This window comes from Punica granatum, chromosome 1 (assembly GCF_007655135.1).
Source record: "Punica granatum isolate Tunisia-2019 chromosome 1, ASM765513v2, whole genome shotgun sequence".
Taxonomy (NCBI): Eukaryota; Viridiplantae; Streptophyta; class Magnoliopsida; order Myrtales; family Lythraceae; genus Punica; species Punica granatum.
In genome coordinates, this window is record NC_045127.1 from 25,506,561 (window position 1) to 25,578,649 (window position 72,089).

Below are 72,089 nucleotides of genomic sequence, written 5' to 3' on the forward strand. Positions count from 1 at the left end.
TTAACTTTTCCATTACTTGACTAGCAGTGATGCATTGCTAGATGCCGCTCACTATTTGTAGTATTGAAATAGAGATTTCGATATTACTGTCAACGTAATCGGGAACCTACGGGGTCACACATGACGACTAAATCGATAAGATATTTTGAAACAATAAAATCGTCCAATAGAGATTACATGATTTAAGGTGCAGCTGATTAATCGGATATTTAATAAGATTAAATTTACCGATTAATTAGATCCAATTTATTAGATTAATTGGACAAGATTTATACACAAAATAGGGGCACATCGGGGCCCTAAATGGAGCCTCCTATTCTATACATGCATGGCCTTTTGTGGTAACACATGGGGCAAGTTGCTAGCCATTTATGGGATACACATGGATCATTCATATGTATACATTTAGACATATACATGGCGAGTAAACTGGCAATTTTGTCCCTGACTTACGCAAGTTGCATCATCTGGGTCCCTGAAAAAAATGTTACATCGAATTCGTCCCTGGTCACATCGAATTCGTCCCTGGTCACATCAAGTTCGTCCATGGTCTCATCAATTTCGTCCCTGGTAACATCGAATTTGTACTTGGTCACATCAAATTCGTCCCTGGGCATATCGAATTCGTCTCTAGTAACATCAAGTTCATCCCTGGGCACATTGAATTCGTCTCTGTTCATATCAATTCAGTCATCCGTCACATCAGTTTGGTCCTCACTAACATCAAATCCATTTGTTCGTCCTATTTATCGTTAACACTTGACGGAAAACATCGTATTAATCAATATCGTCCTTCTATGTAACTGTTCAATTTATTGTCAAATTTGAAACTGCCTTAATTTATTACCTTTTTTTTTTCCTTCTCTTTTATCACTCCCTCTCGTCTCTAGTTCATAACTCCCGCTCTCCCACTCTCTTTCTACTCTCTTTCTCTCTGCTTTCTCTCTCTCTCTTTCTCTCTGCTTTCTCTCTCTCTCTTTCTCTCTCTCTCTCTCTCATAACACCCTCCAAGCGCGAGCTAAGTGACGTTGTTTCCTCTTGGAGAAAGATCGGTTTCGCTCTCTCTCTGTTTCGTCCTGATCATGGATGGAGACTTCAGATTCGTCCGCGAGCCAAGGTATGTCTTCGGCTAACTGTGACAAGCTATTGTTTTAAGCAAAAATATGACATTTTTGTTGATGATCGGAACATGCATTACAATTTGGTTACTGTTTACGCATTCGAATTATCTGAGTTGAGACACTGCTTTGGGTAACAAAACAAAACGCAGGGTTTTCTAAGTTTTGGTTTTCTGTGGTCTCTAGCAATGGAAGCACGTTTAGGACAGTCGATGTGGTTATGCATCATGGGGGAAAGTTTGTTAGAGACCCCATTTTGCGATATGATGGTGGTGTTGTGGGAGTGAAGAAGGACGAAGACATAGATAATTTCACTGCTGCAGGGGTTTTAGACATGCTTGGCAACACATATAAGACCAAACCCACTGCCTGCTTCTATAAAAATCCAATCTTTAGTGATTTGGATGTTGGACTTGAACCTCTAGCTAGTGATGATGATGCAAGATTGTTGTTTAATATACTTGCAGAAGTTAATGAGCCCTGTAAAGAGGTTCACTTGTACTTTGAGCACGATGTAGTAGATGTTCCTGAAGAAATTTCTTTAGATGAGGTTCGAGAGCTTGAGAGAAAGAGAATGCAAGAGGAAAGTCGTCAGGGAGAGGAAGCTGATCAGGGAGAGGTAGGTGATCAGGAAGAAGATGATGATTAGGGACATAAAGATTATCAGGGACAGGAAGATGATCAAGAAGAAGAACGTAATCAAGAAGAGGAAGGTGATCAGGAAAAGGAGGGTGATCAGGAAGATGACACCACAGAGGACAACAGCTACAAGCTGAGACCAGATGACAATAATTCAGAGGAGTTTGATCATGGAAGAGTTGATTCAGGTGGAGGCGAAGGAGTACAAGGAGGTGAAGGAGAAGTGCAGGGAGGTGAAGAAAGCACACTGTCTGGGAAGAGAATGAAGAGAAAGTGCAAGGAGAAATCAAGCTATTCTAACTCAAAATCCATTAAGAAAAGAGGATATAAGAGCAAAGGAAGGTTCAAGGACAAGACAACTGCTGAGAGGGAGCACATGTTTGCAGGTACTTTCAGCTTTGCACAGGAGATGGAATATACAGAGGTCCTGCTACATTCTCATCTGTTGTTGCTAGTGCTACTGCTGGTGCTACTGTTGGTGCATCCACATCTGATGCCAACCTTGAAGAAGAGCAGGTATGTGAGGGTTATGAAACAGATGAGATGAAGTCAATCCATGATGAAGATTCAGACAATGAGGTAAACAGGTATCCATGTTTCAATCCATAAGATGCAAGCAGTGTTGTTATCACTAAGCCAATGGAGTTTGAGAGTTTGGAGTAGTTCAAGAATGCTGTGAGAGATTTGAATATCTCAATTGGAGGGAAGTTGATTTTGTGAAAAATGATAATGAAAGGGTCAGAGCTTTATGTGTTGAGAGGGATGTGGGTGGTAAGGGCAAGGGATGTCCTTGGGCCATACTATGCTCAGAAAACAAGGCAAGTAAAGTCTTCCAAGTGAAGATTTTCCACTCTGAGCACACATGTGCTAGAAGGATGACAAACAAGGGAGTGGATAGCCCCTAAGTTGGTCCCACTTGTCAGGATCCAACCAGAAGTAATTGGACAAGTAGCATATGACTACATGATCCACATGTATAAGGTAAAGATGAATGATGCCATGGTATCTAGGGCTCTGAAATTGGCTCATGAAATCTGTGAAGGCCAAGAGAAGGAGCAATATGCAAAGTTGTGTGATTATGCTAATGAGCTATTGAAGAGAAATCCTAGATCAACTATTGGCTTTCAAAGTACACTATATACTCATGAGTTTTACAGAATGTATATCTGTTTGGAAGCTTACAAAAGGGGCTTTTTGACTAGGTGTAGACCCCTGATTGGCTTGGATGGCTGCTTCCTCAAGGGATATTATGGTGGACAATTGCTATCTGTTGTGAGTCATAATGGGAACAACTCTTTTTATGTGATAGCATACGGCATTGTGAATGTGGAGAACAAGGAAAACTGGGTTTGGTTTCTTAAAAACCTAGTGAATGATCTGAGGGATCCAGTGGAGAAGGGGTTCACTTTTATTTCTGATAGATAAAAGATAACCAATCTTGTCCTTCACATGGAAATATAATAACATCCTTTAGGTTCTCCTACTGACAACTTATTTGCATTAATTCATTCATTTCTGATGCAAGGACTGGATGGTGCTTTGGAGTTAGTTTGCCATGGTGCACCACATAGATATTGTTGCAGATATATCTTTACTAACTTCATCAAGAAATTTAGCAACACCCCAGAGTATGAAAGAGCATTCTGGGCCTGTGCTAAGGCAACAACATAATGCCATTTTGTTGAAGTAATGATGGTGTTTGACAGGCTGAATAAGGATACTGCAAAATGGCTGAATGACATCCCTGCAGATAGGTGGAGCAGGTCAGCCTTTGACACTGTATGCAAGAATCAGGCAGTCACATCCAATATGTGTGAGCAGTTCAATGGGGCAATCCTCAAATATAGGGGCAAGCCCATAATTACGATGCTTGAAGAGGTAAGGATGTATATCACTAGCAAAATGGTGAAGACACAGGCATTGATTGCCAAGAGCCAAGGACCCCTCTGTAAACAAGTCCAAATGAAGCTTGATAAACTGCATCAGAATGCAATCTATTGGACTCCTCACTAGTCAGGGGATCCCAATAGGGCAAAGTTTGAGGTAAATTGTCCTCCCCATTTAAAGTGTGCCTTTGACTTGAAAGAGATGACATATTCATGTAGATATTGGGAGTTGTCTGGCATTCCATGCGAGCATGCCATTACTTGAATCAGCCACAATGGTGAAAAAATTGAAAATTTTGTTCACTGTTGGCTAACCAAGGAGACCAATGATAAGATATACTCTAACTAGATCAACCATGCAGTTGGTGAGGGATTTTGGGAGACAACTGGTTTTGACCCTGTCCAACCTCCCATTGTGAAGAGAAAACCAGGGAAACCAAAAACCAAGATAAAGAAGGCACTAGAAGAAGACTCTAATCCTCACAAGATGAAGAGGAAGCTTGGCCCTCCTAGGTGCTCCAGATTGCAAACAGGTTGGACATAAGAAGACTAGTTGCAAGGCTAACTTAGGTGATGGGGACACAGCTGCTGCTACGAACAAAATAAGGCCATCTGATGTCCAGTTGATGATGCAAATGAGGAAACCAGAGCATCTCAGGTGCCAGGTGAGGGGGGCTCAACTGCTGCAAGTGACAGTGCAAATGATGCACCAGCTGTTGCTCAGGATGGACATTTTGGTCCTATCCCATCTCAACCTGAACTTCAATCAGTACAACCTTTACAGACTGACCATCACACCACCATACATGTAAAATTTTAGTTTTTTTTTTATAAATAATTTCGGCATGACATTATTGAATTAATTAACTTTGTCATCCTAATATCATTTTGTTTGATGTATAGGGTCCTTGGCAGCACTTTCCCTATGCAGATGATCTTGCCAACATGCAGGTTACTCCTCTAGGTGCAATTGCATTCAGACCACTGCCTGTGAAACCTAGCATGATGCCTCATCCAAGAGCTCCTATTACAAAGGAAACCATTGAAGGTGCTAGTGCGAGAACTGCCCAGAGGTTTGCAGCCTTTATGAACACAGGAGCACCAAGGCCTCCTCAATGATGATAGTTGTCTTTTCTTGCTCATTTTGGCTGCTGCTGATCTTGCTTTAGAAGTTCAGATGTATTTTGGATTGTGAAGACTATGAATATTGGAATGTAATTAGGTTGGGACATATATAGTTTTTTGCTGTGTTTTTAACTGGATTGTACATGCTGAAGACTGTACATGTTGAATTGTACATGCTGGATTATGCTGAAGGCAGTATGCATGCTGAATTGTACATGCTCGGTTTTTTGTTGAATTGTTATATGTTAAAGTTGGTGTATTTTGTAACTGGGGTGACTCGAAACCTCTAACTGTAATATTAAATTAATATTAATTGTCGCTAATTGGTTCAGTTGCTTTATTCATTTTGAAATTTTATCATTATGTTCTCACACTAGTGCATAGCATATTTTGAGCTTATATTACAGTAAATATGTTACAAAGTGCTCAATTTGTTTCATTAAGGGTAGATGACTATATTGATGTAAGGGATAAGGACTATGTTAATGATAATTGGAAACCAAAGTTGTATAAAAAAGATGAAAAAAAAAGAGAGATGATAATTAGAAAACCAAAGTTATATAAAAAAGATGATAATTGGAAAACCAAAGTTGTATAAAAAAGATGAAAAAAAATATGATAATTGGAAAACCAAAGTTGTATAAAAAAGATGAAAAAAAAGCCTAAATTACAAATACAGACATAAGGACCTTTTTTATATACATCAATCTGGGCCTTTGATGGAGTTATAACGGCAGAGGACGGAGGGATGGATTTGATGTTACCAAGGACCAAACTGATGTGACGGATGACCGAATTGATGTAACCAGGGAAAAATTCGATGTGCCCAGGGACGAATTCGATGTGACCAGGGACGAATTCGATGTGACTAAGGACGAATTCGATGTGACCAGGGATGAAATTGATGAGACCATGGACGAACTTAATGTGACCAGGGACGAATTCGATGTGACCAGTGACGAATTCAATATGACCAGGGATGAATTCGATGTAACATTTTTTTCAGGGACCCAGATGATGCAACTTGCGTAAGTCGGGGAAGAAATTGCCAGTTTACTCTATCCGTGGCTTATGGAGACCATGTTTTTCCAATCCCACACTAATCGTGGAAGCTTGGCTTCCTTTCCCTTAACCTTATAGATAAGCTCATAAGATGAGCCTGATATATTAATCTGTATATATACGTGTGTATGCATATATATATACATATATGTGTATAAGTTGGAAAATTCGGTTGTATTGCTCAACTCGAACAGGTCCACAAGTCTAATAATTTTAGGTGTCGCACCGGTGGTTTCGTTCGAGCTTAGCCGCTAGCACCGTTGATCTTGAAGACCCGTCAACGAAGTCGATGTGGATACTTGTAAATGTGTCACGCTTAGGGCGCTCGGTCGACGATTTTAAAATTCTAGGTAAACTTTATCTACTTCTATTCTTCTAGTAGGTCTTGGGATCTAGTTTCAGGGGTATGAAATTTTGAATTTCTCATTCTTCTACCCTTTTGTGGACCCCGTGAAACTAGCAATTGGTATCAGAGCCTAGCTAGTTATAGTTTTAGTAAATAGAAGCATGAAATGATTTTATGCTTGATACTTGTTTGATTATGCTTAATATTTACAGTGCATGAGTGTTAGACATGGACTAGGTCCTAATTGTGCTAGTATAATAGTTATACGTATGGACAATTAGGTAATGGTTACATAACAATATTTGGTGAGATCTATTAAATATTGATAAAATCCTTCAAAATATTAAGTCCACAGCCTTCCACCGTGTAACGCTCGTCAAGACTAAGATCGATTAGTGTGTAGACCTTACACTCGCAAGATGCCCTCAACTATATGGCATGGTGTTTACCGGTGGGTCAGATTTAACTGAGCAAGTCTAATTGGATTAGAAGTTCAGAGGCAAGGAGTTGGGCATCGATCTTCAAGGTAGATTGGAATAAGGAGTTATTCTCCCAACTAACCAAGAATTGCATGTGATGCAATTAGGAAAGTGAGTTCCCTACCTAAATAGCTAGTTCTGGGCGAATTAGCCCTCGCCGACTCAGAACTTGGTGAAATATGGATCTTGGACCACTATGAGAATGAGATTCTTCGAATCAATTGTGAGGGTCATTGATTTGATAAAAAAATGTCGGAACAATATTTAATAAGTCTTCATTAAATATTGTTATATTATAATACTTATTCTGCATAGTTTTTGGGTAGTTACCATGGCAGTGAACACTACTAGTGCTTTCTGTTCGTGATTAGTCCTTGAGAAGGAAAAACTGTTGGGGAATAATTTCCTACGTTAGTATTGGAACTTGAGAATTGTTCTCACTCATGAGAAAATGTTACCTGCCTTGGAGCAACCTCTTTCTACACTACCCTCGACAATGCCACCCGAGCTGAGAGAGATGCTTATAGTAAGCATCAAGATGATGCCATGAACGTCGGATGTCTCATGCTACTCACCATGGATTCGGAGCTTCAGACGCAGCACAAGAACATGGAGGCATACGATATGATCGTACATCTTAGGCAGTTCTATCAAGAGTAGGCTCAGCATGAGAGATTCGAGATCTCAAAGGCTCTTTTTCAGGCAAGATTGACTGAGGGCAGCTCGGTAGGTCCTCAGGTACTCAAGATGATTGGGTACGTGAAGACTTTGGGACGACTTGGATTTCTTCTGGGTCAAGAGCTGGCCACAGACTTAATCCTACAGTCGCTGCCCGACAGCTATAGTCATTTCGTCATGAATTATAACATGGAGTATAACAAACCATTGCCTGAACTACTTAGCATGTTGAGAACTGTTGAGCCGAATCTCAGCAAGGGGACGCCTGTTTTGATGGTCCAAGGGACTAAGAAAAAGGGTAAGGGCAAGAAGAAAGGCAAAAAGGCTAAAGGTGCATACAAGTATGACTCAGGTGCATTAAAGCCCAAAGCCAAGGTGGCAAAGGATGACTACTGCTTCCACTATGGCAACACTGGATATTGGAAGCGAAATTGTAAGGTATACCTAGAGAAGTTGAGGAAGAAGAAGGGAAGTGAGACTTCCACTTCAGGTATCAATGTTATAGAGATTAATGTATCTATTGTTTCTACATCTTGGGCATTGGATACCTGGTGTGGTGCTCATATTTGTGGAAATGTGCAGAACCTGAGAAACAATAGATTGTTAGAAAAGGCAGATGTGGACCTATAAGTTGGAAATGGGGCAAGGGTTGCTACATTAGTTGTAGGGACTTATCACTTATCTTTGCCTACTCGGCTTGTACTAGATCTTGATAACTGTTATTATGTATCTGCTATTAGTGGAAACATAATATCTGTTTCTTTTTTGGGCAAGAAGGATTTTGTTTCACTATCAAGAACAAGTGTTGTTCTATGTACATGAATGATGTTTTTTATGGCAGTGCACATTTAAGTAATGGTCTGTATGTTCTTGATCTAGATACACTCATTTATAAAGTGGAAACCAAATGGCTCAACTTGAATGATTCGAACTCGATTTATCTCTGGCATTGTCATTTAATCCATATTAGCGAGAGTCGCATCTCCAGACTCCATAAAGATGGATTACTGGACTCGTTTGTTTTTGAATTGATCGAGACGTGCGAACCTTGCTTAATGGGAAAAATGAGTAAGGGCCACTTTACCAGAAAGGGTAAGCGAGCTAGTGATTTTCTGGCCTCATACATACCAATGTATGTGGACCAGTGACCAAACTTGCTTAAGGTGGGTATTTCCACTTCATTCCATTTACTGATGATTTTAGTAGATTTAGATATGTGCATTTGATAAGACATAAATCTGAATCCTTTGAAAAATTTAAGGAATTTAAGAATGAAGTGGAGAATCAGTTGGGTAAGAGCATTAAAGTTCTTCGATCAGATCGAGGAGGTGAATATTTGATCTATGAGTTTGCTGATTATCTTAGACAATGTGGAATTTTATCCCAACTTACTCCACCTGGAACACCACAGTGAAATGGTGCAGTTGAAAGGATGAATCAAACTTTATTAGATATGGTTCGATCTTTGATGAGTCATGCGAATTTGCTTGACTCTTTCTGGAAATAAGCTCTAAGACAACTGCTCTCAATATGTCTTTTCTAAAGATATGGAGTTGCGTCAAAATTAGCTGAAAAGACACCATATGAGATGTAGTGTGAGAAGCGTCCCAATATGTCTTTTCTAAAGATATGAGGTTGTGAAATTTATGTGAAGAGATTGTTTTCAGATAAACTTGGCCCTAAGTCGAACAAATATTATTTTATGGGGTATCCTAAAGAAACTCGATAATACTATTTCTATAATCCCATCGAGGGCAAAGTGTTTGTCGCTCAAACTGTTATATTCCTTGAGAAAGAGTTTATCTTCAAAGGAATAGTTGGGGGGAATTAGAACTTGGAGAAGTTCTACCACAAAATGACATTCAACAGTCGACATATGAGGTTGCAGAAGAAGTACCGCAAGGTGTTGTGGCACAATCTTCTACACAGGTGACATAGGAGCCTCGTAGGTCAGGTAGGATAAGTCGTGAGCCCGAGAGATATGGATTTCTCGTGACTTAAGATAATGACGTATTGCTTGTCGATAATGATGAGCCTACAACCTATACGGAAGCCATGACAGGCCTAGACTCTGAGAAATAGCTGGAGGCCATGAGATCTGAGATATAGTCCATGTATAAAAACCAGGTGTGGACCTTGGTTGATCCACCGAAAGGATAAAACCCATTGGGTGTATGTGGGTTTTCAAGAAGAAAACTGACATGGAGGGTAATGTGATTACCTTTAAGAGCCAACTTGTGGCAAAAGGTTTTAGATAAGTTTATGGTATTGACTATGACGAAACCTTTTCCTATGGCTATGCTTAAATCCATCAGGATTTTGCTTGCAATTACAGCTTATTATGAATATGAGATCAAGTAGATGGACGTTAAAACTACTTTCCTGAATAGGGCGCTCCTCGAGGATGTGTACATGATACAACCTTAGTGTTTTGTCAATCCACATAGTGCCGAAAAGGTTTGTAAAATGTAACGGTCTATTTATGGATTGAAGCGAGCTTCTAGAAGTTGGAATCTTTGTTTCGATGATGCAGTCAAAGAGTTTGGCTTCATTAGGAATGAAGATGAACCTTGTGTCTACAAGAAAGTCAGTGGGAGCGCAGTGATCTTCCTGGTGTTGTATGTAGACAATATATTTTTGATCGAGAATGACATTCCTTCCCTACAGTCTGTGAAGACCTAGTTAGGAAGGTGTTTTTCCATGAAGCACTTAGTCTAAGCTGCCTACGTGTTGGTATCAGGATCTATAGAGATAGATCCAGGAGACAACTTGGCCTAAGTTAGAGTGCATAAAGTTCTTTGGCGTTTTAGCATGCATGATTCTAAGAAAGGGTCACTGCCTATGTTACATGACATAAGCCTTTAGAAGGTTCACAGTCCTTCTACTTAGGAGGTGAGGGACCGCATGAGTAGGATTCTGTATGCATAAGTTATTAGATCCATCATGTATGCTAGGCTATGCACTCGACTTGATGTCTCATATGCTTTGAGTATGACAAGTCGGTACTAATCGGATCCAGGTGAGAGACACTGGATCGCAGTAAAGAACATCCTTAAGTACTTACGAAGGAATAAAGAGATGTTCTTAGTATACAGAGGCGAAAAAGAGCTCGCTGTAAGAGGTTACACCGATGCTAACTTCCAGTTCGATAAGGACGATAGTAGATCGCATTAAGGGAATGTGTTTTGCCGAAATGGAGGTTCTGTGAGTTGGAAGAGTTCCAAGCAAGAGACAATAGCCAACTCTACCACAGAGGCCGAATATATCACTGCCTCTAACGCCACAAATGAGGCCGTTTGGATGAAGAAGTTTGTAATAGGACTTGTTGTGGTTTCTGCCATAGCAGACCCAATGGATCTCTATTGTGATAGCAATTGAGCCATTGTGCAAGCTAAGGAACCAAGTTCTCACCAGAAATCCAAACATATACTCATGCGCTTCCATCTCATTCGCGAGATTATTGACAGAGGAGATGTGAAGATATACAAAATATCAACAGATGAGAATCTCGCAGATCCACTTACGGAGCCTCTTGTACAACGCAAGCATGAGACTCACACTAGATCCTTAGGCATTAGGGAGATGCCAAATTGACTCTAGTGCAAGTAGGAGATTGTTTGGAATTGGTGCATGCTCTCGAGGCAATCTGTCATCAGTTTTGTAATATTACATGTATTTCATTATAATACGAGGCATTTTTGTTATTGTGTAGGTTGCGCTAAATATTAATTTTACACAATAACGTCCCTAGAATGGTAGGTTCGATAAGCATCAAGTGTGACAAGATTGTGAGATCCTATCAATGATGAACACTATTCCTAAATGTCCCTAGTCAAAGTATTATCGTTAATTAGGATGACGATAATGTGGTTAGACTAGTACGGGTGTTGATTGATGGCCAAGTCTCATAGGTCATAGATGTAGAGACATCGAGTCACACCACAGTTTTACATTAGGAGTAATGTGTACTAGAATGACTTGTCATGAGACTACTACATGGGTAGTTACGTGGCTGTCATTAACTGTTCTCATAGTGGCTATGGTGCAGTGGTCCTTTGACTTGAGGTCACCGTTGATTCCTACATGTAATGTCATATACTTTGATGTTGTCAAACGTCACCGTAATAGGCTAGTTATAAATATAGCTATTGGGTATGCCACAGAGTAGGAAGATGAATGTGAGTGACTAAGATAGAATTTGTCCCTTCTACATAATGAGAGCGATATCTCACGGCCGCTTGGTGGGTAGAGTGTAAAAGTGCATGCATACCCAAATGAGTCGATATCATGATATCAAACTCATTTGTTCTGATAGACTTACCCGGTAAACAAAGAAAGAAGAATTGAGCCAAGCAAGGATGACATTGACCATGCTATGCGGACTCGAATTTCGTTTCGTCGAGGCCCGCATGTGTGCGACCGATCACACGGCTTGGGAGTGTCCACCTTCCCAGAGACACGTGATGGACACACGTGAGAAAGGAATTGTCACTACCTATTTAGGACCCGGAGATCGAGGGCTGGTGAGTTGCCCGAGTCTAGGGATAACGGATACACCTAGTTTACTAGGCACATGGTGTTACGGAGCTAGGAGTTCCGAGTTCGAGGGTTCTGTTATGTGCGGGCCTATATCTCACACGCCCTATTAGTACTCGATTTGTCTAGGGTTTGCCATATTTTACCTTATGTTTAGGTTTCACTCGTCTTACTCGTTTTGACACTGTAAATTCGTGGAAATGATCGCTTCTGTCTAAGAGGCCGAAGGAGGAGCAGATCTTCGGGTCAAGGGATCGATCCATCGTCCTCGCGTCTCAGCTGGCCAGACCATGATGGGCGATTCACCGTGTGGACCGAGCCCATGACTTGTGAGGCCCCGCTCGTCTCGAGGACCCGTAAACCGACTCGACCGATTCCGACACTCAGACTGTTTGCTTACCGATTGGGATCATTACAATAATGAATGCACAAATAAATGTCCTTACAATATACTCTCAAATAAAAATACAAATTACAACATGATATTTTGACCAGTTTGCGTTCAGCCAATATTCCACTTTTGCTCACCATGTGGTTTGAATGACCGAAACCAAAATTAAGGCGATGCGGGCTCGTGAGAGCCGGAGGTCAGGTTCGATTGAATCGGCGATTCTCAGGAGGACCATGTTGTCCTCAAGATTTTCGTGGGATTGGTCGGGCTCCCGGGTGATTGTCTAACCTCGTTTCACGCATCTTAACCCGAGTCATCCTCCACTTGGATACTACTCGGGTTAAAAATGGTGATTCGATGTTGGACCCCATACTACGCTCGATTTGCACGCACTCTGTGTATGGGGTGTTGGACCCCGTGCATATCGTGTCCTAGTAGAGTTGGGCTCGACCTGCAAGAAAACAGAGAAAAGCAAACAAAAACAGATAAAAACAGACAAGTCGTGTGTTATTACTTGATTTACGTGGTTTAACAAGTTATGAATCAGGGTTAATTGGCAAACAAGTTCTTACCCTAAATAGACAAAGCTAGGGTCATGTGTATGATGTGAATCAGTCATGGGCCATCGTAGGAGTGTATGTAGTATTCGGCATTGCTTAGAAGGACTTGACAGACATGATGCCTGTAACCAAGTCTCGAATGTATGGGTTGCTTTTAAATTGTTATGTTTTGCGGTACTGAAGGTTTAACATATTATGATAAAGATGTGTTTTTGCCTAAGACTCGAGACCTAACACGTTGCCTAACTGTTATCCCATGTTTGATTATGCTGAGTTTGAAGTTAATCTGTTTTTCATGTTTTAACCCATTCTAAGCACGAACTTAGGGAAATAGGAGAAGGAAACATCACGAGGTATCAAGGTCTCTGCACATGTCCCTTGAGGGACCAGACAACCTTTCACGGGCCATCCCCGCTCGTGTTTCTAGTCTAATTCTCTAAGCGCCCGAATCTACGCTGGGGTGATTGAAACATACAGACAGGAAAGGGAGGCTCAACGAGTGAAATTCGCACCTTAACAGGCGCCCACTCCTTTCCTTATTCTGTATGTTTCAGTCATCCTAGTCAGTACCCCATTCTGGCCCACCGATTCCAACAAAGAATGTAATAGTGGCCCTGACCACACCCCGACAAGCGCAATAAAGGAACAATCACACAGACACTATTCATAGTTAGGTCAAGATGAACAATCACACAGACACGGGGCACACACCACAACTGGAACTACGAGACATCCACACAAGGCACAGAGGCAACCAGGGAAGTCGAGCAAGCAGTAAACCTCGGGATAACAAAGGTCGACACGACATCATTATACATCGTCGAATCGCCGGAGTATTAGAAGGTATCCAATATGAGACTCTAAAAATCTCTCTTAGTGCCAAAATAACCCATGTCATCTCCCAGCGCATTTCAGAAAGCATCTGGTTAAGTCGGGGCAGTCTCGAACGGTCACAAACGCCTTTCTGACGAGGATCTCGGGACGCCCACTCCACGGAAGAATTAACGGCATCCGGAAACAGTCCTGCTCACACCCAAGGGTCACCAGGACCAGGGAACAAGAGTCAGACTGCTTTCCGGAAATCATATTGATCTCTCGAGTGGATGCCGACCCAAGAAAAAGGGGGCCCTTCCTACACAAAAACATAGCCGGATACCTTTTTGACAAATTGTCGGTGCGCGAAATCTGCACCAATCAATCCCAGGGACCTCAAGGGCCAAGGAAACAAACCCTAACCGCATTGCACGACACATTTAGGTTTCTCGACTACTGTTCCGGCGGAAAAAGGGCCACTTTCAGATGGAATCTCGCACTTGGAGTTCGTTCTGCGAAATGTTAATACCCGAGCTCCGCACCACCTACTCTCTACAACCCCTAGGGCCTAGGAAATCACTTCACTTTGGACCAAGCAAATCATTGAGGTTTCCCGAGTAGCATTAAAGTGGTCTCAAACATCCCCCGGCAAACCTTCGGGGTCCCTTTTTGATAAATGGAGATCGCAGCGGTCTCCGAATACATTAGGACACTCGGGAAACACAAAGAAAACTCCGGTCGCGGATTCCTAGGACGTCTCTGGTTCTCGATCTTCAACCGAGGTCGGCGTGTCAACCGTTTCGCCCTAAGCACAAAGCACGCCGATACGAGTAGTTCAGCACACTGAGGCGTGAACAGACGACAAAAATGGTCAACTTTGTTCCGATCTTCCAAACGGAGCAAAACCAGCTTTCGAGTCCTCGGGCCACCCGAGCATTTTCTTATAAGAAGCATGGCAATATTGGGCTCGTCAGAATCGCATTCGCTCATGCATTGACAATTCGTCGCTCAAGCGAGCCACGGAGATCAAACTCACGACCGATCTAGCACCGAGCTCCTCCCGACTTTCTCCCTAGCCAAGTGGGACCCACGAGCCAGCCAAGCCAAGCCGAGCCAGCTACCAAGCCACGAGCCATGTCTCTCCTCTAGAGGCAAGCCAAATGAGCCTCATCCACCCAATTTCAAAATATCTTCTTACACATTTCCATAAACTCCCATCCATTAACTCCCATTTCCCTTCTCTTCCTTTCCCCACACTCAACAAGACACATTCCCCATCCTAATCTCACTCAAAAATTCGGTCATGCTTAAGCACCCCCTCTAATTACACTTAATTTCACTAATTTGGCTCATTAAGGCATTCTATAAGTGCCTAATTGTAAGAGCATTTAGTCACGACTCAACTTCCATCTTCTCTCTAATTTTCTCACTCTAGGAAACCTTCTCCAAGCCTTCTCAAATTCTAGCAAAGTCCTAGGCGTCCAGCCCCTCTGCTCAGCTTGATTCAAGGCCAAAATTACCGGAAAACTCAATCGTTTTTCAATGACCACCACTCGACCCGAACCAACTTTAACCAAACTTCATACCCCACATGTTTTCGACATCCTGAGTCCATTTCCAAGCTTAGTTTTTGCATTTGAAGTCTCCAGCCCTCTGGAACTGATCAACATAGATTCGGGCTCTTGGTGCCTCTTGAGTCCTAGGTGGCTCTCCTTCCTTTCACGACTTTGGCGAGTCGTGCCATCATTTTCTAAGGGTTCCTCACGACCCTCACTCTCCCTCGTGACGAGGTGGTCACTATCTGAGAGCCGCGCCACCAAGCAAGACCGTCTTTTCTTCATTTTTTCTTTCTCGGGTTTTGTTTGTGTCTCACGGGCTTTCTTTGATTTTCTGGGAAAATCCACTCGTGCATTTCCTTCAAGCTGACCATGTCCATGTCTAGAACTTCCTAGAGGAGCCAAAGGATTCGTGCTAACCCAGAGGAACGACCCCGAGCCACCAGTCCTAGCCACTTCTTTCCCACGGGCCTAATTCCATTTCGGGTCCCCTCTGCATCCCCACTGTCTAGAGGTGTTGCTGCCCCTTTTCTGACTCTTTTTCAAGACTCGAGGCTAGGTATAACCTTGTTGAGACTTAGAGAAGTTATGCCCCATAGTTTCCTAGGTTTGCGGGGAGATAAGGCGGTCCATCACCGGTTATGTGTATGTATTCATTTAAGGAGTTTTTGCTTCATTATTATGCATGTAGAATCTCGTGATGTATGCTAGCATGACAAGAGACGACTAGGATCAGGGTAAAAGAGGCCGTCTTGGCCCATGTGAGCCATGGGAGCTCACGGCCACTTCTCAAGGGAGGTGGCCGAGAGCTCCTTGAACTACACGGGCTCAAGGAGATCTCTTTCACCTCGAAATAAGTTGTTTCCCGTGTTTTTGCATTTTTTGTCGTTGCATGAGTCGGTACTGTTTTATCGATTCCATTAAATATTGTGTATGTGTATGTTTATGTGTTTGCATGTATTTCCCGAGATCATGGTGGCACCGACTTTGCTAAATACGTGTTATTATCGTGTTTAATGCTTTATGCATGCGAGAAACATTTAAAATCGAGGCAAAGAGACGAGCAAGCCTCGTGACGGGTCAAGAGAGCTTTCGGTCATCCTCAAGGGGAAGTGGCCGAGAACTCCTTGACCTATCCCGGGTCAAGGACGGCCTCTTTACTTCGGTTAAAAGTCAATTCTCGGATTGGTTGCAATCGCATTTTTCGTTTAGTTGTTAATTACGCGATAAATGACATGTTAGGTGCGTTAGTTTAAATAATATGCATGGATTCGTGTATCGGTGATTATTTCGGGCCCATGAGGGTCCAAAAGTCCATCAGTCGTCATCGACCGGGTGCTCTTGGCTTTCAATGATCCGTTTTGGTCCCCGTGTCACGAGTCGATTCCGTTAACCTATAATGTTCAAGGCTCAAGGCCATAACCATTAACAATTCCACATACGGGAAAATGGGACGTATCATTCGGTTAAATAAATCATTTGGCCTAAGATAAATCACACGAATCGGCTAATAATTAGTAACCGTGTCGACGGATCACGAGACATCGGAAATGCCCTTCCCAAACTCACAATTTCAAAAGCAACTAGACATGTAACGCACGTAGCATGGGCATCTAGGGAATGCTCGTGCATCCTAACTCGAGTCCGGCCCGATTTGAGGCTGCTCGGGTCGGGGTGTATAAACATTCCTTAGACCACTCCCGGGAGGAACGATCGTTTTCTCGACCCTCTCGGGGTCGGCATGACCCCGATGGACCCAAGCGATTGATCGACACCGGCTACCGACTTTCGATAGTTTGCGTCGTATGATCTCAATTTTGCACGAGCACTTTACACGTTTTACTATACAAGGGCATAATCGTCTTTTCGTGAATTGTCGACATCTTCGGCGTTAGGGTAATCGAAACACCCTATGTCACGGGTGGAGAAGGGCAGCCCGTTCGGGTGCAAGTGTCATTTGCTTAAGCCCTCTCTACTCGATCCGGGTGTTTCTGTCATTTTACTGTAGATTCGGTAGTTAGAACTGTCATTCTTGTCACAAAACATGTAAAACCGATTTAACCGTTCATTTGACTTAACTGAATATTAGATAATGGTTAGGTGGAACTCTAGGTTCCAAATCTAGAGTCAAAATACACGTTTGGCATAATCAGTGAAACTGTAGCGCCACTATACAGAACAATTTTTAATCGGTTCACATATGCATAGTCGACCTAGAACTGCATTCCAACACATTCTTCTATTTGCATTAGTGTAGGAAAATTGCGTGCTAACTATCCCTGGTTAATAATTGGCTAAATCACGTAAACTTGACATAATACACCACTTGTCTGTATTTGTCTGTTTTCGTGTGTTTTTTATCTGTTTTATTTGCTGATTTGTTGCGGTTCGAGTCCGAACCCGTAGGTTACGCATTACGTGGGGTCCAATGCCTCGAACCGTCGACCACGGGATCTAACGCCCCCATATGCACCGAGAGCGTGCAACCCGAGCGCGAAATGGGGTCTAGCCTCGAGTCACCACTTCACTCCGAGTAGTGTCTAAACGGAAGACGACTCAGATTGGGTGCGTGAATCGTGGCTTGACAATCACCTGGGAGTTCGATTGGTCCCACGGCCGTCTCGAGAGTCAATCGACTCTTCTGCAATCCGTCGATCTGGTTAAACTCGACCCCCGACTCTTTGAGCTCGCGTTGCTCTAATTTACTTGTCAGTTATCTGAAATTTCATGGTTTGTCGGAGCGGAATATTGGCCCAATGCAAACCGATCGGGATCCATGTACGTTTACTGTATTCTATAATTACTCGAGAGTACATTTGTAAGGATATTTTATTTGTACATTTAATTCATTCATTGTAAGGATCCCCAGTTGGCAAGCAAGAGGTCCGACAGTCGAACCAATCGAGTTGATCTAGCTACTCAAAAACAAGTAAATTCAACGCTTCGTGGTCTTGGTTCGCGCGGGGAATCGACTGCCATGGTCCAATGAACCGTAGCACGAGGATAGCGACCCGATCCTTCGATGCGGGTTTACTCCTTTCTCGAGTTCTTGACCCGAATCGATTGTTTCATCGAATTTACGGTGTTAAAACGGTTGAGTCAAGTGCAACCCTAAATCACGCGAAAAATAAATAAAATGGCAAGCTTAGCAAGCTAGAGTACTGAAAAGGCATGCGGAATATAGGCCCACACTTAATAGAACCCCCCCGAACTCGGAATTTTCAGTTCCGAACAGACCGATGCCTTAGCAAATAGGTGTACCCCGTACCCCTAGACCCGGGTAACTTACCGGCCCTCGACCTTCGGGTCGTAAAATGGTACGTGGCGACTCATTCTCACGCGTATCCGTCACGCATCCTTGGGAAGGTGGACACTCCCAAGCCCCGCCGTAGCACGTGCCTGCGGACCCCAACAAGAGCATATTCGGGTCCACACAGCTTGGCCACTCCACTGGGAATCACTTGGAGGTTTTGAGCTCGTTCCCGCTTGCTTTGCTTGATTGTTTATCTATAGATTTCTGCAACTTCCCACTTATCTACTCTACGCACTTTATTGACGCACTTGCATTGCATACCATTTTAGCTTTAGGAACCTATGGGTCGTGTTGCACGACCGATGATAGGAACACAAGTTAGATAAGGGTTCCGAGAAAGGGTATGTCGCGCAGTTGGACCGTCGATTAGGCCCCAAAGAGCCCCGCTTGATTTTGAGGAATTCACACCCTTGAGTTGGGAGCCCCCATCCATAGATAGCACGGTCCCAATAAGCACCGAACCATATATTATGCTAAGCCTCCATGCAATCTTTCAACCCGGCTTCAACAACAGTCCGTCGAGTCGGCCTACGCGCCATTTGTGTCTTTTTCAGTTCCAAGAGTGATGTATGAGTACTTTGTAATCTTAACTAAGCCCCGTGCAGTTATTTTCAGCACGCATGCATCACATACTTTTTAAAATTAGGGCGTTATTTGCATTGATGAGTCCTAAGATGATTTTCCTTTTTTCTTGGTAAGAGATGTTACACTCGACTTTCTGTCCGCGCCTCGACAGAGTTACACCACTTCTCGAGGAGATCAACTGCTTATGGGCAGTCCTGCGCCCTGTCGATCGCGACTACATTAGCGCTGTTAGCACCCCATTTTGGCTCACTAATCCAAACAACCGCCTCAATAGCAAATCAAACCACGACTTAAGCATTGATACTGAAAAAGGCTCAACAGAGCAACAAATCATCATTCCTCTTCAAGTCAGTAGAGACAAGCAGATGACATGGGCGAATAACAGAAGAACTTCCTTGGTCATCAAGAGCTAACAGAGCGAACAGAAGCCAAACAATCCCCAAACTGGCATTTTACAGAGTACAAAGCTGACAGTGCTATTTTCTGATGGTTCGCTCAACCATTAGAAAATATCCAATATTAGACTCCATAAATCCACATCACTGCAAAACAGATGAAAAGTGTCTTCAAACACATTTTGCAGATTATCTGCTCTATATAGAGCAATTTTCGAAATACAAACAACTTTTCAGTGGAAATCCATATCCGGAGGTCCTTGTTGTGGAAACTTGACACCGAACAGCTGCCCTACATAGTGCTAGCCATCCCAAGGCTCAGTGTAAAATCATCAGACTAAACTGCACAACTCATCTAGGCTTCCCGAGCAGTGCTTTAAAGGTCTTAGATGCATTTTTCTAGTCGTTAAAGGTTTGTTTTCAACAAACAGAGATCACAGTGATCTCCGGATCGCCCAGGCAATTTAGAAAGCAATTTGAAAAATTCAGTTTCGGCCTTCTAGGACGTCTCTAACTCCACATTTGCAATACCGGCTTAAGGTTCAACTATTCATTCCAACTGACAATGTATATCAAAGTGACCAACGCAGAACACAGATGCAAGATATGCCGTCAGAAATGGTTAACTTCGCTCTGATCACTTAAAATGAGCAAAATCGGCTTTCGAGCCTCATGACCACACGAGGCATTTTCTCACGGAAAATAGCAATCTTGGGCTCATTTGAACTATTTTATCGCGTACATTGCCGATTCGACATACAATTTGAACCACGGGTTTCGAATGCACGACCAATCGAGACCCGAGCTTTCTCCTAGTTTTCTCCTCTTGGGCCGTGGGACCCAAGAGCTGCCCAAAGGCAGCTGCCACTCTTGCCCAAGCTTTCTCTCTCGCTCTCTTGCTCTCTTAGCCCAAAATATCCAAGGGAAGTTGAAGACAACACTCCAACTTCAAATCCTTCCATTTAATGCTTTTGGCTCTTCTTCATTATGATTGCTTAGCTCACATTCATCCTCATCCTCATTAGGGCAGCCGACTTTTGCTAATGAAGCTCCCTAATTGCACTTTATTTTTTTTAATTGCTCATTAGCTTTGCCTATATATTGCTCAAGAGTGATTAAGCTAATCACTTTTGCTCTTGCACACTCTCTCTAGCTTTCTCCCTCTAGGAAATGCTCTCAACTCCCTAGCAACCAGCAGCTCTTGATCAGCCCAAGGAAAACCGAAACCAAGCCAAGAAACCCTTATAACTTAAGTCGGGAACCGGTGATCAACATTCCGACTTAAATCCAAAATCTTCCAAACTTCATAACCTACATATTTCGGATCCTTGGAGTTCAGTTTTGAACTTAGATTTTTGATTTGAAGTTGTTAGCTCATCATTTCGGGTCCATTTCGTGATCTCGGGTCCATATCGTGATCTCGGGTTAACAGTTGCACGCGGGTCTGCTCCTGCGCCTAGATGCCTGCTCCCGCGTGCACGCTCACTCCCATCACTGTTCCAGACGTTCACGCATGCCCGTGCGCACGCGCACGACTGTGCTCCCTTGACGTCCGCTTGCATGCATGCACGTCCACGTCCCGCGCATGCTCCAGCTCACTCCCGCACGCCCGCCTATGTCTCTAGCGCCCGCCCGTGCTCATCCGCGCGTCTGCTCACGCCTAGACATGCTCTCGCGCGCCCGCGCATGCCCCTGCTCACTTTGCCGCACGCTCCAGCGTCCAGACTGCCTATGCTCGTGCACCTAAGCACCCTTCATCGTGCCCAGCCGAGTCACCCGACTCTCCAACCCTTCCCCGACTCTTTCCTCGTATCCCGAGGCTAGGTATAACATTCTTGACTTAGAGGAGTTATGGCTTTTTTCATTTCTTACGTGTTTATAGAGTAATATGGTACATTAAGGTTCGCTTGCAAGATTATATTTTTATGCACTTTCACGTTATATTATGCATGTTTATTGTCGTGCTATGTGCTTGCATGTCGGGAAACGTTTGGATCGTAGTCAAGGAGACTGTTCCGACTCGGAACAATCAAAATACCTCTCGGGTTTACCTCTAAGTGAGGTGATCGAGTTTGTTTTGACCTTTTCGGGTAAGAAAAGATCTCCTTGTCCCGATCCAAGTTGATTCCCGAGTTTCGTTATGTTTTCCCGTATTCATGAAGTCGGTATTGTTTTATTGATTCCTTAAATAACATGTTTGTGCATGTTTGCATGTTTTAAACGTGTTATCAAATCATGGCAATACCAACTTTTGTCAAATATGTGCTATTTGTCATGTTTAATGTTTAAGCATGCGAGAAACGATTGAAATGAGACGAGGAAACCTCGTGGAACCCGACTTGGGCCATGAGATCTCGCGGCTTTCTCCAAGGAGAAGAGGCCGAGAACCTCATGGACTTATTCGGGTTATATGAGGCTTCCTCTTCCCGATTTAAGTCCGTTTCTCGGATTGTGTGCAAATTTCAATTTTAATATCATCTCAAATCCCTCATTAAAACACCTTTTAAAAATATTATTTTTCAAGCAACATGTATGGATTCGTATATCTGTCTCTTTTGGGTCCATTAGGCTCCGAGGGTATTTTGGTCATTTTGACCAAATTATTCTCGACCTTTCTAGACCCACCTTGGTCGCCGAATCACGATTCATTTTCATTAAATTAAGCTTTTTGGGTATTCGGACTCCATTCAGTGGATTAATTCATGATCCATCTGATTGTTTGTAACCCGCACATTTAATGCATTCGGCTATAAGCATTAATTCCACGAACAAGTTAATCGAAACACTCACATGATTAATTCACTCGATCTTAACAATCTTGCACGAATCAGACATTAATTGGTAACTCGCGTCGACGAATTACAAAACGACATTAATGGCCTTTTCAAAATTTACATACTTTCAAACCCGAGACACGCGATACGATGTAACATGGATGTCTGGGAAAGACTTGTGTATTTTGACTTGAGTTTTACCTACGTTTAGGTAATTCAAGTCGGAATACATAAGTTCTTTCTAGATCACTTCCGAATAGATCGACCAAATCTTTGGCTTTTACGAGGTTTTCGCATAACCCCAAAAAATCCAAGGAATTGGTCGGCGCCTGTTATAGGCCGAGATGGCCCGTATTGCGCTGTCTCCCTTTTTTGAAAACAAATTTTCAAGTCAAGGGTAGTAGCATCATTTTGTAATTTAGCGACACCGCTAGGTTTAGTTTGATAGAAATACGACGGTATCAGGATAGGAACGAGATATCTATTCAGGTGCAGGTTCATCTGCATAGCCCCTTCTTATCCAACTGATGAGTTTCTGTCATTCCAGTATAATTTCGGCTATTTAGTCGGGTTCTCTAGATCAAAATACAATTACCTGACTAATCATGCATCCGACTTAAGCACACACGGGTAGTGGCAGGTTAGGACTTCAGGTTCTAGGCTTTTGGACAAAAGACTTGTTGTGCATTAACCTGTAAGCAATTCAATGGTACAATACAGAACAACTGCAAAAGCAATCCATACACATGAGACTTGACTACAGGTACCACGTCTGTCAGGTTCTCAAAACAAAGCTGAATGCAAAATACTTTAAACACGTTTGTCTGTTTAGCATAGGATTTGCATGCCAAAATACCCCAAGCTAACAGCTTGCTAAGTCACGTAAACACGGCAAATATCAAACACCTTGTTTGTTCTACATGCTGCTTGTTATTTTTTCTACACCTAATTATCATGGGGTCGAGCCCGACCCATAGGGTGTATAGCACTTGGGTTCAATGCCCTAATCATCGCTCACAGGGTCCAACGCCCTATTCACTGAGTACGCAATTGAATTTAGTTTTCGTACTTTTCTCAAACTCACGGTGAGTTAGAGCGGAATAATAATCAAATGCGAGTTGACTGAAATTCAACCATTCGTAATTTATAATTTGTTGTATTATTTTTTAGAGCACACTGTAAGGACTTTAATTTGTACATTTATTATGTAAGAATCTCAGTCGGTAAACAAACGGTCCGAGAGTCGAACTATTTGAATCGGTTTAATGCTTGCTTGAAGGAAGTAAACCCAAGATCTCGTGGTTCCAGTTCACGTAAGGATTCAACCATCATGGTTTGATGAATTGTAACGCTAGATAGTGAACCGAATCCCCGACATACGGCCTTACTTCTCTCTCTGCTTCTCAACCGACATCGTTTAATTCACCGAATTTTCGGTGTCAAAACGTGTAAGCCGAGCATAGCTTAATTCATGCGGTAAATAAATAAAATTGCAAGCCTAGCAAACCAGAGTACCGAAAGGGTGTGCAGGATATAGGCCCGTATGTAACGTAAACCCCTGAACTTGGACTTTCCGGTTCCACATAATCAGTGTCTTAGCAAATCTAGGTGTATCATTACCCTTAGACCCGGGTAACTTATCGATTCTCGACCTTCAGGTTGTAAAATGATAAGTGGCGACTCCTTCTCACGCGTCCCCGGGAAGGTGGACACTCCCAAGCCACGTGATCCAAAAGCGCGCATGCGGACCCCGATGAGAGCACATTCGGGTCCGTACAAGTGCATTCGTAGAAGACATACCATTACTAGCTACCAAGAACGTCGACTAGAATTTCCTTGAAGCCGCCCTTACTTTTTTGAACCCGGAACATGCTGTCTTCGACATTCAGGGAATTGAGCTCACATCGACCATCAAGGAATATCAGACCCTCATCGGCCGGACTGCAGTTGCCCCACAACATTGTAGAACCAAACCTCTACACTAGCCGACCCACGTTGGTCTCTTGCCTACTCGGGGTTAATACCACTCGATTAGATGTTGAACTCTCATACTCCGATAGCACGGAGATAGCAATAAAGAAAATCCTATTTTTCATTCAATCAAGGGTGCACAGGGTTCAAGGAGACGTTTTACGAAAATATTTATGCCATGCCTTTTTACTACTCGTTTTCGGGACTCTCTTATTCCCTCACTCATGGGGTCTAGTTGACGCCGCTCTTGCCGGCGTCATCCTCCAAGTGGTCGGAGGGCGCAGGTTTGAGGTGGCCCTCGTGGCTGAGACTATTTGGTCCCTTGACTGCATTACGAAAACACACGATTAAAGGATGAAAGGGTTCCCCATCCTTGATAGGCTCACGAACCAGAACTTGATAAGAAAGAAGGGTGGATGGTAGAACCAACAAAACTCACTCGATAAGATGACTCGCCACAAGTAAGAAAAGTCGGGTTAATTCGCCACACTCAAGGATGAACGATAAGAATCGGGGTTATCGCCACTAAACAAGCGACTTGTTTAGATAAGAAAAATAGAGGAAACACTATAGGCAATTTCATTCAAATATTCATCAAATTATGTGCTCCTCTCTTACAATAAGGTGCGTATTTATATAGAGGGAAAATACCCCTCTTGACTCTAGAATAGGAAACTGATATCTAATCTCCTCTAGATTACTTTCCTAAAATAGGATAAGGTAATAAGCTAAAATAAGAAACATAAGACTGCTGACTCAAGCTAATATAGGAAATAATATCTAATTAAGAGAAACTATATTATAGAAATATTATCTTCTCGTAACAGTTGAAGTCTTTTAAAATATAGGCCATCACTTTTGGCTGGACTCCTCGTCTCCTATTTCCAAGCACTTAAGTAAGGTAAAGGGCCCGGGGAGAGTTGCAGGAAGCTTCTTGGCCATGGAACGCGTGATAGGACCTGAACTATATCTGGCCTCGTCCTGGACTGCATTCTTGGGCACATCATCCCCTTCCGGTTTGGAAGGATTTGCCCTCAAATCCATATCTTCTTCATCTTCAAAATACGGAGATAGGTCTCTCACATTGAAGGTCACTGAAACATTATAATCATCGAGCAACTTAATCTTGTAGGCATTGTCATTAACCTTCTCCTTGACAAGAAATGGACCCTCAGCCCGCAGCATCAGCTTACTCTTTCTCTTACTTGGAAACCTCTGCTTACGAAAGTGAATCCAAACAAGATCACCTGGATTAAACTGAACTTGCTTCCTTCCTTTGTTCGCGCCCTGAGCATATGCTGCATTCTTCTTCTCAATTTGCAACTTCACTTGCTCATGCAAAGCTTTGATCTGCTCGTCCCGTTTCTTGCCATCGAAACACAATCTTGAACTGGCTCGTAAGGGTGCCAAATCAAGGGGTGTGATAGGATTGAAACCATAAACCACTTCGAAAGGAGTCTTCCTAGTAGTGTTATGGATGCTCCGATTATAAGAGAATTCAACTAGAACAAGGCAAGTATCCCAACTCTTCAAGTTTTTATTCACAGTAGCTCGAATCAAAGAGAAGAGAATACGATTTACCACTTCTGTTTGACCATCAGTTTGTGGATGACATGCTGTACTGAATAGCAATTTAGTACCAAGCTTCGCCCATAAGGTCTTCCAAAAGTAACTTAGAAACTTAGGGTCTCGATCAGACACAATGCTCATAGGAATACCATGCATTCTCACTACTTCTTTGAAGAACAAATCAGCAGCATGGGTAGCATCATCGGACTTGTGACATGGAATGAAATGAGCCATCTTAGAGAAGCGATCAACCACTACCAGAATTGAGTCTTTGCCCCTCTGAGTCCTCGGTAAGCCAAGTACGAAATCCATACTCAGATCAATCCATGGCTAGTCCGGTACTGGCAGAGGCATATATAGGCCATGGGGAGCCTCTTTGCTTTTTGCCTTCTTGCAAGTAATACACCGTTCAATAATCCGGTGCACATCCCGAATCATTTTTGGCCAGTAGAAATGCTCATTTACCATCTCAAGAGTCTTCTTCTCTCCGAAATGGCTGGCTAAACCCCCAACATGAGCCTTTCGCACTATTAACTCATGAACAGATCCACTCGAAATACAAAGCTTGCCAAGCTTATACAAGTATCCATCATGCAGATAATACCCATCAACAGCGCCCTTATCGCAAGCCAAACGAATTGGAGAAAAATAGGGATCATCCACATATTGACTCTTAATCAGCTCAAACCCCAGCAGCTTAGCATTCATGAGTGAAATCAATGCATACCTTTGAGATAGGGCATCAGCCACGACATTAATATTTCCTTGTTTGTTCTTGATGACATAAGGAAATATCTTCAAGTATTCCACCCATTTGGCATACCTTCGATTCAGCTTATTTTGTCCCTTCATATACTTCAGGGACTCGTGATCGGTGTGAATGACAAACTCCTTGGGGAGTAAGTAGTGTTCCCACGTCTCAAGAGCCCGGATCAAAGCATAAAACTCCTTATTGTATGTCGAGTAGTTCAGACTCGCACAGCTTAACTTCTCACTGAAATATGCTATTGGGCATTTGTCTTGCATAAGAACAGCTCCAACCCCAACTCCGATGCATCACATTCGATTTCAAACGTCTTGGAGAAGTCAGGTAGGGCTAAGATAGGAGCTGCACTCAGCTTCTCCTTTATGATCTCAAAACTTCGTTGGGCTGATTCACTCCACTTAAACTCGGTACCCTTCTTCATACATTCAGTTAATGGAGCAAGTACAGTGCTGAAATTCTTTACAAATCTCCTATAAAAGGATGCCAAGCCATGAAAACTCCTCACCTCGGATGTGGTAGTGGGAGTGGGCCATTCCCGAATGGCCTTGACCTTTTCTTCGTCCACCTCGACGCCTTGCTGAGAGATAACAAAGCCAAGAAAGACGACTTTGTCCTGGCAGAATCGACACTTCTTCATATTGCTATATAACTTCTTTCGTCTCAGAATTTCGAAAACTCTCCTAAGATGCTCAGCATGCTCCTCGAGGGTCTTGCTGTAGACCAAAATGTCGTCAAAGTAAACAACGACAAAATGGCCAATGAATTCCCGCAAGATGTTCATCAGCCTCATAAATGTGCTAGGAGCATTAGACAGTCCGAACGGCATAACTGTCCACTCATATAGACCATGCTTGGTCTTGAAGGCTGTCTTTCACTCATCTCCCTCCTTCATGTGGATTTGATGATATCCACTTTTCATATCGATCTTTGAAAACACCATCAAACCATTCAACTCGTCAAGCATATCATCTAGTCGAGGAATGTGATAACGATATTTTACCGTAATCTTGTTAATGACCCGACTGTTGACGCACATTCTCATGGATCCATCCTTCTTGGGCACCAAAAGAGCTTGTACAGAACATGGGCTCATGGACTCTCGTACATAACCCTTCTCAAGCAATTCATTCACTTGCCGTTGCAGCTCCTTCGCTTCATCCGAATTGCAACGATATGTTGGTTGATTAGGCAAAGCAGCTCCAGGAACAAGATCAATTTGATGCTCAATCCCTCTAATCAGAGGCAACCCTTACGGCAACTCTACTACTCCAGTGTGGCGACGAGAATAAGGCACAACGCCTCATGGAAGAAATGCACGAGGGGAGCTGCAGACCCCACATGAACGGACTCATGCTCGCCAATAAACTCATGCATTTGGGCTACTTCTGGACTACCATAGAGACCGACTGCGTCAAGCACGTCAGGCATTGTCACTTGTGCCAGGTCTACGCCAACTAGATCAAAGCTCCGTGCAACGAGTTGCACACGATGGCCGCCCCATGGCCATTTTCAATTTGGGGCATAGACGTGATCGGCCCTATCTCTCCTAAAGCATCCAACGGACACCTATTCATTTTGGTGGCGATCAACTACTTTATCAAGTTGATCAAGGCCATCATGCTTGCATTAGTCACCCAAAAGTCGTGGCACGCTTCCTCAAGCGCAACATCATTGCCCGATACGGAGTCCCCGCGACCATCATTACAGACAACGCCAAGAACCTGAACAATAAGATTATCGACGAGCTCTGTGTACAGTTCAAAGTGCAACATCGCAACTCCATACCATACTATCCCCAAATGAACGGTGCGGTGGAAGCTGCGAAAAAGCTAAAAGATCATCGAGAAAATGACGATGAACTACAAGAACTGGCACGAGGTGCTCCCTTTCGCACTCTTGGTGTACCGAACATGTATCCACACTTCTACCGGGCAAACTTCGTACTCCTTGGTCTACAACATGGAAGCTGTCCTCCCAATCGAAGTGGAGATCCCCTCTATGAGGGTCTTTTTCGAGTCCGAGCTCGAAGAAGCAAAGTGGGCAAAGCAGCGCTACAAACAATTCAATCTCATTGATGAGAAGTTTGAGATTGATGAGAAGTGGCTAACAGCACTCTGCCACAGCCAATACTACCAACAAAGAATGTCCCGAGTGTTCAACGCAAGGGTTCACCATCGCGAGTTCAACCCCGGCGACCTTGTCTTGCGAAAGGTCCTGCATATTGCGCCTGACTCTCGGGGCAAGTTTGCATACAAGTACGAACGGGCCCTTCGTCGTCAGGGAAACCTTCTCCAGAGGGAGAATCATCTTAAGCGACATAAATGGGACCAAAAATGCGCTCCCGGTCAACGCTGACGCCCTCAAGAAGTACTATCCCTTATCTGGGAGATTACTAAAATAAACTGGAGGGTATATCGGTCATATGCATTGTAAAAGGCGTGGATTAGCCATAAATGGGGTGGAGCCACACCCTTAAATTGATATGTACTAATTTAATTATTAAATTTATCTTCTTATTTAATTATAATTTTCTCTTAATTTTTCGTAAAATTTTTATTTTTTTGTCATACTAAGAAAATAATAATTTTCTAAAAAAAATAGAGTGATATGTGAATTTCATTCAGAACTAGGGAATGTAAGACCCTCTTCAAAAATTGTTTGAAAAGTTATTTTTACTTATATTTTTTAGTGAAGGGATATTAACCAAAATGTAGGATGATTTCCAGAATTAGTATGGTTTTTGTTAGCAAAGAAGCAAATTTGTAATATTAGTATTAAGCAACGGAAAAAAGGGAAGAAAAGTTGAAGAAATACCGCGTACTTTACATATGTATAAATAAATATAGATATATACTTTTTTTGTTATATATATGTGTCTACGCACACCAGTTCTTCCATAGATGAATCACATAAAAAAGCAAAAATAATATCACATAACACAAAATATTTTCGATTTTCACATTGCAACACATTCAAATAATTTCACGATATAGCACGAATTTAGTATGAAAACCGAAAAAATTTATTGATGTGCGGTGTTATTTTCCCTATACAAAAATAAAAATTATGTAAAGTTGTACTTGAACCTTTTTAGTTTAAAACTTTGATGAGCTAAAAATAAAAATAATAAGGTTACCTGACTATTTAATTAGTGATCTCCTTGTTTTAGTTACGCATTTTAATCACGAGACATATGACAGGGCCTAATTTGACTTGTTACTCACCAACTAACACTTTAAGAAGCTAAGGAAGCTGTCACAGGATGCAAAAGAATAATTCTATATATAATAAAATTTAATATTAATATGCAATATATAAAAAAGAGCTTTGAATTGTTCAAATGCCAACTTTCCTTAATTAAAATAAGCTTTTTCTAACTAAATTATTATTGCCATTAGATTAGATATGTGATTCAATATGATGCTCTTCTTTTATCCAACCAAACTTATTAGCTTTTGGCTCTGATAGCGGCTTGTTCAAGTCATGATATATGGACGCAATTAGCCGCAAATTGTGGTCGTAGTCCATTAAATTATATATCCATATATATGTGTTAATTAACATACTTATATCCATTTGACGTACAACATAAGCATAAATTACGGATCATAATTGTCCTTGTACCTGCAGATGAAGACTCATATTGATCGCTTTATCGTCTTTGCTGCCAACTTAGCTCATCTATTTCAGTTTTTCGGTCTTTCTTGTCGCTTTCTACTGAGAAAATCTTAAATGCATGGTTCTAATCATATATAATGCTGTGAAGAAGTAAATTACAGCACGACAATTAATAACAAAAAAGCTCATTACTGCGTGAAATAAAATTCATTTTTCTCGAGGATATTATGCGAGAAGCTCCCACCTCAGGGGTGCCATTTAAGATATTCCAGTTTCTGAGTCTTAAAAATGACGGGACCCTAAAAAACATTATTTATGCTAGTGCTTTTTACCTTTGATGATCAGATTTTTCAAAAATTGTGGGTTTTGACTAATTCTCAGCGAGTGTTATTCGTCATTTTGGGGATATTTTCGATTTCCTCCCTTTCTTTCTTTCTTTTTTAGAAAATTTTTTAATCTCTTTTTGACCTTTTAAGGCGCAAAACTTTTCGCGTGTTGAAACTTGAGAGGAATCAAGACGGTTTTACTTTATTTATCGAAAACTTATTTGCTGGCGGGTATTTCCTTCGGTCAGATTTTAGCTATGCTATAACCACACAAGGTAACAAAAGGAAAGCAATTTAAATATGCAATGCAGTGACACGTACCATTATTAATTATATTCCCTAAAGCTGATATATATAATTAAATAATTCCCATTTATGGCAATAATGATTATTCTATTACTCATGAATTGTTTGTGTTTATTAGAATAAGTTTGTGAGACACTTGGCAAATGTTTAATTCTCAAAAGGTTGAGAATATGGGTGACGACATAATCTAGTATAGGTTTGTTAGAACTATTTGCGGTCATGGGAATTTTAGCTGCACACTATCTTCCGAATAGACTGTCACCTTTGAATGTATCCATGATTAATATGAGATACTAATGAAGATGTAGTAGTGGTCTCATGCTACTCGATATTAGATATCGAAACAAACATGTGGACACTTATAGAAATAAGTGAGTCGAACGTGACATGTAGATATTATTCCCATGATACTTTACTGCTGTGAATGAATATTATCTAGGCCATATTAGTACATATAGTCCATCGACTTGAGATGGAACGGTTATCTCATACATAGGTAGTCAAGATTTGGTGGTTCTTATATACTTGTGCTAAGTATGTGTATATGACACACAATTGTCCTAGTTAGTTATGTATGGAGGTAGGTGACCAATCGAGTAGGATTCATTGACCCAAGTAAATAGGAAAACATCCTATGGATGAAAATTCTATTTTTGGTACAGAAATCATTGATCAAGGTTACTGGATTTAAATAGAAAGGAAGTTCAGAGATTCCATATGGTTAGCTAGCTATAGGGTTTGACATTAACCATGACCCTGGTTAGACTGGGATCTGCAATGAAGGAACTCGAATGTATAGCATATATGATCATTGGTTCATAAAAATGTCATAATGCACATTTGTCACTAATTGGGTAGTCATGGCATGTTGTGCTAAGTGTTACTTATGATCTATGAGTGCCAGGGGTATTTTGAGAATTTTGCCCTTATGCACGAAAAGGGGTTTCTAGTAATGTCAAGGAGGTTGATGTTATAGTCTCATTACTACTTAGTGATAAACCCAGTTAGTAACACACAATAGAATGTGTTTGAGCCAAGAACGAATTGATTCTAATTAAGATAGCTAATTAGGAACCAATTATTGGACTAAACTTGCAATTATAGGAGCTAAGGTTCCGTTTGGTTAGCGAGAATAAAATGGAATGGAATGGAATGCATATTTATTCCTTTCTCTCTATCTTGTTATTTAGTATCACTTACAGAAGTTGAAAGGGCATTAATTTTCTTTTAAAACAAAATTTGGCCACGGAAAGGGCATTCTCATTATAACATTTTTCTTTTCACTTTGATGGAATAAGCAAATAGTCACTCCCTTATTTCATGCTTACTTTTTGTGTAAGTATCATATATATATATATATATTTATTTCATCTGTATATCTAAGAATATATATAAAATAATATCTTAATAAATAAGTTTAATATTATAACTACACTCCTTTATCTTGTAATGATTAATAAAAAAAATCATAAATATTCACTATTACATCACTACGTAGAATCCATTCCATTCCTTTTCATTCTTTTCATACGTACCAAATGGGACCAAAGGTTTTAGGTTCCACTCTAGTCAATGGGACTACCTCTATCCCCTCTTTTTTTTTGCCATTATATCACCTTATATAGCTTTACATAATTTTTTTTTACTAGATTCATAAGTCTCCCTTGTAATTAAAAAAGAAAAGAAAAGGAGAGAATTGAGATGAAACAAGAGGAGATAATTAAGCAAAATATGGTAAAAAGAATTATAAAAGAAGAATTTTTTTTATGTTAAGCGAGACTCATTGATTAATAAGGAATAAGAGATGGAGAAATAATGGTATAGAAAAAGGGTAGTTAAATGGCAACGAGGGCAACCATCATGTTTGGTTGCCACCGTTAAGTTTGTAACCCTAATTGGTCATATGCTAGAGAAAGGTGAGGATCATGTCAAGTCATCATGCCTCTCACGTCCTGCGAGATACACATGCTATAATGGCCGTGACAAAGGATCGCAATCCTGAAACGGCGAGCTAACTCCAAAAGCCCTCTTTTGTCCGGATTGTAGAATTTACACTTTTCAAATTTTTATTTGTTTGAGTATGTAACATAAGTGGCAAACATAGTCCAATAATAAATACCCAAGTTTCTTTTGGGTCCTAATTCCAATTGGATCCCCATGCCTTATTAGCCGATACTACTCCCAAAAGAATATATGGTTATAATTGTCAGCACTCCATTTTGGCTCACCAATTCAAGCAATGCACATCAGCAATGATCCAGACCATGACTTGAGTATCGATACAGAAGAAGGCTCGACAGAGCAGCAAATTGCTCTTCATCCTCAAGTCAACAAAAACAAGCAGATGATTCAAGCACATGACAGAAGAACATACATAATCATCCAGCGACATACAAAGCAAATAGAGAGCCTAAACAACATCCAAATCGGTGTTTCCAGAATACATCGCCAATAGTGCTATTTTCTGCCGGTTCGCTCAATCATCAGAAAATATCCAATATTGGACTTCAAAAATCCCTTGCGGTGCCAAACGGAGGAAAAGTGTCTCAGAACACATTTCGCAGATTATCTACTCTATACAAAGCAATTTTCTGAATACATATAACTTTTCAGTGAGAGTCCTAAAACGCCGATTCACTAGAGAAAATTTAATGCACGATGTCAGATGCAGTCACATCCTCCAATTATACAAAGTATGAGGATCGCTTCAAATTGCTCCTCGGAAGTCACACAGACTTCTCAAATGACTCCCGAGAGGCAGAACAAGTGTACTTCTCAACAAAAAATCATTTCTGGAGACTGGTCTGACAGAATATCGGCAAACCAAGTTAGTCATACATTGCCCCAAAAACTACAGCGGACATACGCAATTGGGCAAATCAGACTGCAATATCCCTTTCAGTTTCCCGAATGATAGAAAAAACTGTTTTTTACGGAAATTTATAATCGGAGGTCCTTTTTGCGGAAACTTGACGCCAGATGAATGCCAACACAGTGCCGCTTATCCTTACGCTCAATGTGAAATCCTCAGACGGAATCTTACAATCCATCTAGGCCCTCAAAACAGTGCTTTTAGGGTTTTAAATGCACATTTTCAATCCTTCGGAGTCTGTTCTCAACGAACAAAGATCATAGCGATCTTCGGATCATTCAAGCAATTGAGAAAGTATTATGAGAAATCCCGCTTTAGACTCCTAGGACATCTCCGGCTTCATGTTTGCAATACCGGCTTATTGGTCAATTATTCAGTTTGATTGACAATGCACATCAAAATGACCAATACGAAATGTGATAAGGGCATATTATACTCATATTTTATTGTGCAATTCATGTTAAATTATTATTAATTTTATAGAAATTATAAGAAGTCGGTGCTTAATTATGTGTAATTTGATATTGTAGGTCTTTGAGGACTTAGATGGAATTACGAGCAATATTGAGGAGTTTTGCGCAATTTGGAGCCAGCATATATCTTTCGGAAATCTTTTTTTTGTTGTGGATATAAATACTCCTCATAACAAGATTAGGAAACCCTAGGGGGGGAGCCATCTTTCACCATTCTTTTAACCTAGAGAGTTTTTGGAGAGGGTCTTGTCTGGAGCCGTCACCTGGATCAATTGATTTGAAGCGAAGAATTGTGGAAGAGATAATTCCTTAAAGGAATTGTTGGGTTTTTGTTTTAGGATTCAATATCTTGAGTTTACTGCTGAATATGAATTCTATTGCAATGACTCCTTGGAATTATAATTGTGTTTTCAATTCCATGATATTCTAAGCTTCTTTTGTGGGAATATGATGAAACCCTAGGTAGCTAATATGATGATTGTCGCCATGTTATAGGATTAATAGATGTGTTGATGATTCATGATTGCAATTCCTATAATTTCAATTTTAATTCTTAATTGGTTATAATTGTTAGAAACACTATTGATACGGGAGTTGATATAGTGTTTGTTAGGAATTCTTGATTAGACTAATTAGTTAAATGCGATAGCTGCGTTAATTAGTTTAATTAGAGATTATCCAGGGATTAATGCAATGTTTCTAGTTAGTTATTCGCTAAGACATTAGGGATAATTAATTTAGGGCATTAGACAATCATAGCACTGGAAGGTGTATGATTATAATTTAGAGTCCACTATTAATTAGAGATGCGGGAGCTGATTGATTAATTAGAGGTTTAAGACTTTAATTTTAAAGGCTTGATAAACTCACTTGAATAATCACATAGCTATCAGTCTATATAACATGATGGCAATCTGATTAGTGAAACTAGGGTGGATTCTGTTTTTCCCACTTTCAATTGATATATTTTCGTACAATTCTCTTTCTGCTCTTTGTGACGATTTAGGTTGATTAGTAGTTAATTAGTTAATTCTCTTAATTTGATTGCTTAGATAATAATAGAATCTAATATAGGTTTAGTACTTAATTAATCCTTGTGGGATCGACACTCTATTCATCACTATATTACTTGATCTGACCCAGTACACTTGCTGGTAGAATTTGAGCTTATTTTTATATATATTTGCAAAGGGATCAAGTTTTTGGCGCCGTTGCCGGGGATTAACTTAATATTAGACCACCTTTAGTTCTATTGTTAATTTAGGCGCACTTTACTGTGTGTTTATTTCTTGTTCTCTTTGTAGGTATTCTATGCGCAGGAGTAGAAGTGCTGAACTTCTACCATTAGATCCTGAGATAGAGCGCACCTTGCATCGGTTGAGAAGAGAGAACAGAAGAAGGGAAGAATTGCAGGTAGTTGAGATGGCAGATGATGACATCAACCGCCAAATACAGGGTGCTGCCAGAGCACTTCGAGACTATGCAGTACCTACTATTATGGGTTCTGCGATCAGAAGGCCCACTATTCCAGCTAATAACTTTGAACTGAAGCCAGCACTCATCCAGATGGTTCAATCAAATCAGTTTGGAGGATATCCCAACGAGAGTCCTGATGAGCATATTGCAGGATTCCTCCAATACTGTAACACGGTAAAGATGAATAATGTCACTGATGATGTTATTAGATTACAGCTTTTTCCTTTCTCGCTTAGGGATAAAGCGAGAGCCTGGTTCAATTCACTGCCACAAGAGTCCATCACCACCTGGGCCGACCTTTCATCTAAGTTTCTTAGGAGATTTTTCCCACCAGCTAGGACTGCAAGATTGAGGAACGAAATCACTAACTTCACCAAGTTCAATGGTGAATCACTTTATGAGGCATGGGAGAGATTCAAGGAGGCAATCAGAAAGTGCCCACATCACGGATTGCCAGATAATCTCCTAATTGAGGTCTTCTATCTTAGCCTGGATGATACATTGAGGTCTCTAGTAGATGCTGCAGCAGGAGGCGCACTGATGGGTAAGAATTATGATGAAGCAAGTGCTTTGATAGAAGAGATGGCCTCCAGTGCACATAATTGGCAGAATGAAAGAAGTAAATCAAGAGTGGCATCAGTCAATGACATGGACACTATTGCTAATTTGACAACCCAGATTTCAGCTCTCACTACCCAGGTAAGTAAACTCACCTCAGCACATTCTTTTAATACTAATCAGGTTGCTTTTTGTGAGTTGTGTTCAGGACCACATTCGACTCTTGAATGCATGTCTGGAAATCCCTCGGCTTCACCCAATGGAGAGCAAGTGAACTTTGTCAACAACTTCCAACGGAGTAATCAAGGGCCTTATTCGAACACTTACAATCCCGGGTGGCGTAATCATCCTAATTTCTCATGGAGGAATGAGAATAATGCACTTAAACCGCCACCTGGATTCCAAAAGCAAGGCCCTGCTCAGAATGCTCCACCTCAGCAAAGTCAGTCGAGAATGGAAGAGCTCATGTTGAGCTATATGCAAAAGACTGACACCATGCTACAGAATCAACAAGCCACTATTCGAAACCTAGAGGGTCAGATTAGTCAGATTTCTCAGCAATTGAGTAATAGACCATCAGGGTCTTTACCCAGCAACACTGAAGAGAACCCCAAGGGTGTCAATGCTATAATGCTGAGGAGTGGCAAGGAATTGGAAATAGTCAATAGAAAAGCTCAAACTCAGGAGGAGAGTCCGGAGAAAGACAAAGGTAAGCAAAAGGTGGAGGAACCAAGGCAGAAGTCACTAGGGGTGAAACCGTATGTTCCTCCTGTCCCTTTTCCAGGAAGATTGAAGCAACAACAGTTGGACGCCCAATTTGCTAAATTCCTAGATGTTTTTAAAAAGTTGCAAATCAACATTCCATTTGCAGAAGCACTCCAGCAGATGCCTTCATATGCTAGATTCATGAAGGATCTGCTCACTAAAAAGAGGAAGTTTGATGGGAGTGAGCCTGTGATGCTTACAGGAGAGTGTTCTATGATTCTCCAAAAGGACTTGCCTAACTTACCACGCAAACAAAGAGATCAGGGGAGTTTCACTGTTCCTTGTACTATAGGGAATTTTCATTTTGAGAACGTTCTTATCGATTCAGGTGCAAGTATAAATTTAATGCCTCTGTCTATTTTCAGGAAACTTGGACTTGGAGAATGCAAGAAAACTCATATTACCTTGCAACTTGCTGACAGGAGTATCAAATATCCAAAGGGTATTGTTGAGAATGTCCTGGTGAAGGTAGACAAATTCATATTTCCAGTCGACTTCATAGTCTTGGAGATGGAGGAGGACAGAGAGGTGCCCATGATCCTTGGCAGACCGTTCCTTGCGACAGGTAAAGCATTAATAGATGTGGAACAAGGTAAGCTCACTTTAAGAGTTATGAATGAACAAATAACTTTTAATGTTTATGACGCCATAAAGAAATTTGATGATGGCAAATCATGTTACACCATTGATATTATTGATGAGCTTATCTCTGAGTCTGTGGAGGAGAAAGCAGGTGTGGATACAATGGAATCAGTCCTTAGGGATCTGGACGATTGGAGTGATGATGATGAGCATGAGGAAGAATCTGTGGAGAAGGTATCAGAAATCAAGGCTCGCTACTATGAGGAGCTGGGCACTAGTGCGACAAAACCAGTATCATCTTTGACACAGTCCCCGGTGCTAGAACTTAAACCATTGCCTAGCCATTTAAAATATGCCTATCTTGGAATAGATGATACTTTGCCAATAATTATCTCTTCTTCCTTGACAGGTGATCAGGAGCAACAGCTCCTAAGCGTGCTGAGAGAGCACAAGGAGGCAATAGGATGGACTATTGCAGATATCAAAGGGATCAGCCCTTTGATTTGCACTCACAGGATAATGTTGGAAGCTGAGTGCAAACCCATAGTGCAACCACAGAGGCGACTTAACCCAACTCTCAAAGAGGTAGTGAAGAAAGAAGTGCTTAAACTGTTGGATGCAGGTATTATCTATCCTATCTCAGATAGTAAATGGGTTAGTCCTGTTCAAGTAGTGCCCAAAAAGGGTGGTATGACTGTGGTTAAAAATGAGGTCAATAAATTAATCCCGACTCGTACTGTGACTGGGTGGAGAGTTTGTATAGATTACAGGAAACTAAATGATGCTACCCGTAAAGACCATTTCCCCCTCCCCTTCATTGATCAGATGCTAGAAAAACTTGCAGGGCATGATTATTATTGTTTTCTAGATGGTTATTCTGGTTACAATCAGATTCATATAGCACCCGAGGACCAGGAGAAAACCACATTTACTTGTCCTTATGGCACTTTTGCCTTTAGGAGAATGCCTTTCGGTCTCTGTAATGCACCTGCCACTTTCCAGAGGTGCATGATGTCTATATTTTCTGACATGTTAGAGAATTTTATTGAAATATTTATGGATGATTTCTCTGTTTTTGGGAAGTCATTTGAATCTTGTCTGACAAATTTAGGCTGTGTGCTTAAAAGATGTAAGGAGACTAATCTGCTTCTGAACTGGGAGAAATGTCATTTTATGGTAAGAGAGGGTATAGTCTTAGGTCACAAGGTGTCAAAGAAAGGGATTGAAGTTGATCGAGCAAAAGTGGAGATAATAGAGAAGTTGCCACCACCCACTTCAACAAAAGGAGTAAGGAGCTTCTTAGGACATGCTGGCTTCTACAGGAGATTTATCAAGGACTTTTCTAAAATCTCTAGACCTCTTTGTAATTTACTTGAAAAAGATTCTGCTTTTGTTTTTAATGACAATTGTTTGCAGGCATTCAATTTATTGAAGGAGAAACTCACTTCTGCACCAGTGATCGTTGCACCTAATTGGGAGCTTCCGTTTGAGCTGATGTGTGATGCCAGCGACTATGCTGTAGGAGCAGTACTTGGGCAAAGGAGAGGTAAGGTATTTCATGCAATATACTATGCTAGTAGAACTTTAAATGAGGCCCAAAAGAACTATGCCACAACTGAAAAGGAGCTTTTAGCAGTCATATTTGCATGTGACAAGTTTCGGCCTTATCTGATAGGTTCTAAGATCATAGTATACACAGACCATGCTGCCCTGAAATATTTGTTTGCCAAAGCTGATGCTAAACCTAGGCTAATTCGTTGGATTCTACTGCTACAAGAATTTGACCTGGAAATTAGAGACACAAAGGGAACTGAAAATGTAGTGGCTGATCACTTATCCCGTTTGGAATCTGATTGTTTAGATTCACCCATTAATGAAAAGTTCCCTGATGAACAATTGCATGTAGCAGAAATCCAAGGATTACCTTGGTATGCTGATATAGTCAATTACATGGTTAGCAACATCACACCATATGGTTTGTCATCTCAACAGAAAAAGAAATTTTTGCATGATGTGAAATACTATTTTTGGGATGAACCATATCTGTTTAAATATTGTGCTGACCAAGTAATTAGACGCTGTGTGCCTGAAACTGAACAACTTAGCATAATACAACACTGTCATTCTAAGGAAGCAGGAGGCCACTTTGGTGTGGAAAGAACTGCAACTAAGATCTTATCTTGTGGATTTTATTGGCCTAGAGTATTTCATGATTGCAGGAATTACATTATGTCTTGTGCTCCATGCCAAAGAACTGGCAATATTTCTAGGAGACATGAAGTACCACAAAATAGCATTCTTGTAATTGAGCTTTTTGATGTGTGGGGAATAGACTTTATGGGTCATTTTCCCTCTTCTTTTTCAAATAAATATATTCTTGTGGCTGTTGATTATGTTTCAAAATGGGTAGAAGCAGTTGCTCTACAAAGTAATGATGCCAGAGTTGTAATCAGATTTTTGAAAAAGAACATCTTTTCAAGATTTGGGGTACCTAGAGCCATTATAAGTGATGGGGGATCACATTTTTGCAATCGGCAATTTGAAAAATTATTATCAAAATATGGAGTTACTCATAAAATTGCCACCCCTTATCATCCACAGACTTGTGGACAGGTTGAGGTGTCCAATAGGGAAATAAAGCGTATCTTAGAGAAAACAGTCAATGCATCTAGGAAAGATTGGTCTTTAAAACTTGATGATGCATTGTGGGCTTACAGGACAGCTTTCAAAACCCCCATAGGAATGTCCCCATACAAGATTGTTTATGGTAAATCATGTCACCTACCAGTAGAGCTTGAGCACAAAGCATATTGGGCCATAAAATACCTTAACTTTGATTTACAAGCTGCAGGTGAAAAGAGATTGCTCCAATTGAATCAGATGGCTGAGATGAGAGAGGAAGCATATGAAAATGCTAGGATATACAAGGAGCGAGCCAAGCGATGGCATGATAGGAACATCCTAAAGCGAGAGTTTTTGCCTGGTCAGAAAGTCCTATTATACAACTCTCGCTTGAAGTTGTTCCCAGGTAAGTTAAAATCTCGATGGTCTGGACCATTTGTTATTTCTAATGTTTTTCCCTATGGTGCAGTTGAGCTGAAGTCAGAAGATGACCGCACTTTTAAAGTAAACGGTCATCTTCTCAAGCATTACTTTGAAGGGGAAAATATTGATGGTGATGCCACTACGGTGGATCTAGCAAATTCGGTTGAAGAATTGGAAAAGTCGAACTAGCGACTATAAACTAAGTGCTTCATGGGAGGCAGCCCATGTCTGAGAGCTAAAGTCCCTGTTGGCTCTCAATTCTTTGGCTTCATTTGTTTTATTTTGATTTGCTGTTGGTTTGTACTTTATCAAGTACCCACTCATTGGGTAGACTTGGGATATTTGCTATTTGATTGTTTTAGTTAAGATGGATTATCTGCTATTTTTGTTCTTTTTGTTGTTTTCTTTTTGTTTTTGAAGCCAGGGTGGATAACAACTGCTGACTCTCTCTATTGCTATACCAGTTGGAACTCCAATTGCTTCAACTTAATTTTTCGAAACCGGGGAAGTACTAGTATCTCTTTTTCTCTTATGTTCTTTATTTTTATTTTCGTTTTACTAGAGCTACATTAGGAACAGTGAGGACACTGTTTAATCTAAGTGTGGGGAAGGGAGATACTAAACAGATGGAGTATAAAATTGAGTATAGTGTTGATGTCTGAATTCTGTGATTTAATTTGTTACTCATGACATCTGATGCCTGTCTTTGTTGATAAATAGTTATACTTCCCTGTCACCTTGAATTATAATTGTCCTTAAGTTATTTGGCAATTGTTAGGCCAAATTCTTTTTTTTTTTTTAATTTTTTTTAATTATTGAAATCTAGAGATTGTACGAAGAATACTGTTGATAGCATTTGTTCAGGAATTGTTTGAAAAAAATTGACTCACTTAGGCGCCCTACTCACCACTGTTGTGATTTTTGTACTTAGTTAAAATTAATTAGTCAAATCTTTAGAAATCAAATTTACCTAGTTTTTAGCCCTAGAGTTTGAAGTTTAAGAGTCGGTCAAGTCCTTAAGTGAAAAATAAACAGGTCTACTTCTAAGCAAAGTTAGTTAGTATATCCTCTTTTTAATTATTCTAATAGCACTTTAACATTTAGTGAAAGAGGTAGAAGAAGCTTTGTACTTAGTGATTCCTATAAAAGAAGTCTGAAAAGTGTTAGTGAGCATTCAAAAAAAAAAAAAGCAAGCATAGCCTTTACTCCAATGACTCAAGAATTGAGTTATGAGTATCCTAACTTGAATGTTAGAGTGAGGAAGAGTTCGTAGGGGTCCCTTTAAAACCCGGTCACTTGGGTGATGAGCCCGGGATGTGCCGACTCAATGAACTCACTATAACGAGAAGAGCGGAAAGGCACAAGTTCAAACAAAAATTGGACTTGAAAAAAAAAAAAAAAAATTTGCTTCTTAAACAGAAAGGAAAAATTGAATGCAAAAACAAAAAAATAAATTAAGACTTGTAATAAAAAGGAAGAAAACCTAGGGACGAAGCAGATACCATATGCTTTCACTACCTTGTTGACTTGCTTAGAGGGAAAATTAGAGGGATTATATGCCTGCTAACAGCTATGAAGTTTAAATGTGTATTTTTCCTTATAGGACTGAGTATTTACTTTTGAAATAGAAATCTTAGGCTAAACGCTTGGATTAAAATTTGCTTTCTCTAGATTAGCTGGTTAATTTCAACTGTAGTACTCTGATCACATGTTTCCAGTTTGGTTTGAGCAGTGGGCACCACAAAATAACGAGTAATAAATTATGAGATATCAAATGCTTAAATCAGTGAATATGAAAATTTGTACTCTCTCTGATAGATTTCTTTCCTTGGTCTTATTTATTTTGCTTGAGGACAAGCAAAAGTTCAAGTGTGGGGAAGTTGATAAGGGCATATTATACTCATATTTTATTGTGCAATTCATGTTAAATTATTATTAATTTTATAGAAATTATAAGAAGTCGGTGCTTAATTATGTGTAATTTGATATTGTAGGTCTTTAAGGACTTAGATGGAATTACGAGCAATATTGAGGAGTTTTGCGCAATTTGGAGCCAGCATATATCTTTCGGAAATCTTTTTTTTGTTGTGGATATAAATACTCCTCATAACAAGATTAGGAAACCCTAGGGGGGGAGCCATCTTTCACCATTCTTTTAACCTAGAGAGTTTTTGGAGAGGGTCTTGTCTGGAGCCGTCACCTGGATCAATTGATTTGAAGCGAAGAATTGTGGAAGAGATAATTCCTTAAAGGAATTGTTGGGTTTTTGTTTTAGGATTCAATATCTTGAGTTTACTGCTGAATATGAATTCTATTGCAATGACTCCTTGGAATTATAATTGTGTTTTCAATTCCATGATATTCTAAGCTTCTTTTGTGGGAATATGATGAAACCCTAGGTAGCTAATATGATGATTGTCGCCATGTTATAGGATTAATAGATGTGTTGATGATTCATGATTGCAATTCCTATAATTTCAATTTTAATTCTTAATTGGTTATAATTGTTAGAAACACTATTGATACGGGAGTTGATATAGTGTTTGTTAGGAATTCTTGATTAGACTAATTAGTTAAATGCGATAGCTGCGTTAATTAGTTTAATTAGAGATTATCCAGGGATTAATGCAATGTTTCTAGTTAGTTATTCGCTAAGACATTAGGGATAATTAATTTAGGGCATTAGACAATCATAGCACTGGAAGGTGTATGATTATAATTTAGAGTCCACTATTAATTAGAGATGCGGGAGCTGATTGATTAATTAGAGGTTTAAGACTTTAATTTTAAAGGCTTGATAAACTCACTTGAATAATCACATAGCTATCAGTCTATATAACATGATGGCAATCTGATTAGTGAAACTAGGGTGGATTCTGTTTTTCCCACTTTCAATTGATATATTTTCGTACAATTCTCTTTCTGCTCTTTGTGACGATTTAGGTTGATTAGTAGTTAATTAGTTAATTCTCTTAATTTGATTGCTTAGATAATAATAGAATCTAATATAGGTTTAGTACTTAATTAATCCTTGTGGGATCGACACTCTATTCATCACTATATTACTTGATCTGACCCAGTACACTTGCTGGTAGAATTTGAGCTTATTTTTATATATATTTGCAAAGGGATCAAAATGCAGGTACGAGATGTGTATTCAGAGACGGCTAATTTTGCTCTGATCGCCTGAAATGAGCAAAACCGGCTTCCGAGTCCAAAAACAACACGAACATTCTTTTGGGCAAAATGAATGATTTTAGGCTTGTTTGAACCGTTTTCGCATGTACAATGACAATTTGACGTTCGTTTGAACCACAAACATCGAACACGCAATCAATCGAGACCCGAACTTTGTCCCTAACTTCCCTCAAGACTCGTGGGGCCCACGGGCTGCCCTAGCCGCCCCATCCATTGCCCAAACCGCCTTCCTCTTTGGCTTCTTCCTCTATGCAACTTGCCTTGTCTTTCATGGAAAATATCAAGCCTACAATACCAAGATCATACTCCATCTTCATTAATGCTTCCATCTCTTCTTCATTAATGCAATGGATGAGGATTGAGCTTGATATTTCCTTAAGCTAGCCACCCCTTTTGTTAAGCATGTCTTAATCAAGCTTTTTCTCACTTAATTGCACTTAAGCTTAGCCTATATATTGCATTATTGTCATTAAGCTAATTACAACTTACCTCATGTCATCTCTTTAGCATTCCTCACTCTTCAAAATACTCTCAACTCTCCCTTAGCTTTAGCAGCAAAACTGCAGCCCATAGCAAGCAAAAACCCTCAAGACTTAAGTCGGAATCATGATATTTGCCATCTCGGCTTAAATCCAAACTTCACTAAACTTCATATCCCACATGTTTTTGACCCCCTCTATCCATTTTTGAGCTTAGATTTTAAGTTTGAAACTTCTAAACCATAGAACCAGCTCAGTATAGAACCGAATCCCGTTTTGGTCCTTCTCGGGTCAAAACTTCCAACCCGGGTTTCAAGCCTTTTCGGATCGGTTTGAGTTGTCAAAACCCATCAAACACCTCCCCACACAACCCTAGGGTGTCAAGGAGTTGAGAAATCCAAAAAAAACCCGTCGGTTTTAACCTAACACGAAGAAACAGCTCGACTGCCTAGTCGGGTCGATTTTTCTAATTGTTCTTGCGGTTTTCTTGCAAATTGGATTGATCCGAGACCCTTTTCGACAAACGACCATCACTATTGCCTCCAAGGGTCAGTTAGGACTCGGGAGCCACTGACCTTGCATCAAAATTCCATCGAGAGACACCGTGGTGACGTCCGACCTGAAAACTGCCCAGTCGGGTTTGTTTTCCAGACGTACTATGTTTTCCGTGATCTTTGCAGGGCTATACGGGTCAACCCAACAGGTTTGAAACCAAATGACCACCAGAGCCACCTCCAGGGTTCTCTTAGGAGTCAGGAGCCACTGACCTTGCATCAAAATTCCATCGAGAGACACCGTGGTGACATCCGACCCAAAAATCGCCCAGTCGGGTCTGTTTTCCAAACCTACTCTGTTTTTCGTGATCTTTGCAGGGCTATATGGGTCAACCCGACAGGTCCGGAACCAAACGACCACTACTGTCACCTCCAAGGATTAGTTAAAAGTCGGGAGCCACTGACCTTGCATCAAAATTTCATCGGGAGCCACCGTGGTAACCTCCGACCTCAAAACTGCCAAGTCGGGTCAAGACAGCTTCCATCCGGGTCCGTTACCATTCGGGTCTGGTCAAGCCAAAACAGCCCAAACCCGACCCACCAACAGTCCAACCTGACTTTCTACAGTCCCATCCCGTATCCCGAGACTAGGTATAACCATTCCCGACTTAGAGGAGCAAGGACTTTTACATTTTTCGTTGTGTTTATAGAGTTATAACGCATTTCAAGCATGTTTTATCTTCAAGATCATTTCTTTTATGCATTTCCATGTTATAGCATGCATGTTTATCATCGTTTAACGTGCTAGCATGTCGGGAAATGTTTAAATCGAAGTCGAGCAAACCATATCGACCTGAAAAAACCGAGATACCTCTCGGATTAATCTCTTGGAGAGGTAACCGAGATGTATTCTGGACTTTTTTGGGTCAAGACCGATTTTCTTGTCTCGATTTAAATTGTTTCCCGAATTTTATGTTTTCCCGCATCCATGGAGCAAGTATTATTTTATCGATTCTGTAAATAATGCATTTGTGCATGTTTGTATGCTTGAATACGTTTTTCAAACTCATGGCGATACCGGTTTTTTGTTAAATACGTGTTATTTACCGTGTTTAATGTTTGAGCATGCGAGAAATAGTCGAAATCGGGTTAAAGAGACCGCTTGAAACCCAAAACGGGTCAAGAAAACCCATGGCTATTCCCAAGAGGAAAGAGCCGAGAGTTCTTTGACCTTATTCAGGTCAAGAACGGTCTCTTTATCTCGATGAAATCAATTTCTCGGATTTTGTGTAAATTGCAATTTTAACATTGTCGCAAATCCCGCATGCTAACAACTTTAAAACATTGTTTTTAAAGTAAAAATGCATGGATTCATGTATCTGTGACTCTGTCGGGGCCATTTGGGTTCCGAGGGTATTTTGGTCATGTTGACCAAATTATCCTCGATCTTCCTAGACCTGTCTTAGCCGCCGTATCATGAATTGTTTTTATTAAATTAAGCTTTTTGGGTATTCAGACTTCATTCAGTGGATCAATTCATGATCTGTCTGATTGTCTGTAACCCGCACATTTGTTGCATTCGGCATTTAATTTTAAGTTGTAATCCACAAACGGGTTAATCGGGACGCTCACATGATTAAACCCACTTCACATTGACAACTTTTGCATGAATTAGTAATTAACTGATAACTCGCGTCGATGAGTTGTTAAATGACGTTAATGCCCTTTTCAAAACTTATCCATTTCAAAACCTGAAATGAGCAATCCGATGTAGCATGGACATCTAGAAAGGACTTGTGTGTCTCAACTTGAATTTTTACCTGATTTCAGGTAACTCAGGTCAGGATACAGAAGATCTTTCTAGATCACTTCCGGTTAGACCGACCGGTTCTTTGGCTTTTTCGGGGTTCTTGCACAACCCTGGACGATCCAGGGAATTGGTCGACACAGGCTACAGGCCGAGGTGGCCCGCACTGCGATGTTTCCCTTTTCTGAAAACAAATTTTAAATAAAGGGCATAAGCGTCTTTTCATAATTCGGTGACACCCTTAGGGTTAACTTGACAGAAACACTACAGTATTAGGATAAGGATAGGCTACCTATTCAAGTGCAGGTTCATCTGCATAGCCTTTTCTTATCTACTGATGAGTTTCTGTCATTTTATCGTAGACTCGGGCAACTAGAACGGTTATCTCTGTCATAAAACATGCAAAATGCTGATTAACCTTTCACTCGACCTAACCAAACACTAGACAATGGTTAGGGGAACTCTAGGTTCCAAATCTAAAGTCAAAACACGAGTTTGGCTAATTCAGTGGAATTTCAGTGTCACAATACAGAACAACTTTAAAAGTAATCTACACACAAAGGACTTGACTACAAACATCATGTCTGTCAAGTCCTTGAAATAAAGCCGAATGCAAAATGCTTTACACACGTTTGCTTGTTTAGCATATGACATTTGCTTGCAAAAATACACATGGGTTAAAAACTTGTTAATTCACGTAAACTCGACAATAACAAACACATCGTCTGCAATCTGCATGTTGTTTGTTATTTTTCTGCTCTTGTTTGTCCATGCGACTATGCGAGTCAAGCCTGATCCATAGAACGTATTGCACTTGGGGTTCAACGCCCTAACCATCGATCATAGGGTCCAATGCCCTATTCACTTTGCATGTTGAATTTCAGTTTTTCGATTTTTCCCTGAACTCATGGTGAGTCGGAGCAGAATAATAACAGAATGTGAACTAACTAGGATTCGATCATTTGCTATTTGTAATTTGTTGTATTTTGAGAGCATTGTAAGGATTTTATTTTGTACATTTATTTCTGTAAGAATCCCGATCGGTGACCGAACGGTCCGAGAGTCGAATCAATCGAATCGGTCCAATGCTTGCCCAGACAAGAGTAATCCGAAGATTTCGCGGTTCCGGTTCACGCCGGAATTCAAACATCATAGTTTGATGAACTGTAACGCAAGATTGTGAACCGATTCACCGACACACGGGTCTACTTCTCTCTCGACTTCTCAACCGACACCGTTTAGTTCACTGAATTTCCGGTGTCAAAACGTGTACGCCGAGCGCGGCCTAATTCACGTTGTAAATAAAAAACAGGAAGCCTAGCAAGTTAGAGTACCGAAAGGGCATGCGGGATATAGGCCCGCACGTAATGTATACCCCCGAACTCGGACTTTCCGATTCCATATGACCAATGCCTTAGCAAAATTAGGTGTTTCATACTCTAGACTCGGGTAACTTATCGGCCCTTAACTTTCGGGTCATAAAATGATAAGTGGCGACTCCTTCTCACGCGTATTTGTCACGTATCCCCGGGAAGGTGGACACTCCCAAACCGCGATATCTAAAAGCACGCATGTGGGCCCTGACGAGAGCGCCACATTCGGGTCCGTACAATAATAAAAACTAAACTTATAATATAATAACACCAATAATCTAATGGTTGAATCGGTTGAGTCTTCAGAGCAAAAAAGAGAAGAATCGGTTGTGTTTTATAATAATTTCTAGAAGAAGAAAAAGAAGTTATTATTTTTACTTGAAATCGTTAGAACTTTTCAAAATCTACTATCTAAAAGAGGTATAGATAATAATGATCCACATAAAAAAGCTGCATAGTCCAATACCATCATATTTACGTGCACCAACTAATTAGATAAGAATATTTATTCAGCAATAATAGGGGCAATGCTTTAAATGGGTGGAAATTTGTGTTTTCATGTAGCTAATCAATTAAAAACTTTAGATTAAATTTCACCAAATTTTTTAAAAGGTAACAAAATATATAAGGTCAACTCGGGCAAATTTTCTGTTTAAGATTAGTGTACCTTATTTGACGGTCCATACTATTGGACCAATAGAAAGTGAACACTACAAGAAAATAGCCATTTGGTGACGCTGTGAAAGGTGTCGCTAAGACCTATATGATGGGTATTTGCAATGCTTTGGAAAGCGTTACCATATGTGAATCTAAGCTGACGCTTTTAAATGCGTCGACAAAAAGTGGTGGGAAAGAGATACTTTTGCTGACACAAGGATACTTTTGCCAATGCGTACAAAAAATAGTTGGCAAGGGGAACCTTAGCAGACAGCATTTTAAGAGTCAGTAGGGAAATCTTTGAAAGCGTCAGTCAAAGAGTTCTTTTGCCAATGCTTAAAGGACTAGGACAATGATACTTTTACTAACGCTTACAAAAAGCATAGGCAAAAAGGGATTTTAGCTGAAGCTTTTTTCTGTATCGACCAAGACGGATCCTAGCTAACACTATTGAAGTGTCAACAAAGGAATTATTTTACTGACGCTTAGAAAAGAGTCGAGAAAGGTATCCCTTTTGCCGATGCTTATATAAGCGTCACCAAATGTCAATATTTTTTTGTAAAAAAGTTGAACTAACTGGAAAAATGCATGCTTTTTTTAATTCATTTCTTTCATTTAAAAAGCGTTGAAAGACCAAAATCCATAAGTCTAAACTTTCGAATTGAAGAATAGTGTCAAGAACAAAATTGTTCCACACATGGCAATTAGATCGACGATCAAGGTAAAACTATAAGATGCAACGCCTATAATCATAGCCAAAAAGGGTTTCCTGGCTTGGTTAGAAATTAAATGACGCAGGTCTTGTGGGAATTATAATTTCAGGCAACCACGTAATTAGTCATGGTGGGGACGTCCGGAAGGGACTGCGAGACCAAAAAGGTCGTCAGATAATTCCGGGGGAAAATGAAGAAGACGCTGACGTGCGATCGGCATCAGCAGGAGGACAACATGAAAAGGCTTCCCACGTGCCCAGTCATATGTCCGCTGCGGTCAAAGTGGCGGTGCCAGTACTTACACGTGTAAGCCGCACATTCCCTGCAAAACGACACCCGAAATAATGGAAAACGGCCCCCCTTTCTTCCTTTTTGAATCCTTTGACCAACCGGCTACTCTCTCTCTCTATCTCTATCTCGCTACGGTCTTCGTTGACTTTATCCTCTCTTAGCTACCCGGCTCCCACCATCCATCCATCCCGACCGATAATTATTCTAAAAAATCTTCCCTCATTCAATTAAAAAACCCCTAGAAATATCGAGGAGTTGTTAACTAGTTATCGACGGTCACACACGTGATTATCATCAATTACAATTTTACACATAATTTTCACTGTATTAATGTACTACACACCATACATATAGCGGTTGATAACTAATTAATAATTTGTCATTGTTGATTTAGAGTTCTAAAAGGTAAATGTATTTGTGCAAGCTAAATAGTATGACACATTGTTGTATCCATGACATTTCCTGCATGAAGTTTTTGATAATAACATTTATGCATGGATCAACTAGGGGCGTCGAAACTGAGGTTCTTCAAGTCGAATTGCTCGATCAACAAGAAGAAACCAAACCAAATGAAAGGAATTCCATAAAATTGTTTGCTTACATCCATAGTGTGAATGTCTTTTTTCGGAGTGAATCTTGATATTCTAAAGTCCAATTGAGTCTCGACTAATCAAGTCGAACTGTAATGGTTCACTAAAGGATAAAACTCCCACATCATGGATTTTTTGGATTCACATGGATTCGAACTCGAGACATTACTTAAGTGAAATAAATGTCGAATCACTTGAACTAATTCACGTTGATAATAGTGCGAACGTCTTTCATGAAGCCATGCACCACCCACCATAGACATATATTTGGACTTCTTGGGCTAGTGACCTATTCCACATAAATGGTACCGCAAAATAGTAGTTTCTCATAGAAAAATGGGAGGGAAAAAATGCATTTATCTCATTTTTAATTCATCTTTTACATATTTTGATGAGAACAATGGTAATACTTTCTTTTTAAATTTTTTTATGTTATTTCTACATAATATATATATATATATATATATATATATATATATATATATATAACCTTCGTCTTCTTTCTTAGATGCCACATATCTATTGGTCTTCTCAAAATGTCAAATGCAAATAGCATATATTTCATGTGTATAATGACAAAGTTCCATTAATTAGGGTGGCATTCTGCAGTATAATAATATATATGTGTGTGTGCGCGTTAATAATTACATATGAAAAAAAAAAAGTAGTCAAGAAAGAAAACTTGGAAAAGGTCAGGCACATCAATTAGATAGAATGGAATAGAAGTTTTGGTGTATGGAATATTGACAAAAAACTGTTTCCACATAAGAAGCCAACCTTTTAGAAGATGTCCCTTGTTTGTTGTGCTGTGCTTTGTCAATCTTTCTCATAAAGTCAACAATATTTAGTCTCTCATTCAAAACTCCCTTTTCCTTCTTTATAAAACCTAATACCCTTCGATACGTTTCCTAGCAAAAGTCATAAAGAAAGTAAATTGGGGAGGAGACCCCAAAGGAATCCTCTCTCTTCCTCTCTCCATATCCCAAAGAGTGCAATCCTTCTCTCCTTCTTCTTCCATGTCTAATGAACCAAGAGACCTTTACAACAATTACGATGACCCATTTCAAGTTAACTACCAATACGGCAACTTTGGGAGCGAGCCAAGTCCTTATTTGAGCTTCACTGACTGTTTACGAGGATCGACAGACTACAACTCATTAGCGAGGGCCTTTGGTATTTCGCCATCTTCTTCGGAGGTTGTTTCTCCGGTGGATGGAAACCCTAGACCGGTGTTTGATGCCGGAGAGATCAGAGGCCCTGGCAGTGAAAGTAACAATAATCCGGCGACTCCAAACTCCTCCATCTCGTCCTCCTCCACGGAGGCCGGGGCCGAAGAAGATTCGAGCAAGAGCAAGAGAGAGGTTCAAGCAAAAGATGGAGAAGGAGGAGAAAGCTCTAAGAAACTGTAATCTCTAAATCTAATTAAACCCTAACTGTTAGTTCTCTGGTAATTTCACTGTTATTGCTAATTGTCATCACTTTGCCCTTCATATTACACATTGGATAAGAATTAGTATTTGTTTCCACATATGCTATAAAACCCAGATATACTAAAAGCATTTTGCTGTAAAAATTAAGTTGACACCTGAACGAAATTAGTCTTAGCCAATAGGTTGAGAACACCCATTATCTCATCGAAAACACAAAAGCTCAAAATGATCCTCAATTGGAACGTGCTTTGCTCCAACGAGAGAACTGGATGTCGATTGGTCAAATCTTGGATGTGCACATTATACATATATGTATGTTTCCTATGTTGTTAGTGCAACTACAAACCCTTCATTCTATACATGCATTAATAGAATGATCAATATAGATTTGCATAACTCGTTGCCGCAATAATTAAGCTATGAAATGTATGATATTGCCAATACAGGAACAAATTGAAGAAGAAGGGAGAGAAGAGGGAAAGGGAGCCACGTTTCGCTTTCATGACGAAGAGTGAAGTTGATCATCTAGAAGATGGTTATCGGTGGAGAAAATATGGTCAGAAAGCTGTCAAGCATAGCCCATATCCAAGGTATTACCGCAATACAATAAAATATTATATATTAGTTAATTTTCCAATTTTTTCAGCTAGCTTTTTACACCAAATTAATTAGCTAAGTACACACTCAACGTTTTAGCTATATTACATTATGAAATATAATATATTGACCATGAAGTATCCATATCTTGACATACATCTTCCCAACCTCCATGAAATCCAGTCTTTTTCTTATGAAAAACTATATTAAAGCTTATAGATAATATTTCCTTAGAAAGTGTTTGGGTCTCTATAGAATTGCAATGAACATTTGGCCAACAAATCTATCTCTCGAATCTTAAGTAAGGTTTCGAATTCAAATCTTGTGAATAGAAAAAAAAAATCAACGTTTGAAGATCAGTTTTAACTCTTAATAATGGACTGAGTAGGCTCGAATTTGGATTAATTGAGGTTTATTGGACTTTTAGATATTAGGTGGTCTACACCAAAACATAATTAGAACTTCATTTATGAGGAAAGAAGTCCAGTGAAGTGAATATCTTTCTCTTTTGATCATGAAAGAAATCAAATATTTGAAATATAAAGGGCAGATCCAACTGGGTTTGATTTTTCTCTTGTTCTGTCATCCGATCTTTTTGGCTTTAATTTTCTTTATTTAACAACCATTTGAGCGGGGAAAATATAAGGACATTATTGACCTGCAGTTATCTTTATCAAACATCAAGTCATATAATTGATCCTTCAACACTTAAAACAACTCCGCACAGACAGTAAACAGTCATATAATCTTATATGTTTGGTACCAATCAATCAATAACTTTGAACTTTATATTCACGTACATACAGATGTATGATAGCCTCTGATTATTAGTTATCGATTTTCTTTTTGTTTTTTTAATCTCTCGTGACAACACCTGGCCGGTTATATATTGTAGGAGCTACTATAGGTGCACCACACAGAAGTGCACGGTAAAGAAAAGGGTTGAGAGATCATTCCAAGACCCCTCCATTGTGATCACCACGTATGAGGGCCAGCACAACCACCCGATTCCGGCCACCCTTAGGGGCAACTCTGCTGCTGGAATGTTCGCATCATCCATGCTGAACCCCAACCCAGCAACTGGAGGGATGGGGGCGAGCTTCCCTCACGAGCTTTTGCTTCAAATGCGTACTCCATCTGTGAGCCACCCTGGAAGTGGCGGTGCTGGCGGTGACAGCTCTCTCTATCAGCAAACCCTAAACTCCCCTCAACAGCAACAATACCAACAACAATTTCCTGACTACGGGCTTCTTCAAGACATGGTTCCCTCCATTTATTTCAAGAAAGAGCCATGAATTGATGATTACGATCCCTCGTATCCGGCTACGAATTTATTTTTCACATTGCGCATTGTATATATCGAGTCAGAATTCTCTACTGAATCTCCCTAGACCATGAAGTGGAGACTAAGAGGGATATGTTAAACTAGAGGTTTATGACTTAGTTCTGAGCAATTATTATCGACGAATGAGGCGTATATTGATAATCGAAAACATCCCAATGCATACAGAGGATGAGTAATTGCGTACGTTTAGTCTCCCTCCTTGATTTGTCATCGTTTTTTTTTTGAAGTGATGCTCCCTATGAAGAAAAGCATTTTCACGAACCATTTGACATTTCAGCATCATTATATGCTATTCGTCTATTGAAAAACATGTACATGCATGGATTGACGACTCTTCAGTGTCTTTTAAATTTTAGAAACAAGATGTCATTTCCCTCATCACATCCATCCCCATTATGTAAGTAAAATTGACTCTTACTATAATAATGATCGATTATCAATAAAACAAAAACATTACGGTAATTTATAAAAAAATATAAAGAATTTACTATATCAATCGAACTCAGTTCATGAAAACCCCAGCCCCAATATCTTATCGGCCCATCAAATAAGCACAAATTCAAGAAATAAGTGACATATAAGTATACTAGCAAAGTATTTAATTGGATGGTAAGCTAATTTCTATTATAAAATTAAAGTCATTATGACATATTGGACTTAAGGTAATAAAAAATATACAAAATAAATATTTGAAATAAAGATTTAATAAAACTATATATTTAAAAAATTATAATCAAATCCATGTTTATAACTATAAAAGATCTATATGTCATACAAACGATTAAATAGATATACAATGCGCAGTAATTGAGACCGTTAGGGAAAAATATTTATTCAACCATTCAAACTTAGTATAATTTTATCAATTTTGAACTATAAATTTTGAAATTAATTATTGAAAATATTTTATTATGTTAAGGAACAAATATGTTTTCCAAAAGAAATAGAGTAATTATTATAAGAAGTACAAATTCGTCAAAATGTACATATAAAAGGCAAATGATATAACATTACAAAAAAAGTTAATTGATCAATATAAAATTTTCAGAAAAAGTTGTGGTCCTACAGGAGAAAAGTTTATCACATAGCGCTATGAACTTAAATTAAGACTTGAAAATAAGGATGTCATAAACACTGCTTTGAAGAAAGGATGAAACAAATTTTTATACTAATTACTAAAACTAATATATGTCACAAATCTATGCTAACAAATGACTCAAATATATGATGCATATGTTAATTGAGACAATTAGTTGCAAATTAATATTATAATAATAAACTTCTCTAATTTTTGACAAAAAAATTATTGAAGATTCTTATTTGAACATTAATAATTAAAAAAAATTATTTTTAATAAGAAAATTAGTCTTTCAACATGTAAAAATAATTATGATAAGAAATGATTTTTAGATATATGAAAACGATTCCATGCAAGGGACGGAAAAAGATTCCATGCAATGCACGAAAAAAAAAAAGAACTAGTTAATTATCATAATCAACCCAGCTTGGACAAAAGACGAATTAAGATCCATCAATTGTAATGGGTACAAAATTTAGTATATACTTTCTTGGAAATACTAATTATCTAGAGAAAAGAGGGAAAAACGTGGGAGTCCAATAAGTTGGGCGAAAAGGCGTTCAAGAGCTATGTTGAAAATGTAAAAGCGGCAGTCTTTTCACACATCTCGCTCATCAGTCTACAATATGCGTGAAGGATTCATCCTTCCCACCATATACATATACATCGAGATACACATTTTACATAATATTATATATATATATATATATACACACACACTAATGATAAAGTACTACTAGAAAAGCGTCACATACATGATATTCCATGGATAAATAATTACGTCCATTGCGTTCTCCTGATTAGTTGTGTTCCCAATTGTTGGGCCATATATGTGTTTAGAATCTTATAAACTACTTAGAAGGCTTGTATTTTGCACGAGATAGTGAGTTACAATATTCTAAAAGCTGGTTTATCAAAACTATAGAGGTCAAAAGAGAAAAAAAAAAAAAGCCTATTGTAGTAACACATGTCCTTATCTATAAATTAAAAAGTTTAAATTCGGTTATCATCGGTGAAATTTTTCGTGCCCTTATCTCATTTATCTTTTTGTTATTATGCCTATAAATCCCTATTGTAATTGAAAAGAAAAATAAAAAACCCTAACCTCAATTAAGAAAGGAGATTCATGATATTGACGCTTGCCCACAGTATGAAGCCAAGAACTTTTGAGTTCAATCTTCATCTTTGAGACTTCTTTTGCCCATTTATGTCTGCTGCTCTTGTCTCTTCTAGATCTAGAACCATCTTCTCTGTATCTCAAATAAAAAGAAGATAGGTTAATCAATCATCAATCGATTATAAATTATGATATATGAAAACTGAAAAGCCAAATGAGAGCTGCATTTTAATAATCCATAACACACTAGAATTCTCTCTATATTTTCAATATAATATTAATAAAGGCAGTTAATTATTATATTATAAATTACTAATAAATATTAAAAATTAGGACAAATTATCCCATATAACCAATGGTTTCACCTTTCTTTCAAATATATCATATACTTTTAAAATGATCTAAAATATCTTGTAGTTTACATTTTTTTTCCAAATCTATCCAACCATTATATTTCCATCAACATTTAACGGTATTGTCATTGTGGCTCTTTTATTCGGGATAGGTTTGAGAAAAAAATTAAAACCATGGGATAAATTTGAGAAAAAATTAAAACCATAGGACATATTTGATTAAAAAAATTAAAACTATAAAATAGATTTGAAGTTTACTTACGTTTCATTGATGAAAAATATAATGTCGGGATAAATTTGGAAAAAAATGTAACCATGGGATGTTTTAGATCATTTCATAATAGAATATATTTGAAAGAAAAGTAAAATCATTAGATATATGGGGTAAAAATCCTTAAAAATTATATTGAAAAACAATTTTCTCTGGGTTTGCGAATAAATAATAAAACTTTATTCGATACATATTAAATAATTATATTTTATTAATGTCCTTACACACCAATGCACGTTTATACTTAGTCATGGTAATATATAAACGCTAAGCCACCGCGTCATGGAGCTGCCATATATTCGTAGATAAGAACCCCAAGCTCCTCATTTAATTGACTTTTCCATTTATGTTATATCCCTCAACTCCTCATTCAAATGACTTTTTCAATTCTATTGCATGAATTGTACCTTTTTATTCAATGTCCCGTCCAATATATAGTCGTTCAAGCATCCATATCAAAGAAATCAAGAGTTAATTTCTTGAAGAACGAGAAATTCTTGATATACGATAAGTTTTGATATAGATTGATCATGCATGTACGGAAATCTTTCTGTCATCACCCCATTTTGGCTTATAAATTCAGGCAATACATATCAACAGGAATTCAGGCTACGACTTGAGTATTGATGCATAAGATGGCTCAATAGAGTAGCAAATTGCTATTCACTCTCAAGTCAACAGAGACAGACAGATGATTCAAGCACATGACAGAAGAACATATAAAATCATCCAGGGACATACAGAGCAAACAGAGAGCCCAAACAACATCCAAACCGGTATTTTCAGAATACAACACGTACAGTGCTATTTTTCGCTGGTTCGCTTGACCATCAGAAGATAGTTAATATTGGACTCTAAAATCTCTTGCGGTGCCAAACAGATGAAAAGTGTTTTCAAACACATTTCGCAGATCATCTGCTTTATACAAAGCAATTTTCTGAATATAGACAACTTTTCAGTGATAGTCCAAAAACACTGGTTCACCAGAGAAAAGTTAATGCCTGATATCAGATGCAGTGACATCCAGCAATTATACAGAGTATGAGCATTGCTTCAGATTGTTCCTCGGAAGTCATACAGACTCCTCGAATGACTCCCGAGCAACAGAATAAGCATACCTTTCAACAGAAAACCATATCCGGAGACTAATCTGACAGAACATCGGCAAACGAAGTTAGCCATGCATTACCCCGAAAACTACATCGGACACACAATTAGGCAAATTAGACTGCAATATCATTTTCAGTTTCCCGAATGACATCCGAATGGCAGAAAATACCATTTTTTATGGAAATTCATAGCCGGAGGTCCTTTTCGTCGAAACTTGACATCAGATGGTTGGCCAACCCAGTGTCGCTCATCCCAAGGGTCAGTTTGAAATCCTCAAACGGAATTGCATAATTCATCTAGGCCCTCAAAACAGTGCTTTTAGGATTTCAGATGCACTTTTTCAATCATTCGGGGTCTGTTATCAACGAATAGAGATTGCAGCGGTCTCCGGATCGTCCAAGCAACTCATAAAGCATTTTAAAAAATCCGGTTTCGGACTCCTAGGACGTCTTCGGCTTCACATTTGCAATACTGGTATAAGGGTAATTTATTCAGTCTGATTGACAACGCACGTCAAAACGACCAATGCGGAATGCAAACACGAGATGTGCATTCAGAAATGACTAACTTTGCTCTGATCGCCTGAAATGAGCAAAACCGGCTTCCGAGCCTGCAAACCACACGAGCATTCCTTTAGGCAAAATGGACGATTTCGGGCTCGTTTGAACTGTTTTCGTGCGCTCATTAATAATTCGACGTTCGTTTGAGCCACGAACCTTGAACACGCGATCAATCGAGACCTGAACTTCGTCCCGAACTTTCTTCAATGACGATGGGGCCCACGGGTCAGCCTAGCTACCCCATCCTTGCCCAAACCGCCCTCTCCCTTGTCTTCTTCATCTTCATGAAGATAAGAAGCCAACTTGCAACTCTATCTTCTTCAAAATATCCAAAGTCTTTCAATTCAACACTCCAACTTCCCATCCATCCATTAATGCTTCATTCAATCAAAACCCCACCCTAATTCTCTTAAAAATTCGGATCCCTTGAGCATCCCCCCTTAATCACACTTTGCTTGCACTAATTTAGTCATTAAGCATGCATATATATATATATAGCCTAAGTCATCTTCAAGCACATACACCTTCTCTTGCATCAATATTTGCCATTTTCACCAAGCAAAAGCTCTCAAACTCCATAGCAAAACCGCAGCAACAAGCAAGCTTCAACCCAAGCAAAAACCAAACAAAACCCTTAAGACTTAAGTCGGAATCATGGTATTCACCATCTCGGCTTAAATCCAAACTTCACCAAACTTCATATCCCACATGTTTTCGACCCCCTCTATCCATTTCCGAACTTAGATTTTAAGTTTGAAGCCTCAAACCCGTTGGAATAACCCACCACAGAACCGGACTGTGTTTTGGTTCTTTTCGGGTCAAAAATGCCAACCCGAGTTTCAAGGCCTTTCAGGTCGGTTTGAGTTGTCAAAACCCAACAAACACCTCCCCACACAACCCTAGGGTGTCAAGGAGACTATAAATCCTCGAAAAACCCGCTGGTTTAAACCCAGCACGAAGAAACAGCCCGACTGCCCAGTCGGGTCGGATGTTTTGCCTCACTTGCGGTTTTCCTTGCAGATCGGGTTGATCCGTGTACGGACCCGAATGTGGACTCTCGTCGGGGCCCGCATGCGCGCTTTTGGATCGCACGGCTTGGGAGTGTCCACCTTCCTGTGGGGACACGTGACGAACACGCGTGAGAGAATGAGTCGCCACTTATCATTTTACGACTCATAGGTCGAGGGCGGATAAGTTACCCGAGTCTAGGGGTATGGAACACCCAGTTTGTCGTTAAGGCATTGATCTGTGCGGAACCGGAAAGTCTGTGTTAGGGGGTTCATGTTACGTGCAGGCCTATATCCCGCACGCCCTTTTGGTACTCTGGTTTACTAGGCTTGCATGTTTTATTATTTACCGCTTGAATTAAACTGCACTCGGCTCGCACGTTTTGACACCGGAGATTTGGTGAACCAAACGATGTTGGTTGAGAAGCCGAGAGAGAAGTAAACTCGTATGTCGGGGAGTTGGTTCACAATCTTGCGTTACAGTTCATCGAACCATGGAGGTTGAATTCCTGCGTGAACCAGAACCGCGAGTTCTTGGATTTACTTTCCTTTGGGCAAGCATGGGACCAATTCGAATGATTCGACTCTCGAACTGTCCGCTCACCAACTGGAATTCTTACAGAATAAATGTACAAAATAAAAGTCCTTACAATGCTCTCGAAAACAGTAAATACAAATTACAAATGGCCGAATTCCAATCGACTCGCATTCGGTTATTATTCCGGTGTAACTCATCGTGAGTTTAGGGAAACACCGAAAAACTGAAATTCAATGCACGCTCTCACTGAATAGGGCGTTGGACCCTGTGAGTGTTGATTAGGGCGTCGAACCCTGTGATCGATGATTAGGGCGTTGAACCTTAATATTGTTCGACCTAGGGATCAGGCTCGACCCGCATGGCAAACAGGTGCGAAAAGATAACAAGCAACAGATAAATAACAGACAATGTGTTTGTATTCACCGAATGCACGTGAATTAGCAAGTTTATTAATCCGGGGTATTTTGGCATGCAAATCCTACCCTAGACAAACAAACGTGTGCCAATATTTTAGCATTCGACTTTGGTTTGAGAACCTGACATGTCGGGTGTCCGTAGTCAAGTTTCGTGTGTGTGGATTGCTTTTACAGTGATTCGGTGTTGTGACACTAAATTACCACTGAATTGATCCAAACTTGTATTTTGACTCCAGATTTGGAACCTAGAGTTCCGCCTAACCATTTTCTAGCGTTTGGTTAAGTCGAATGAAATGATTAGTCAGGTAATTGTATTTTGATACAGAATACCCAACTGACATCTTAAATGATGCTAAGATGACGGCAAATCACAAAATGATGTTTTTGCCCTTGATTTGAAAATTTATTTTCATAAAAGGGAGACAACACAATATGTATTTGAGAGTATGAGGGTTTTGAAAAGGGCATTAACACCGTTTTGTAATTCGTCGACACGAGTTACAAATTAATGTCCAATTCGTGCGAAGTCGTTTAAATTGAATGAATTAACCGTGTGAACATCTCGATTAACCCGTTTGTGGAATTAATGCTTAAGGGTTGTGCCAAATGCATTAATTGTGAAAACGATTCGTGACTCGACGACTAAAACGATTCCATAAGGATCGAGGATAATTTGGTCCAATGACCGAAACTACCCTCGTAACCGAATGGACCCGAATGAGTCATCGATACCCAAATCCATGCATGCTTTGTTTTGAAAAGACATTTTCATGCGATATTGCGATGATAATGTAAATTGCAAATTACACGAAAGCCGAGAACGGACTCAAAACGGGAAGAGGAAGCCTCATGCAACCTGTACGAGTCTAAGAGGCTCTCGGTTACTTCTCCTTGGAGATAGCCGAGAGGTCCCATGGCCAGAATGGGTTCACCGAGGTTTCCTCGTCTCATTTCAAATAATTTCTCGCATGCTTAAACGACAAACATGATAAATGACACGATTAAACGAAAGTCGGTATTACCATGATTTGAATAACACATTTGAACATGGAAACATGCACAAACAAGTTATTTAAGGAATCGATAAAACAATACCGACTTCATGCATGTAAGAAAACACGAGAAAACTCGGGAATCGAACTTGGATTGGGCTAAGAAGGCCGTTCTTAACCCGAGGAAAGCAAGCCAAGTATTGGTTGCCTCTTCTTGAGGTAAACCCGAGAGCTCTTTTGCTTATTTCAGGTCGAGAAGGTCTTTTGAGGGTCGATCCAAACGTTTCCCGACATGCGAACATGTTAATCGAGGATAAACATGCATGATATAATGTAAAAATGCATAAAAATGAAGTCTTGCAAGTGAACATGCTTTGTGGACCATATAACTCCATGAACATGCAATAAATGTAAAAAGCCCTAACTCCTCTAAGTCAAGAGTGATTTACCTAGCCTCGGGATACGAAGAAAGAGTCGAGGAAGTGTTCGAGAGTCGGGTGACTCGGTAGAACGCTTGGAAGGATGCTCGGGTGCAAAGGATGCACATTCGGGTGTGCATGGACGTTGGGCGCGCGGGGCGCGCAGCTGGCTGGCGCGCGGCTGTGCGCGCGTGCGGCTAAGGGTGCACTGTTCACCCGAGAGCTCGATCTTCACCCGAAATGAGGAAATCAACCTGAAATGATGAGCAAATGACTTCAAACCAAAAATCTAAGTTCATAAATGAACTCCTTAGGTCCAAAACATGTGGTCCATGAAGTTTGAGAATTTTTGAACTTAAGTCGGGATGATGAACATCGGCTTCCGACTTAAGAAACTCAAAGCTTTCTTCGGGTTTTCTTCGGTTTTTCTCTCTTGGTTTTGAAGTGTTGATGCTTGCTGGTTTTGGCTATGGAGTTGAGAGCTTTTCTTGAGGGAGAAAGCTTGGAGAGAGTGTGCAAGAGGAGAAGTGATTATCTTAATCACTTTTGGGCCATTTACAGGCAAAGCTAATGTCACAATTAGCAAAAGCAAGTACTCTTAACCCCCATGCTTAGCAAATTTCGGTTTGATTAAGAAAATATCAAGCCTCATCTTCTTCCATTGCATCAATGAAGAAGAGATAAGACATTGATGAGCATTGATGAGCATTGATGAGAAGTTGAGTGTTGTCTTCAACCTCTCTAAGATATTTTGGCTAAGAGAGGGCAAGTTGGCTTCTTGCTTTGAAGAAGAAGAAGAAGCTTCTAGAGCAAAGGGTGACTCATCTTGGGTAGCCCATGGATCCCACGACTGAAGAGGAGAAATCGGGAAAAAACTCGGGTCTCGATTGATCGCACATTCGAGGCTCATGGTTCGAACCGAATGTTGAATTATCGATATACGTGAGGAAACAAATTTAATGAATCCGAGATTGGCATTTTCTGTGAGGAATTGCCAAATGTCTGTATGAGGCTCGGAAGCCGGTTTTGCTTCTTTTATGCATTCAGAGCGAGGTTACCCACTTCTGACAGCATATCTTGTATCTGCATCCCACGTCGGTCATTTTGACATAAATTGTCAAATTACGTGGGCATTTGTCCCTTAAGCCGGTAAATGCAAATATGGAGCCGGAGATGTTCTAAGAGGCCGAAACTGGATTTCTCATATTGCTTTTTAAGTTTCTTGGGCGATCCAGAGATCACTGTGATCTCTGTTTGCTGAGATTGGGCCTCTAAGGATATGAAAAGTGCATCCGAGACCCTTAAAGCACTGCTTGAGGGGTCTAGATGAGTTATGTAATTCATTCCGATGATTCCACATTAAGCCTTGAGAAGGCTAGCATTGTGTAAGGTAAGCATCTAGCGTCAAGTTTCCCCAAAGAGAACCTCCGGATATGAATTTCCACTGAAAATGGTCTTTTGTGCTCCTCGGAGGTTACTCGGGAAACCGTGAAGGGTTTTGCTATCTGTTTTGCCCAATTGCGAATGTCCGCTGGAGTATTCAGGGCAATATAGTGTGAACTTCGTTTGCCGTAATTCCATCTGTGCGCACCCGAATTTCATCTCGTCGGGGCACGCATGTGCGAAGCCTACGCAACGCGGCTCAGGAGTATCCACCTTCCCGGGGACGCGCGACGGACGCACGTGAAAAGGAGTCGCCACTCATTGTTTACGACCCGTAGGTCGAGGCCCGTTGAGTCACCCGAGTCTAGGGGTACAAGGTACACCTAAATACTAAGGCAATGGTCGTACGGAACCGAAAATTCCGAATTCGGAGGTTCTATTACATGCGGGCCTATATCCCGCACGCCCTTTCGGTACTCTAGTTTGCTAGGCTTGTCGTTTTATTTATTTACCGCGTGATTTAGGGTTGCACTTGACTTGCCCGTTTTAACACCGTAAAGTCGATGAATTGATCAAGTTGGGCCAATAATCTGAAAGATGAGTAGGCTTGTGTGTCGAGGAATCGGTTCACTATCCTAGCGTTATAGTTCGTCGAACCGTGATGGCGATTCCCTGCGCGAACCGAAATCGCGAGTATTCAAGCTTACTCATCTCTTAACAACAATAGACCGACTTGATCGGTTCGGCACTCGGACCTCTCGCTCGCCGACCAGGGATCCTTACAAATGAATGAGTGAGTGTACAGATAAAATTCTCACAATGTTCTCTCGAATAATTACAAAGTGTAACTGAGTAAGTAAATGGATCCCGATCGGTTTGCATTGGGCCAATATTCATCTCCGGCTCACCGTGTGTTTTAAATGACCGATAAATAAATTTAGGCAATGCGGGCTCGAAGAGCCGGGGGTCGGGTCCAATCGAACCGACGGTTTGCAAGAGAACCGATTAGTTCCCACTGTAATCGTTGGGCCGATCGAGCTCCCGGGTGATATCTAAACACGTTTCACACATCCAATCCAAATTGCCTTCCACATATGTCATATTTGGAGTATGATGGTGACTCGAGGCTAGATCCCATTCCGAACTCGGGTTGCACGCACTCAGTGAGTTAGGAGGCATTGGACCTCGTGTTCGGTGATTTGGGGCGTTAGATCCCGTGCAACACGTAACCTATGGGCTCGGACCCGAACTGCAGCAAATTAGCAAAAGCAAGTGGAAAATAGAAGAAAATTGGTAAAACTGATGGAAAACAGATAACAACTGATAAACGTAGGTGAATACAGACAAGTTGTGTAGTAAGTCGAATGTACGTGATTTAATCAGTTATTAACCGGGGTTGATTAACAAACAATGTGTCTAACCTAGGCAAACATAGGTGGTGGACTAGAATAGGGTTCTAAGCCAATTTCATGTGTGTATTTGTTTTAATACTCTTATTTAGTGAGGTGACACTGCGGTTTCACCAAATTAGCCAAACTCGCGTTTTGACTCTAGATTGGAATCTAATATCCCACCTATCCATTATCTAATGTTTGTTTAAGTCGAGTGAACGATTAATCTGGTTCTTCGTGTTTTGTAACTGAAATAAGATGTTCACCACCGAATCTACGATAGAGGGATAGAAACACCGAAAGTGAACGGAATGGGCCGTGCGAATGAAACTCACACCCGAATGGGTGGCCCTTTCCCGCTCGTAGATCGAGGTGTTTCCATATCCCTAACGCCTAGGGTATCGATAAATCACGGAATGACAATTATGCCCTTGGATAATAAAATTGTGGTGTTTATGTGCAAGTTGAGGATCACGTCACACGAAGAAGTCCAAGGGGGACTCGCATGTCTTGACTCGAGCCGCCTCAAATCGGGCCCGGACTCGAGTCATAGCGCGCGAGTACTCGTTGGACGTCAATTCTATTCGTGTTACGTGTCTCGGTATTTTGAAATTGTGATCTTTTGAGGAAAAGGGCATTCTCGCCGTTCCGTGGACCATCGATGCGTTCATGAATTAATAATCAATTTGTCCAATTCTTTAGCCCAAGTGTTTTAATTAGCCGAATGACACGTCCCGTTCGACCCGTTTGGGGGATTCTTCGATATTTATTGTCCCGTGTTGCGGTTACGGTTTTGACGGGGAATACCCGGATCTAACATGTTCTAATAAGTAATAAACATGTGGACAACGATTAAACGGGTATATAATTACGAACAATTCCAAGGATCGACCTCGGAAAGACGGAGAGACCGACCGAGACTCCAAGGAGGTCACGGATAATTCGGCCACCTCTCACGGGTGAGTGGTCGAATGTTCCTTGACCCGATTCGAGTTTCGGTGGTTCTTTCACGTCGTTCCTAATCGCCCCTCGCATGCAACAAATAACATACACGTGAGAATAACATATATTTCGTTAAATTAACATCAATATGACCCCGATTTACACGGATAAATACGTGAGATATTCAATCATCATATTCACGAAATCAACAATCAATATTAGCTCATTTCATGATAGGCTTAGGAATAATATACGGAATCGCACGGCATCAAGGATAGGGGAGCACGGGCTGGACGAAGGTGTGGGAGTGGGCTGGAGCTTGAGAGGATTTCGGAGAGAGATTGGCTTGAGAGAGAAGGAGAATGAAGAAGTGATTAAGCTTAATGATGAATGGGGCTTTATAGGCTAGGCTAATGGCTCGATTAAGAGAAGCTAAGTGCGGTTAAGGGGAGGTTAACATAGCTGCCGAAAATATCAAGGGATTAGGGTGGGGTTTTGTGAGTGGAAGGTTGATGGGAGTTGATGGAAAGATGGGAGTTGATGTGAAGGAGTGTAAGAGATGTTTGAATTTTGTGGTGGAGGGAAGAGAGGAGGGATTGAGCCGCCGGCCATAGGGATTTAGCCGTGGCTAGATGCGGCCAAGCCGCGGCTTGGAGTTGGAGCCGAGGCTTAGGGTTGAGCTGTGGCTCAGGGATTGAGCCGTGGGCCCTTGTTGGCTCGAGGAAAAGCCGGGAAAAGCTCGGGGCTCGATCGGTTACGCGCGTGCCTTCCGAGGTCCGATTAATTGATAGATTTGGAATGTTCGCACGAGGAGAATTTAAATGAGCCTAATATCGCCATATGTCATGTGGACGAATGTCCGGGTGGCTCGGCGCCTTGAGAGCCGGTTTTTTCCCGTTTGGGCATTCGGAGTGGAGTTGAGTGCCCCCGGTCTCCGATTGCCCTTTGTGCATCTCATTGTTCGTCTCGGTGACCCTTTTGCCTCGTGCGGGATCGTTCGCTCGTTGTCTCCGACCGAAGACCGTTGGCCCGGGAAGACCTAGGGACTTGTGACTAGGGCTTTCTCAGTGTTCTTCGAATGTCTCGAGGCGTTAGGGGATCGCTGGGATCTCTGTTTGTCATGAACATGCCCCGAAGGCTCGTCGGGAGGCGTTTCTGACCACTGAAACGTCCATCGGGAGACCAAGTCGAGTTCCGAAAGGTCATCTGAAGCTTGTTCCCCGACCCCGGTGGTCCCTGGGTGCCTGTTGGCCCGTTTCCGGGTGCCGTTTACTTGTCAATGGGTCGGGCCTCTCGGAGCCCCATTAGAAAAGGCGTCTGTGAGAGTTTGGGGACGCCCCGGCCTAAGCAGGACACCTCTGAAATGCGTCCGGATGCGTCATTGGTCACTTTGGCACTGGGAGGGATTTTTAGAGCCCCATATTGGGCACCTTTCGAGGTTTCGGTGATTTGGAGATGAATAGTGCCACAGTGCCAGACTCTGCTATTTTCGGGGCTCGTTGCCTGCTCACTCCTCCGATCGCCCTCTCGTGCTCTCCTAGTGGACTATGCTTCTCTCCCGTGATTTATGGCTCTGTGCCCGCGTACTCGCCCCTGGTTTCCCGATTGTGAATAGCGTCCCGAGCTTTGGTCAGAAATCCCCTGTCGGGGCCGGTGGACCAAAATGGGGTGCTGACACCATCAGATCAGTCTCCGGTTATGCTCTTTCGAAGAGGGGTATGTCTGTTTTGTCGCTCGGAAGTCATTCAGAGTGTTTGTATGGCTTCCAAAAGACAATCTGAAGCACTGCTGGAGATCTGTATGATTGTGGGGCATGACCACATCTGATATTTGGAATTAACTTTTCTCCGAGAAACCGGCATTTTTAGACTTCCATTGAAAAGTTGTCTGTATACAGAAAGTTGTTCTGTATAGAGCAGATGATTTGCGAAATGCGTTTGAAGACACTTTTTATCTGTTTGGCATCGATGTGGATTTTTGAAGTCCAATGTTGGCTATCTTCCGACGATCGAGTGAACTATCGGAAAATAGGACTGTCCATGTGGTACTGAAAATGCCGGTTTTGGATATTGTTGAGCTCTCTAGTCATTCTGTTGCTTTTTGATGACCCCTGGAGTCCTTCTGTCATATCCATGTGTTATTTGCCTGATTTCCCCGACTTGAGGATGAATAGTGATTTTTTGCTTTGTTAAGTCATTTTTCTGTAGTCTGCTCAAGTTGTGGCTTGGATCATTGCTGAATAATGTAATTTGAATTGGTGAGCCAAAATGGGGTGCTGACAGCTTGCCCCTCTTTGACTGCGTGCTCGAGTAAAGGATGCAGCCAAAGACTTCAGAAGCACCCCAGTTTGATAGCAGTGATCGATGTGGAATTTCCTATATGGCCTTCTCCTTCTTGCTTTGGATATGTGGGATGTTGTACCAAATAAAAAGGAGATATAGTGAGATGCGCACAATGGACGTGTAGAGTCCGGAAGAGAGCTAGGATAGGCATTTAAAATCAGGACAGACTCGAAGGGGACTGACTCCAGTGCAGAAATTAAAGTTGCATGGGATGCATTGCAGAATGAAAATGCTTGCAGAAAATAAATGCAAACGCTGGGGAGTTGCGTGAGGTGTGGAAGGAATCATAGTAATTCCTCCATCACTAAGCTTGTCTGTGCTGCAATCGATGTTGTGGAAGAATGTGTCGTTGCTTGCCAACAGATTTCGATGCAACTAAGTGCCTGGAGTGCTATCCTAAAGACTCTTCGCGTGTGGGTGTAAAACCCGAACGCAGCGGAGCGGGTGTGAAACCCTGACTGCGGTGGTGTGGGTGTGAAACTCGAACGCAGGGGAAAGGGTGTGAATTCCTAACTGCAGTGGTGTGGGTATAAAACCCGAATGAAGTGGAGCGGATGTGAAACTCTGATTGTGATGATGTGGGTGTGAAACCCGAATGCAGCGGAACGGTTGTAAAACCCTGACTGCGGCGGTGTGGGTGTGAAACCCGAATGCAGCTAAACGGGTGTGAAACCCAGACTGCGGTGGTGTGGGTGTGAAACCCGGTGTGTGGGTGTGAAACCCGAATGCAGCGGAGCGGGTGTGAAACCTTGACTGCGGCGGTGTAGGTGTGAAACCCGGTGTATGGGTGTGAAACCCTGGGTGTGAAACCCGAATGCAGTAGAGCGGGTGTAAAACCCTGACTGCGGCGGTGTGGGTGTGAAACCCGAATGTAGCGGAACGGGTGTGAAACCCTGACTGCAGCGGAATGGGTGTGAAACCCGAATGTAGCGGAATGGGTGTGAAACCCTGACTGCGGTGGTGTGGGTGTGAAACCCGGTGTGTGGGTGTGAAACCCTGGGTGTGAAACCCGAATGCAGTGAAGGGGGTGTGAAACCCTGACCGCGGCGGTGTGGGTGTGAAACCCGAATGCAGCGGAGCGGGTGTGAAACCCTGACCGCGGCGGTGTGGGTGTGAAACCCGAATGCAGCGGAGCGGGTGTGAAACCCCTGACTGCGGCGGTGTGGGTGTGAAACCTGAATGCAGCGGAAAGGGTGTGAAATCCTGACTGCAGTGGTGTGGGTGTGAAACCCGAATGCAGCGGAATGGGTGTGAAACCCTGACTGCGGGGGTGTGGGTGTGAAACCCGGTGTGTGGGTGTGAAACCTGAATGCAACGAAGGGGGTGTGAAACCCTGACTGCGGCGGTGTGGGTGTGAAAACCCGAATGCAGCGGAGCGGGTGTGAAACTCTGACTGCGGCGGTGTGGGTGTGAAAACCCGAATGCAGCGGAGCGGGTGTGAAACTCTGACTGCGGCGGTGTGGGTGTGAAACCCGAATGCAGCGGAGCGGGTGTGAAACTCTGACTGCGGCGGTGTGGGTGTGAAACCTGAATGCAAAGGAACGGTTGTGAAACCCTGACTACGGCAGTGTGGGTGTGAAATCCGATGTGTGGGTGTGAAACCCTGGGTGTGAAACCCGAATGCAGCGGTGCGGGTGTGAAACCCTGACTGCGGTGGTGTGGGTGTGAAACCCGAATGTAGCGGAACTAGTGTGAAACCCTGACTGCGTTGATGTGGGTGGGAAACCTGGTGTGTGGGTGTGAAACCCTGGGTGTAAAACCCGAATGCAGCGGAGCGGGTGTGAAACCCTGACTGCGGCGGTGTGGGTGTGAAACCCGGTGTGTGGGTGTGAAACCCGAATGCAGCGGAGCGGGTGTGAAACCCTAACTGCGGTGGTGTGGGTGTGAAACCCGCTGTGTGAGTGTGAAACCCTGGGTGAGAAACCCGAATGCAGAGGAGCGGGTGTGAAACCCTGACTGCGGCGGTGTGGGTGCGAAACCTGGTGTGTAGGTGTGAAACTCGAATGCAGCGAAGGGGGTGTGAAACCCTGACTGCGGTGGTGTGGGAGCGGATGTTGCCCCGAGAATTCTGATTCGTTGGATGCCGGATTTGCTGTTGGGCCATTGTGCTTTCGCTAGCGATGCCCCAGCTATGCGGTGAGGGATTTTGCTTTGCGGGATGCTGCATGCTAAAGGACTCAAGCTCTTGGGTAGAGCGCCTACGTATCTCGAGTGGTCGGGAATCAGAGTCTGCCGTAGTTCTTGCGTGCTCGTGGTACCTGTGATCCTAACATGAGATAGGCACAGGTAAGCAGGAAAAAGAGCGTTGTTGTGACGCACAGATCTTCAGTTTCGGGTTGCTTGAGCAACCCGTGAAGAATTTTACTTTGATAGTGCAGATGGGTCCCGTTCTCGGAGGCCTAGATGCGAGGCCTCAAGGGGCTCCCGTTAGCCATACTTGGGCATACCGAGACTTCCCAACGATGCCCTAGCAGTTCTATTGTTTGTTCGACGCGCCCGTCGGCTTTGAACCCTTCTCAATAGGGTACCGTAGGACAGCTGCATTTGCAACTCGCTTGGGGATTTCTGTTCAGATTTGGTCAGACTCGGTCTGACTATTTCCAAAGCGTTATGACTAAACCCCCGGAGAGGAATGTCTGGGATTTTGACTCTGTGGTAGCCTGTTAAAGGGCGGCTGTGACTTATTTGGAATTATGCAAAGACAAAGAGAAGAGAGAAAGCTTGGGAAGCACGTTGCCCCAGGCTAAAAGGATACACGGGTTCAAGCCTGTAGCGAGATGTACCCCCATTTTCCTTCGTCCTTCTGTTGTGTAGGTTGTACCGAACTGCTTGGATGGCATGCTCGGTTTGCCCACTGTGCTTGAGGAGGAATCCTTCGCGCTGGATGGTTGAGCTGTGTTGGAGGGCTGATTAAGGATCATGTTGAAATAGATAACCTGGCCACTTTCCTTGGGGATCCCTTGTCCGCACGATGTGTGAGGAACCATGGGGTCCTTTTTTTCTATCTCTTGTTTAACTCTCCTTTTGCTACGGTCACCTACCTCGGGGCCGTACCTCTCAACCTAAAGGGGAAGAGCTCTCCTTTTGCTACAACCGCCCCGAAGGGTTTCCGGTCATGCCTCTCTTTTACCCTAACTTTTGCCTAGGCCGCCCCGAAAGGGGTTTTCGACCTAGCGGGCTCGATTCTTTTATCTCTCGAGTTTGCAAGGGCGAAGGGTTCTAAGGATTCAACCTCCGAGTGCATTGTGTTCTGTCTCCGTTGAGGAGTTGTGTTTGTTGCTCCCCCTTTTTGTCGGGGTTTGTTGATTTCTCAGGATTGGCGATGCCAGAGTTTTAAATCTCGGCGGTACCTTGTTTTGTTCATTGGCAGGTTTTTCCTGCGTCTTTTCTCTCTCTCTTCATTGAAGAAGAAGAAGAAGCTTCTAGAGTAAAGGGTGACTCATCTTGGGTAGCCCGTGGATCCCACGACCGAAGAGGAGAAACCGAGAAAAAGCTCGGGTCTCGATTGATCGGCCATTCGAGGCTCGTGGTTCGAACCGAATGTTGAATTATCGATATACGCGAGGAAACGTATTTAATGAATTCGAGATTGGCATTTTCTGTGAGGAATTGCCAAATGTTTGTATGAGGTTCGGAAGCCGGTTTTGCTCCTTTTATGCATTAAGAGCGAGGTTACCCACTTCTGACAGCATATCTTGTATCTGCATCCCACGTCGGTCATTTTGACATAAATTGTCAAATTACGTGGGCATTTGTCCCTTAAGCCGGTAAATGCAAATATGGAGCCGGAGGTGTCCTAGGAGGCCAAACTGGATTTCTCAGATTGCTTTCTGAGTTTCTTGGGCGATCCGGAGATCACTGTGATCTCTGTTTGCTGAGATTGGGCCTTTAAGGATATGAAATGTGCATCTGAGACCCTTAAAGCACTACTTGAGAGGTCTAGATGAGTTGTGTGATTCATTCCGACAATTCCACATTGAGCCTTGAGAAGGCTATCATTGTGTAAGGTAAGCATCCGGCGTCAAGTTTCCCCAAAGAGAACCTCCGGATATGAATTTCCACTGAAAATGGTCTTTTGTGCTCCTCGGAGGTTACTCGGGAAACCGTGAAGGGTTTTGCTATCTGTTTTGCCCAATTGCGAATGTCCGCTAGAGTATTCAGGGCAATATAGTGTGAACTTCGTTTGCCGTAATTCCATCAGACCAGTCTCCGATTATGCTCTTCCAAAGAGGGGTATGCCCGTTTTGTCGCTCGGAAGTCATTCATGGTGTCTGTATGGCTTGCAAAAGACAATCTGAAGCACTGCTCGTGATCTGTATGATTGTGGGGGCATGACCGCATCTGATATTTGGAATTAACTTTTCTCCGAGAAACCGGCATTTTTAGACTTCCATTGAAAAGTTGTCTGTATACAGAAAATTGTTCTGTATAGAGCAAATGATTTGCGAAATGCGTTTGAAGACACTTTTAATCTGTTTGGCATCGATGTGGATTTTTGAAGTCCAATTTTGGCTATCTTCCGACGGTCGAGCGAACTATCGGAAAATAGGACTGTCCATATGGTATTGAAAATCTCGGTTTTGGACATTGTTGAGCTCTCTAGTCACTCTGTT

At 41.3% G+C, this 72,089-nt stretch overlaps 2 protein-coding genes and 1 non-coding gene across 3 annotated transcripts; 2 read left to right on the plus strand and 1 right to left on the minus strand.

Moving 5' to 3' along the window:
• Nucleotides 1-35,978: 35,978 nt before the first annotated feature.
• On the minus strand, nucleotides 35,979-36,085 carry LOC116193372. The gene has a single exon (XR_004154281.1). It is a non-coding gene; the product is annotated as a small nucleolar RNA R71 (small nucleolar RNA).
• A 1,568-nt stretch (nucleotides 36,086-37,653) lies between these two features.
• LOC116194168 lies at nucleotides 37,654-40,837 on the plus strand. Its single transcript, XM_031522922.1, has 2 exons — nucleotides 37,654-39,633; nucleotides 40,138-40,837. Exons 1-2 carry the CDS (start codon nucleotides 37,701-37,703, stop codon nucleotides 40,770-40,772), a joined length of 2,568 nt encoding a protein of 855 aa, XP_031378782.1. The 5' UTR covers nucleotides 37,654-37,700; the 3' UTR covers nucleotides 40,773-40,837.
• Nucleotides 40,838-51,080: 10,243 nt separating this feature from the next.
• On the plus strand, nucleotides 51,081-53,740 carry LOC116196008 (WRKY transcription factor 28-like). The gene is made up of 3 exons (XM_031525508.1): nucleotides 51,081-51,590; nucleotides 52,062-52,205; nucleotides 53,108-53,740. The coding sequence occupies exons 1-3, from the start codon at nucleotides 51,202-51,204 to the stop codon at nucleotides 53,505-53,507; spliced, it is 933 nt and encodes a 310-aa protein (XP_031381368.1). The 5' UTR covers nucleotides 51,081-51,201; the 3' UTR covers nucleotides 53,508-53,740.
• Nucleotides 53,741-72,089: the final 18,349 nt, after the last annotated feature.

Bases quoted from the DNA above. Each gene is read 5' to 3' on its own strand.
- LOC116194168 (XM_031522922.1), top strand. From the start codon at position 37,701: ATGGAATCAGTCCTTAGGGATCTGGACGATTGGAGTGATGATGATGAG. The intron at 39,634-40,137 runs AACAACTTAGCA...CTTATCATCCAC, and splicing joins ACGCTGTGTGCCTGAAACTG to AGACTTGTGGACAGGTTGAG.
- LOC116196008 (XM_031525508.1), top strand. From the start codon at position 51,202: ATGTCTAATGAACCAAGAGACCTTTACAACAATTACGATGACCCATTT. The intron at 51,591-52,061 runs GTAATCTCTAAA...TTGCCAATACAG, and splicing joins GGAGAAAGCTCTAAGAAACT to GAACAAATTGAAGAAGAAGG. The intron at 52,206-53,107 runs GTATTACCGCAA...TATATATTGTAG, and splicing joins AAGCATAGCCCATATCCAAG to GAGCTACTATAGGTGCACCA.